At 42.2% G+C, this 72,089-nt stretch overlaps 4 protein-coding genes and 1 pseudogene across 5 annotated transcripts; 4 read left to right on the top strand and 1 right to left on the bottom strand.

Annotated features, from left to right (window-relative positions):
- Positions 1 to 1,215: 1,215 nt before the first annotated feature.
- LOC125581847 lies at positions 1,216 to 1,888 on the bottom strand (annotated as a pseudogene).
- Positions 1,889 to 35,165: 33,277 nt separating this feature from the next.
- Positions 35,166 to 35,801, top strand: LOC111203126. Its single transcript, XM_022696585.1, has one exon. The coding sequence runs from the start codon at positions 35,166 to 35,168 to the stop codon at positions 35,799 to 35,801; it is 636 nt and encodes a 211-aa protein (XP_022552306.1).
- A 15,526-nt stretch (positions 35,802 to 51,327) lies between these two features.
- On the top strand, positions 51,328 to 56,589 carry LOC125581846. Of its 2 annotated transcripts, none has more exons than XM_048747940.1 (5): positions 51,328 to 54,114; positions 54,194 to 55,081; positions 55,150 to 55,482; positions 55,570 to 55,923; positions 56,028 to 56,589. In XM_048747940.1, exons 2-5 carry the CDS (start codon positions 54,872 to 54,874, stop codon positions 56,307 to 56,309), a joined length of 1,179 nt encoding a protein of 392 aa, XP_048603897.1. In that variant the 5' UTR covers positions 51,328 to 54,114; positions 54,194 to 54,871; the 3' UTR covers positions 56,310 to 56,589. The 2 variants fall into 2 exon arrangements, with proteins under 2 accessions (XP_048603897.1, XP_048603896.1); XM_048747939.1 differs by having other exon boundaries at positions 51,328 to 54,400; positions 54,482 to 55,081.
- Positions 56,590 to 57,335: 746 nt separating this feature from the next.
- LOC111203127 lies at positions 57,336 to 58,934 on the top strand. Its single transcript, XM_022696586.2, has 2 exons — positions 57,336 to 57,364; positions 57,443 to 58,934. Exons 1-2 carry the CDS (start codon positions 57,336 to 57,338, stop codon positions 58,932 to 58,934), a joined length of 1,521 nt encoding a protein of 506 aa, XP_022552307.2.
- A 945-nt stretch (positions 58,935 to 59,879) lies between these two features.
- On the top strand, positions 59,880 to 61,294 carry LOC125581845. The gene is made up of 2 exons (XM_048747938.1): positions 59,880 to 60,308; positions 60,626 to 61,294. Exons 1-2 carry the CDS (start codon positions 60,204 to 60,206, stop codon positions 61,238 to 61,240), a joined length of 720 nt encoding a protein of 239 aa, XP_048603895.1. The 5' UTR covers positions 59,880 to 60,203; the 3' UTR covers positions 61,241 to 61,294.
- Positions 61,295 to 72,089: the final 10,795 nt, after the last annotated feature.

Raw genomic sequence — 72,089 nt, 5'->3', positions numbered from 1 at the left:
AGGTGGTCTGGGTACCCAGACCGGAATAGAACAACTAATGAAACATAGAGATCTATGAAAACACCAAGCATTCCTATCTAGAGAATCTGCAATTCCATTTTGCGTTCTTGGCACATAGCTAATCTTGAAATCCGAATAGCACATCAGGATAATTTGAATGACCTCCAGCTCCATTGAAAAGTTTGGTCATGCTTGGGGATCCTTTATCATCGCAATCAGGTCCTTGCAATCTGTTCCAAATATTTGACATGTTGAATGTTGAAGTTGGCTGTAATTTTACAAAGTTTTTAGGTTAGTTTCATTTAATTTAAGTTTGGATATAATTTTGTATTTAAAATAAAGTTTTAAGTCATATTTGACAAACCTTGTTTAAATCATTCAAATTTTTAGATATTAGTCAACATATACGTCAGTAACCTTAGAATGACACCAAACGCTTGGTCATATAAACAAAACAAAATTTTCTTGGTTTTCTTATTCTCAAGAATCCCTTTTTCTTTTAAGTCATGTCCTCCTTATACAACAAACTTAAATTTACATTCTAAATTCTTCCGAGACGAATTTCTTTTTTTCCTTAAGCATATTTAAGTGCTTCAACAATAAAAGCCTTTGACTTGTTTTTTTCTCATAGTCAACGTTGAATTCTCCTCAACCTTGAGCCAATTTTCTTACAATATTGCATCGTTCTTAGCAAGATCTAATATCATCCATACTCCCGTCATCATCATCACCATCATTTACATATGCATGATGCAAACTCAAACTTGATAAATACTTTTCAATATTGTTTTTAAATGATAAACCATTTTCATAAATACTCTAAATTTGTGATGAAAATACATTAAACTAATTCTCTCTTAAATCATCTATACATGTTTAATAACCATTTACAAACCTAACTCTATCCCTTAAAATCTTACATTTTAAACAATAAGCAATAATCCCTAAATCCAAATGTTAGGATATTTTTGAGTAAATATATTTTTGAAAAATGGTAGAAAATGTATGATATTTCAAACAATTTTTCTTATTTTTGGCCAAGAGTACTTGTTTCCGTAAGAATTTATATTTTATTGATTTTTTTATTATTTTCTATTTATTCAAATTACTTCATATTTGAGTAATGAAATATATTTTTTGTATCAACATTTTTTTAACTCCACCCTTATAACTAGTATAAATTATTGTATATATATTGATAGGTAAGTAGCGCAATGACAAAACAGGAAATTTTGTAATTGACTCTATTACAATTTACTGTACAAACCATATACACCTACTACGGCAAAAGATGAAAAAACTAAAATGTTAACAGAGAGAAAACAAGACAAGTAGAAGAAAATGAATAAAGAAGAAGAGTATTTGGGATCATGTTTTCAACATGGACTATGATTGTTTCTAAGTTGAGGAACCTTCGGAGCAAGATCGCCACGACAAACAGGACACACCGCGTGGTTAGATAACCACGTGTCAGCACATAATTGGTGAAACCCATGGTTGCAACCGGGAACCAGACGGGCCGATTGGCAACTCTCGATATTTTCAAGGCAAACGGGGCACTCTGTCGACCTCACCGCTAAGGCAAGCTCTTTTCCGGTGAGTTTTGGGAGTTTCTCGAGCTCCGAGACAGAGAGACCATTACTGGTGACCAGCTTAACCGGTTCAGCAAATCTTAGACGCTCAATACGGCGTCGTGTGGAGCACCACAAGAAGAAGAGATATATGAGGAAGACAATGCACATGCCAACGCAAGGGAGAAGGAGGGCCATGAATAGGGTGGCTAACATGGTTCCTCTACCACTGGATTCAGCGGTGGCGGTGATGGTGGGTGGTGGAGAAGCAATATAATTGGTGAGATGCGCGTGTAGTGCATGCTACACCGTCTCTCGCTCTCTCAGGCTCAAATTTCTTATAAGATTGTGTAAAAGCAAAAAGGAAAAGAGAAAAAAAGTTATATTCCTGCTTTAGACCAGAAAATTGTGAGAAATGTTTAGAGGTGTGGTTGTGAATGAAAACTTTGTGAAAATAGAGTAACGGCTATATTATTAAAGTGAGACCGGACCCTACCCACTTGAGATTTCAGGTTATTTTAATAAAAATACATAACATCAGGTTATTTTAATAAAAATACATAACAATTGAGATCCGCAAACCGCACAACACTTTGAACATGTGTTTTTTTTTTCACTTTCGTCATGAATCAAAAAAACTCTCTACGTTCATTAGAGTGTGTGATTTCTAATCAAGGCATCATCCAATATGGCTTAAGATATTAAATGATTATTTTAGTGTTGAGGCTAAAAGTATATAGGTGTTGTTTTATAATTTTAGTGAAAAATTTATTAAGTTTATATAATATTTTATTTTTTTATTGGTTGAAACATGTTTAGCTATATAGATAATGGTGTTTTTATTTAGAAAATATACAACAATAAATATTTTTAATTTTTGTACACAAATCTAAAACGACAATTAAAATGAAACAAAAAAATAAGAGTTATCAAAATCTGAAGGAGGCTTCAGATATTACTAGATTTTGATTCGCATGTCTGTGCATATATTTTTAATTTATAAATGTATTTGATATTATTACAAATGTTTTAAATACATAATTTCCATTTTAGTGTTATATAATGAGGAGACGACGGAGGCGGCGAAGTCATCAGAACCAGCCATGACTGCTTACCTCGAACGAGTATTCGCCAAGAAATTCGATGCCATTCAATCGATGGTCGAAAAAATCTCAGGTGTAGCTCCTCCCATCCGAAGAAGCGATCCCGACTCATATGCTGATACTCCCTTCACGGACGAGATGGCATTGATTGAGATGCCATGGAAGTTCACCTTCCCCAACATGAGGATGTACGACGGCACCGACGACCCAGATGACCACGTCGCTCAGTATAAGCAGCGGATGCTCACTGTGGCAATCCCGAAAGAGGCGAAAGAAGCAACCATGTGCAAAGGCTTCGGTTCGACCTTGATTGGCCCAGATCTACAATGGTACATCAACTTACCTAACGGGTCTATACGGTCCTTTGCGGTCCTCACCGACAAGTTCGTAGAGCAGTTCGCAAGCAGTAGAAGCCTGGAGAAAACCTCTAATGATCTTTACGAGATCCTCCAGCATCGATCTGAACCACTGCGCGCTTACATAGCTCGCTTCAATCACGAGAAGGTATCCATCCCTGAATGCAATACCTCTACAGCAATCTCAGCCTTCAAAAGAGGCCTACTTCCCGACGGGGACTTGTATAAGAAACTCATGAAGTATCAATGCAAGACTATGGAGGATGTACTCTCCCAAGCCTGGGCCCATGTCAAATGGGAGGAAGACGTTGCAATTCGAGCCAGGCTCAACTAAAGCAAGATCTAAAGGTCTCCAAGCAGGCGGAGATCGACCGAGACGAAGGGTCTTACAAAAGAAAAGAAGATGGGAGCAGGAACAAGGGCAGGTTTCCGAACCGACCCTTGGAGAGAGCCGAAGGGATGAATGTATCCACATGGCCCGACATCTCTAACTTGACTATATCAAAACCATAGCTAATACATGTTCTGAGGCAGATGGGCCCACATGTCAAGTGGCCTCAGAAGATGCGAGCACCCGATTCTTTCGGGAATCCAAACCCATGGTGCGACTTCCACCATGACCACCGTCACAAAACGGAGGACTGCATCGCACTAGGGATCCAGGTTTACTCGCAAAACTGCGGCCGAAGTGAAAGCAGTAAAATGCAAATTCACCATGCGACGAGCGTCGCTCATGAGATCGACAGGTTTCTCGATGAAGCGCGCTGAACACCGTTCACCGCCCGCATCACGGATACTAGCGACCCAGACCCTGGAAAAGTCAAAATCCCTGTGTACGACGGCACCACCAATCCTAAGACGCACCTGCAATCTTTCGAAATCGCAATGGGAAGATGCAAACTGAAAGAGCGCGAAAGAGACGCTTGCTATTGCCTCCTCTTCATCGAAAATTTGCGAGGGGCTGCGCCCGAATGGTTTTCTCCCCTGAAAAGAAACTCTATCGGAAGCTTTCGACAGTTAGCATCCGAATTCCTCAAGCGATACTCCATGTTTATGGATAGAGAGATCTCCGACGTAGATCTCTGGAGCCTGTCACAATGAGAAGACGAGCCATTGCGAGAGTTTATAGCCAGATTCAAGTTGGTGATGGCAAGAGTCTCCGGAATTAGTGACAAAGTAGCAGTCGATGCGCTCAGAAAAACCCTCTGGTAAATGTCAAAGTTCCGACAATGGATTTCTTTGGAAAAACCGCGTACGATCCAAGTAGCCCTCCACAAAGCAACGGATTTCATCATAATGGAAGAAGAGATGAAAGTCATCTCGCAAAAGCACAATCCACAAAAGTCATCCTCGAAGAAGAAGCCCGCTCGTAACGACAAGTATGTCCATCACGAAGGGGAAGACGTCCAAGGCGAGCACAATTACGTGATCAATTCAGAACAGGGAAAGACATCCGGAAATACCTGGACCAGGAACCAGTATAAGGACAATACCTTCTGAGAATTCCATCAGACAAAGGGGCACTCGACCGCGAACTGCAAAGTTCTCGGCGCTAGACTAGACGCAAAACTACACGCGGGCGAACTATCCAAGGTGACCGGCATAAAGGACCTCCTTCTGGATTCTGACCGGGCGCCAAGGGCGGACATGGATAAAAATCCCGCAACAGAAAATGAGTCGCGAGAAAACCAGTCGGGAGAAAAGCGCGTAAGAAGGTAGGACGACAAAGGTAACGACCCTAACCGTCGAAAGTTGAACATGATCATTGGAGAATCACAGTTCTATCGCGACTCGGTCTCGTCCGTCAAGGCTTATCAGCGGAAGGCCGAGACAAGTGCCAACTATTCAGTCCGGTCACCTCGCGATGCCCCGAACAGCGCAATTACCTTCGAAGACGCAGAGGCAGGTGGAATAGACCAACCACACTTAGATCCGCTCGTCATCGACCTTGTCATCCGAGATATCAAAGTCGCAAGAATCCTCGTTGACACAGGGAGTACGGTTAACGTCATCTTCCGTGATACTCTCAAAAGGATGAATATAGAGCTGGGAGAAGTCGTACCAATCCCAACGCCGCTGACCGGTTTCTCAGGTGTAACGTCCATGACCCTTGGATCAATAAAACTCCCAGTCATGGCAAAAGAGGTTACTAAAATCGTTGAATTCGCGGTAGTCGACCACCCAGCCATCTACAACATGATAATGGGAACGCCTTGGATCAATGCCATGAAAGCAGTCCCATCGACTTATCATCTGGGCATAAAATTTCTGACTCCCAGCAGAATCGCCGCAATTTCGGGATGTCAGAAGCAGTCGAGACTCTGCTTCTTGGCAGAACATAAATTGCGACAGATCACGACGACCTCTATGGTCAAACCAAAACGCGCAAAGATAGCTTAAGCCAAGCTTGAAAACTCTTATGTCAAGGACAATTCGAAACCATCCGCCGAAGCAATGACTGCGGACGACAAACACGTCTCCAAGTCCAACGCTCCCTCTCCCACGGAGGAAACAACTCCAGAAACGGCCGCCGATCCAGAGATAGTCGCTACGGCTAAGACGGACGACGCAGCCTCACTCAGTGAGTAAAACACTCGCGGAAAAATCCTGAACTACGAGATGGCTTGATCCTCGAAAGAGGTACGTAGGCAGCTCGTCGAAAGACGAGTTCAGCTATCTCCCTCTCCAAAAGGGGGGGGGGAGTGGGTACGTATACTCATATACTCCCACAAATTCGAAAGACCAGTAGTTGTATTCAAATTTTTTTTGAAACTTTTGGGATAAATTATTTAATAAGAAAATCTCCGATTATCTCACGTTTGTTGGCTGAAAATTAATTTCCTAACAAGCATCTGCGTCTAAAAACATCGTACTGACACGCCCAAGTCACGGCCAAAACGTAATCTGCCTTTTCGCAAGAAAAAAGTCATGAGTTTTCGGAGAAAGCGAGACGTCGTGATACTCCGAAACATAATATATTATCAAACAGTCCATCTGCGACTATAAACTAACAACATCACCTCTAAGTCTGTCGATTGGCCCCGACCGACTAATCAGAACGTTCTGCAGTAAAATCTATAATCATTCTCCTTTGAAAATAAGGTCTTTCCGCATCCATCAAGGATAAACAATAAGCGCACTATACAAAAATCCAAAATTTTGGTTAGCACCTCAGACAGTCTCTGAGAGTAGCTCGATTCGTATAAAGCAAAGCCATATAAGCCGATATGAACTCGCAGACTTTTAAATCAATACGAATCAGGTTGAAATCGCGAACAGGTAAAATGAAAGACGACCAGTCATCGCAAAGCCTTAGCCCAAAAGTAAACCTAGGTCATGCCCTAAACCCAGTCAAGTCGGTCTGAAGTATCTTCATACATGATAAGTCAGGACTTAAATGCTCAAGAAACTTCGAAACATAAAATCCATCTCAAAAGAACAACAGAAAAAGGACAACGCTAAAGAGTCGGATAGGAAGTAATTACTCTTAAAAGGGTCATAAAACGATAAAAATATGTTATAGATAAAAGCCGCGTAGCGGCAGGGATTCAAAGCCACCAACGGCCAGTTCCGAAAAAGTTCAAACGGCCACACTCGACCAAACAACACGAAAACATAAAATGGCCACATCCGGCCCAAATAGATATAACCATAAAATAAGGGAACACATGCATCGTTCCCTAAGGATCAACCATGAAATTTCCCGACATGGACGCTCGAAAGGTGCTCTCAGCCTGATCCACTTCCCTGCCTTCGCCCGCAAAGTCCGTCTCGGCTTTCTCCGTGTCAGGCGAGACCGGCAGGCAAGACCGGCAGGCGAGACCGGGATAGGATCCCAAAGCTCATGAATCCTCCCTTCGATCGGAGGGACCAACAAATCAGCATGTGCGCAATCTCCCATGAAAGCCATCATACTCTTCAGCTCGCTATCAAAGGTGTAGTCGCTCTCTCGGGTCCGCCATTAAGTACCAACCGAACCACGGCACTCGCGGAAATCGCTAACTAACTCCTAAGCTTCCTTAAGCTGCTGGTATTCGGCCTTGAACTGAGAAGCACGGGCCTCAACCATCGCAGCATAGTTACTCATTCCCTTACGCTCTGCATGGCGGAGGGCTTTGGCGTGATCCCCGGCCAACCGCTCATTCCTCGCAGAAGCCTTGCTACGCAAAAGAGCAAGCTGTCTCTCCGCTTCCTCGGCTTTGAAACGGAAGACTCGTGCTTCTTGATAGCTAGCCTCAAGAGCCGAGTTAAGCACGTTGACGCCCTGCGATAAATCCCACAAAGTTAGGAAAAAGGGATATTTTTTCAAAAAAAAAACATATATAAAAGTAGCCAAAGGAGCAGACCTCATTGATCAATCGAGAACTCTTCGCAGCAACTTCCTATCTCGCCGGCTCATCCACGGACGGATACGAGTCAAAACCCGGAGGGAGGTTGGAAAATAAGTTTTCAAAGTCGCAATCGGGAAGCGGCATCTCGCTGGTGATGCTCCCATCGCCGGGAACAAAGCCTGGGTCCCATCCGGGCAACGGAAAGCCGTCCGCGGAAAATTCGATGTCATCAAGATCAATCCCTTTGCCTTTCCTCTTCCCATCTCCAATCGGAACGTCTTGAGGAACAGCATCACCCATGTCCGAATCAGTCTCCTCTTCCACAACCTCAACAGGATCGGCTCGAGACCGGAAGAGCGCCAGTGCCCTTCGAACCCGCTCAGGAGTGAAGGAAGTCCAGAAAAATGGACCGCTCCTAAGGAGGTTCCTCGTCGCGATCATATCTTCGGGAAACAGGGGGAGGATATTGCCAACTGCATGGAAAACCAAAAGATTAGTTATATTTAAAAAAAACAATTGGATTTCCAACTAGAATACCGGTTTCAAAGTTCTACTCGCTACGGAATATCGGAATGCCGCTCTCCTCAACTGACGCGCTGTTTATGCGAACAAAGAACCCGCGCTCTCTCCAGGAATGACTATTCGAGGTGTGCCCCCTGATGATCGACATGAATGGCTGAGGGACCAAGCTATACGAGAAAGGTTCGGATGACTGCAGTGTCTTCAAAAGAGCCTCGAAATGTTCATGGACACGAGTCAATCCGTACTTGTAACTTAGAACCAAGATGCCAATGAGATGCTGCATGCCGGTGGGGTTGAGCTGACTGATTGATATTTCGAGGTGGTTCATCACTCTAACTATGATCTCCGGGATCGGAAACCATAGACGGCAACGCAAAAACACCTCATAACACGTGAATAAGCCTTCCGGGGGATCTTCTGCGCGCTCTCCGGGGACCGGGATGCGGAATTCGACCTCGTCTGGAACATGGCAGAATTCGCGAATGGTGTCAATGTATCAGGCACAATCCTGCTCGGAGAGTTAGGGTTCACTGGGAAACGGAGCCTACGAGGGAAGGGCGTCTCCAACGGCAGAGTTATCTTGTTGCATACAACAACCCAATACCTTTCAGCTTCTTCAGGGTCAACAGAATGAGGGATAAATTCCTCCTTGGGAGTGATAAGCACCTCGTCATCCTCACCAACGTTTTTGGACTTGGAGGGACGAGGCGCAACCCTCTTGGAATTTTTCTTTCCGGAAGACATGTCTCTTTAAAAAAAAAAAAACTTAAAGAAGAAATGAGAGGGAAGGGAGAGAGATTTCTACCTTAGAAAACTTTTATGGTGGAAAAGTGAGGAATATGAGAAACTTACTCCACCTTCTTATAGGCAAAGAAAGTTACTATTCACCTTCAGACTTTTGGATGTCAATCCTGCCAAACTGATCCCACTTGCCTAACCACTCATTAGAACCAAACAATAAAGGATTCACGATTCTAACGAGCTGGGGGGCTAACTGTTGGGGTCAAAAACGGTCACGACATGACTAACATTCAAAAACCTTCAGAAAAATAAAACAGCCTTCGAAAATCTGCATGGAGCGTTCCTGCTGATGAGCAGAAGAACATGGCCTGAACCAGTAGATAGAGTTGTAGACGTGCTGCAGTGAGCATATAACTTCATAGGCGTGTCGGCGAATATGGTCTTCTAGGTATGAGTTCTTGCATTGGCGGCTGTGGAATCGGTGAGCTCTGGTGATGGACGTCTTGGACCTCTTCTTTAGGTTTAAGAAACCAATATTTATAGTAAAGGTCGTGCCTCTCTCTTAGAATTTGGAAATATTCATTATATCATTAGATAATAGAATATTTCCATTTTTCATAAGGATGGCCATATATATTGGAATACTTCCTCTTTCTCTTGGATTTAGGAAGATTCCTTCTTGTATAAGTTGGTTACATTATATTAAGGGAGATTTCCATTTAATTCTAAGGCAGGAGAAATCGCTCGGCCTGGAAGCCTGAAGCTGGAGGCAAGACCCTGACCCTGAGGTAGGACCCCAGAAGTCGGAGGCATGAACCTGGAAGCTGGGGTAGTCCTTTCATGGATTATTTTTCCCCAACAATTTATCCCTTATTTTCTGGTTTCATGTTTGAAGGTAGGAAATAACATGATCTTCTTCATAGGACCTCATGAGTTGCACTGTTGTATCAAGTTCCTTGTTGAGTTTGGAGTAGGACATCGGCTCGTCTACTAGAGAAGATGTTAAAGCCTGAGCCATCAATCTGCCTTGTTGGTAGCACTTCAATATACATGCATATAGTTTACAAGGATTCACAGCACTATTGGAGATGTATTGATACGCCCTAAATTAGGGAAGGATCACTCAACCGGACTTAAGGATATGAACTCGCCAAAAACGGATAACTGATGGATTGAATGGTGTCACAAGAGGGGCGGAAAGTCTCTTGATACTACCAGACTTTAATTGTTGCTTGATATGATGCACAAGTCCAACAAAAGAAGGGTTTCTATCCGTTGCTTGATATGACGCACACCAAGAAACAAGAAGTGTTCTACAAAGAAGAAATGAGATAGACTCAATAAAAGGGAAATATCATTGTCTTATTTCGTGGCTCTTAGGCCTTATTTGTAGGATTACAAGTTGTAGAGATCCAAAGAAGAATCTGATAAAAACAAGACATTGAAAATAGAAACAAAGACTTGACAAAATAAAGTCTTTGACTTAAACATGGACTGCCTCTTGATATAGCCACGACCAGGACTTTGAAAAGTGAAGAATATGCTCCTGATATGGGCCAAGACATGTCCCTTTGAGGCCTGGTCGAAATCCATCTTTTCCCTTAGCCAATATTTTATCAGTTTCTCCATTTGGCCCAAACAAGTGTGTGTTTGAATCTTTTTGAAAACCATCAAGCCTAAGACTTTATTGGACATTTAGAACATGAATTATCACCTTTGGCATGATTGAATTGGTCGTGGTTCATCAGAAAGAAGGTTAGTCATTTCCAGCTTCTCAGGTGGTCTGAATTCGAGAGAACTAAAGATCACCTGATTTGTAAATGGCATAACTGTCACATATGAACTCCGTTTGATCTGATTCTTCTTCTAGGAGCTCCATAATTGAGTTTAGAACATTCTCCAAAGTGATTTCATGTGTAGAAGCCTCGTTGTTTGGAAGATATGAGTCAAACAATGAACATTTATCTTTACTGCTTCCCATGATCAAGTCACGCATGTCTGTTTTGCCCGGTGCACTACCCAAGGGCGCATCATTCCCTCCCTCTTGAAAATTAATTGACCTCAAATCCATTTTACTTGTTTCAAAAGGAAATGAATCAGACAAAAAGAATTTAAAAATCATGTAAAATTTAGTGAAGGAAAATTTTGGAAAGAAACTTCTTTGGAGTTTTGAAGTTGTTTTCCTCAAGTACTTCCAGTTCCATGTTCCAGGAACACAAGTGTTGTGCCGACCTCCTCTGCTTGCTCTCCTTAGGATTTGATCATGATTAACCTGTTCTTTCAAAACAACTAGAGAAACCACATCAAATATACGAATGAAATAATTAAAGGGTTTCTCTATCCTTAAGACATCAAAAACATGATCCAAGCTCTTAGGATAATCATCAAGCACATGTGTAAACATCAAGCAAGTAAACTGAGTGCCAAAATTTGGTTTACTTGTTTCAAAATCATGCAAAGCTGTGAAACTGTTAGGAGAAGAAAGAGAAGGTACCAATTTCGAAAACTTCTCAACATGAACAAAAAATCAAATTGATTCTCTGGCCTAATCAATTTTGGTTCATGCTCTTTCCCACTCCAAATTTCTTTCAATGCACAGCTCAATGAAAACAACTCATGAAAAGACATAAGCAAAACGTTTTTCAACCAAGTAAAGATCTGTTTTTGCTTAGAAATTCTCGGGTTCAAAAAGTTTTCATGATGAGCAGAGACAATCAACCCATGATCCTTACAGTGCTTTTGGCTTTGACAGAGGGTTGGCTGAGGAATCACCTTTGGTTCATTGCTGGACGATTGCTCCAACAATTTCTCTGGTGGTGAACTTTTTTTATCATCACGCCTACGACCATGATCATCTCCATCCCTTGCGTACATGCATCTCCAAATCTCAGGCTGATGAGCACAGTCAATTCTTTCACTTTTCAGAGGCTGAACCTATTCATCCTGGGCACTCAAAACAAACATTAAAATACCAGGATAATATGTGCAAGACATGTGCTTTTTCAAATCAGAAATCAAAGTCTCTTTCCGAAGAACATGTAGCACTTGTTTCAGCTTTTCAAAACGCACATCAAAGTAAGAATTAATGACCAGAAGGGTTTCAAGGCACGTGATTGCATAGTTTCTAATGAAAAAAAATCAAAACATGCACAAATTTCTCAGATTTAGAGCACACAAGATCAAGTTCAAACTGAGAATTACTTATCCAAGGCTCATCATGTTTGGCAAAGAAGGTGTTGTAAATCAGAATGTTTCCAAGACATGAAATATCATAGAACATTTCCAAAACGTGCCTATCTTGATCAAATTCTGAACGCAAAAGTTTTAGATCAAGATCAGATTCAGAATAAGAATGGGCAGATTTCAAAACAGAATCACAACAAAAATCGGTTTCAGTTCTAAGTGATTTTGTTTTCTGAAAATTCCTAACCATAAGCTCTTTCCAGGCACGTGTGTGAGAAAATAAATCATCAGTGATCAATTCGTGTTTATAAAAACTCAGATTAAAGCCATTATCCTTAAAACAAACAAAAGAATCACAAGGTTTTCGGAAACAGAAATCTGGTTGTTGCAAAACAAACTCAAACGACTTTTTAGGATGATCAAAACCTTTGTTATGTTTCAAAAACTGATCAAAACTCAAAACAAGGCCAGAATGGATTGCATTTCCATATGGAAAACGTTCTTGATCAGAGAGTTCATCAAGTTCAAACAATTTAAAAGAGTTTATCATGCAAAAACTTTTACTTTTTCAAGACCAAAACGTTTTATGTCACTAGGACTGACTTTAACAAACAAATCAGACACATAACAGATGATACTAAGTCCTTTACGGTGCTCTTGTGGGTTAGGAGACAAAGGGACATGAGTAGTTCCCGGATCAAAGCAAAGTCGACTCTCCATGATGATGGACGTGATGCTTGGTGCTGTCTCATCAAAGATTGGACCAGGTTCGTTTTCCTCATCAAAGATAGGACCTAGATCAATGGGTCTCCTGGTGCCAAGAAGCGGTCCTTGATGTTGGTAGTCGAATGGCTCTTCCACAAAATCCTGTGAAAATAGACTAAGACTACTCGGATGCTCCGGTTGCAAAAAGGTTAGTTCTGCATTAATCTTTTCATTATTAAACATAACTTCAGATTCTGGAGAAGAGAGATCACACTTCGCCTCACAAATCATTAAACTTTCAATCAGCTCTTCATCATACTCATAAAAAATTGGTAAATAATCTGAAAAATCTTTTAGATCTTCAAGGTTGTTTTCGGATTTACCTTTGGATTTTTCACTGATGAATAATGATGGTTCAGCTACAGGTGCACATGTGGTTGTGCTCTTTTTGCTGACGTCCTTGAGTGCTTTCATTACTCCCTCCACAAGGTTGTCACAAAACTCTCGGACTTCAAACTGACTGAAAAGCCTCCTTTGTTCAGCTTCAGTTCTAGATGGTTTAAATTTCTTTCTGCACCTTCGGTTAGGGTTGGCCTGTCCTGCACAGTAAGTTATGAGATGAATATTGAAAGATAGCTTGCTGTTGGGATTTTTCTTTGCTACTTCTCTTGTGAAGACCAAACATCTTAACCTGAAAGGCTACTCAACACAAAAGGGTTAACATATAAAAATAATTCTCACACTCTCAAGTGTTTATCTTCCCCCACACACGTGTTTCTCTCGGAAGTTTTAGTGGTCACACAAGAGTCTCCTCTCAAAGTTCTAAGAGAACAAATCAAGTAACCCAATGGCTTATTCAAGCAAACAAGAGATGAACACAAGATAGGAAGATAAGATAATTGGTTTTGAAATCCGTATTAACCACTCCAAGGATGAATTTCTCCTAAGCCACCAGGATTTCCCTTCCACCACCTGGCTAAAATCAAACATTGTTTCTTTTTCTTTTTTTCTTTTTATAGAAGAATGACATTAGGTAAGGTAGTTATCCGGATTGAAGATAGAAAGAAGAAGATGAAGTGTTTAGAAAATGAAAGATAAGAAGATGGATAGATAATACCGGTTGAGTGGCTCTGATACCACTTGATACACCCTAAATTAAGGAAGGATCACTCAGCCGGACTTAAGGATATGATCCGAGAAGGCAAATGACACTTCTGGAACTTAAATGGATTGAAAGGATCGTCAAGAGCTGCGGAATGGCTCTTGATATACCCACAATCTAAGGATAACCACCTAAGAAAGAATGTATTGCGTTGGCTAACCACCAAACAACACACAAAGATGAATTGGTTGACCACCAAATCAACAAGCCGGTTCACACCAATGAACTAGCTAAATAACTCTCTCTCTTACTCGGAGAAAAGAAGAAAACGAAAATAAACTCAAACTTTGACTTCCTTTATTCATAGATGAGACTACATATATATAGTGTTTGTAGTCAAAGATAAATAAATAAGAACACGGAAAATAATACATAGGAAATAGAAATATTGACTAGAAATAATAAATGAGTCAAAGACTTAGTCTTTCGTGCAGATTGGTCAAGGATGACCCTTCGCCTAATGTCCAGGTTCATCCGAACCAGATGGGTGCACGTCGGTAAGGAGAAGGACGCACGCGAGACAGTCTGGATGGTCCGCTGGGTGAGAATGCATGTCCGTCTTTGGATTCTTCACGATCCAAGCTATGCATGGCTCGACTATTGTCCTTAGAATGTCGAGATGGTCGGGAAAGACGAGCTCTGGTACGGTCAGTTCGATCGTCTGGTTGTGGTTCAAACCAAAAATCCATTCCGGATGTACGCGGGTCGATCCGGTACACAGCTTGGTTAGTCTGATTGGTACGGTCGGATGGGCGAACCTCGGTTGAATTGTTCAGAAGCCCTGATCTCCATGCTGAGCTGGTTCCATGTACTGATCCATGGACTAGGGTACATCATGTATGTCCTGGAGAATAAACAATAATCCTCGGTGCAGTGTAGACACATGGTCTGGATGAAGGAGTATATTCATCGGTACAACCCGCGGGCGTGATGTCGTGGCCTGGAAAAATGTAGATAAACATAGAGACATGCTTCAATGGGCATGTGTTTGATCTGAGTGATGATGATCACACGGATCTGGTTGTACTCTCGATTCCGATTGTTGGGTAAAAATATTCAGGTATTGAATTCCTCCAGACCCCAGGCAGGACACCGGCCTCCGGTTCCCCGCTGGGAGATTCTCCAGGTCCTCGCCAGGAGACGCTTCGGTTCCGACCCTCGCGACCATTCCTTCCTCTGAGAGAAATGGAAATCTTCTGATAGGGGGATCCTACCATATTTACGAATATGGAAGATTTTAACCCAATTGGCCGACTAAGACCAACCTAAAGACGGCTATTTAAGGGGAAACCAAACCCTAGAAAAGAGATCATCACATTGAGACTAAGAGACTAGAGCTAGGCGGCTAGAACTAGGGTTCATACACCAATCTATTGTAGTTCCTGCTCTTTGATCTAATAAAACATCTCTTTTAGTCTCTTTACTCATAAATCCTTACCAAATACAAAGCTTGTCCATCGTTTCGTGGTACTCACAAAGATCATACACAAAAATCCCCTAATAGTTTGGCGCTAGAAGGAGGGGAGTAATCTAAACTACGTGACGATGGCGGTGGATGAGCAAAACGAGCTACCCGAAGCTACCCAAAGAGAAGCCGAACTCCAAAGGCAACTAGCCGGTCTACGAACTAAAGTAACCGAGCTGCACAAGGCTCGAGAAGAGATTATGCAGAATCCCGAGCTCTCCTCACAAGTCCAAAGCTTGAAAGAGAAGCTAGACAAACATTCCAAGCAGCTGGAGCAGAGCCCCGAGAAGCTCAACCAGCTCAAATCGGAGAACCTTGTCCTCCGAGACGAAAATCAAGCCCTCAATACGGCAAGTAACAAGAAGCGTCGATTTCAGACTCAGATCCGATCCATGCCAACTCTGGAGACGCCTAACTCCGGAGTAGACACGTCTCGTCCCCCTACGACGTTGAACGGAGACGAAGCAGCGCACGAGAAGGCTAAAGGTACTCAGACCTACGACGTAGAAGACAGCGAGTCCGAGCCGGAACCAAATAAGGAAGTACCCGAGGGAGGAACGGCGACGAGATCTCCTATGACCGCCTACCTGGAGAAGATGTTCTCCAAGAGGTTTGACGCCATGCAACCATGGTGGAAAGGCTCCCAGGGGTAGCTCCCCCAATCCGTAAAAGCAATCCCGACTCCTAAGACGATACTCCTTTCACGGACGAGATCATCCTGATCAAGATGCCGAGGAAATTCTCCTTTCCCAGCATAAAGATGTTTGACGGTACCGGCGATCCAGATGACCATATCGCCCAGTACAGAGATGTCGTTGTAATTCCTTCTCCTGCTTTGATTGTTGATAAACCAAGAGATCCTGCTTCTAGGATACTGCCATATGGGTATGGGCTAGTATATGTCGTGGATATTCTGGTAGCAGCAGGGTGATAGACCATGGATTTGACCCACTTTTACCCATGATTTATAAGTGTTTTAATAATTATTTATTATATTCTAGAGTCTATTTAGTATATTTATAGGATCATGAGTGAGGAAAGTGTTGATTTTGGAGTATTTTGGAAATATTTGTAGTACGCACCCGAGATGACCATCGAGCTCGACCATCGGTCGACATTGAAGAGAAATAATCGATCGATGTTCACATCTTGACATCGATCGACAGCGAAGCGCGCAGAAAGCCCGTTTGGTCTCAGCCGATTTAGAGCCCAAGTTTTCACCAATTTACAAGATTACCCCTGACGAGTTTTAACCTAATTATATAAGCTTTGCCAACATGTTAGAGGCAAAGTGTGCTTTCTTGTTTTACTGATTTTACAGCAAAGGTTTCCTAGGATTTTTAGTAGATTGGAGAGAAGATCCAAAGAGATTTGTGATTGAAACTCCATTGATATCTATCTATTTATCTATGCAATTTTCATACCTTATTGCTGTTATGAATTGCTTGGCCATGTCTGAGTAGTTCTGTTGTTAGATTATAGGGTTTAAATAGGTTATGAGGGATTAGCCCCGACTATAGATTGCTAAGTTGTGATATTCATCATTAGGATTGTTATTAATGCATGTTTCTAGATTAACTACCTTGAACTTGCCTAGGAGTTATAGACATAAGCGATAGTTTGCATCTCACCCTGAATCCATCCTAACTGAGCTAAGATTGCTAGAATAGGCGAGAGCTGAACTAGGAAGCTGAGTGAGCATATTCAATCCACACATTAACGCTTGACTAAGAGCGTCGATCGATATTCCTATAGAATAATCGATCGACGCTGGTCAATAGACAAACCTAGAAAGCGAAAGCCTAAGGGTTTGTTATTAAGTGTTGAGCTCTATAATATCATGCATACAACTTATTAGGCATTTGTACGATTATAATCCTGAATTTCTGAATAAGAACCCTAAGTCTAACTATTTCCATTTAAGTACAAAAACCCCAATAAATCAATCGAGCAATTACTTGCTCACAAACCTGCAACTTTACATTTAAAAACATTAAACAACCTAGCTTAACAAATCTGATTAGATTTATTAGGTTCCCTAGCTTTCTGTGGATTTGATCCCCAAGTACTACGACTGAACCTCTTATTTGAGAGAGTAATTCACTCCTTAGGATAATTTGAGTGATATCAAATTTGGCGCCGTTGCCGGGGATCGAACCCGGGTCATCCGCGTGACAGGCGGGAATACTTACCACTATACTAAGTTGTGATATTTATCATTAGGATTGTCATTAATGCATGTTTCTAGATTAGCTAACTAGAACTTTCCCTAGGAGTTGTAGACATAAGCGATAGCTTGCATCTCACCCTGAATCCATCCTAACAGAGTTAAGATTGCTAGAATAGGCGTGAGCTGATCTAGGAAGTTTAGTGAGCATATTCAATCCGCGCATTAACGCTTGACCAAGAGTGTCGATCGATATTCCTATCGAATAATCGGTCGATGTTTCAACAAGTGTATCAATCGATATTCCTATAGAATAATCGATCGACACTGGTCAATAGACAAACCTAGAAAGGCAAAGCCTAAGGGTTTGTTATTAAGTGTTGAGCTCTATAATATCATGCATACAACTTATTAGGCATCTGTAGGATTATAATCCTGAATTCCTGAATAAAAACCCTAAGTCTAACTATTTCCATTTAAGTACCAAAACCCCAATCAATCAATCAAGCAATTACTTCCCGGGGAGCTTTGATCGCCTTATAGATCTAGTCTTTTTTAGTCTAAGTTTCTTCTTAAAACCACTTTCTAACACAAATATTTTTTTTGGGCTTTTCAGGTACATGCTCAGCAGTACCAGAAGCAACAAGAAAACTCAACTGCTAATCTCATTAGATCCTGCAAGCTTGGAACGCTCAATCCGCAAAGGAATACGCTTCTCATCGATCGACATCAACACTTGTTCGTCGCTCGATTTTTGTCAGCCACCGTCGACCCAGACACCAGTTCATCGACCGATACTCTCTCACCACCATCGACCGACATCTTCCATCCGACGTCGATCGATACTTCAGTCCAAATATCGATCAATATTGAACCGCGAGACATGGTTGCTACCTTGATACTTGTACGTGATGAGAGGGGAGACCTGCATGACCAGGAAGGTCATCTGCATAATGCAGCAGGTCAGAGGATAGATGCTCAGGGGGCTGCAATCCCTGAGCCTGATACTGATACTACATGCACTACTCTACCTGTAGATGAGGCTGCTCGACCCAGAACGTTGGCTGATTACAACCGTCCAGATCAGTTATACACCAACATATCAGCCATTCGTCTTCCAACTATTGAGAGGGGGAATTTCGAGTTGAAGCCGCAGTACTACACACTCGTGAGACAGACACCCTACTACGGGTTATCTCACGAGCATCCTATGGACCATCTGGAGAGGTTCGAGGATCTTATATCTGCTATTAAAGTCAAGGGAGTCTCTGACGACTACCTCTTATGCAAGCTCTTCAAGTACTCACTTGCTGGAGATGCTTCGCACTGGCTTAAGCAGTTAGCACCAGGACCTCTCACATCCTGGATCGAAATCAAAAATGCATTCCTATGCAACTTCTTTGATGAGGCGCGTGCTGAAGACTTGAGGAGCAAGATCACTACATTCACTCAGGAGCCTGCAGAATCATTCAGAAGCTCCTGGATCAGATTCAAGTCTTATCAGAGAGACTATCCACACCATGGATTCAACAAAGTACAACTGCTCAGTACTTTCTACAGAGGCATCCCGGTGCAGTATCAGATAGCTCTTGATGCTTCCAGCAATGGGAACTTCAACACCAGGAATCCAGAGGAGGCTGTGAAAGTTATTGAGAACTTAGCATCCAACAGCAGCACCAAGAACACTGATTTTGAGAGGAAGAGATCTGCAGCCATTCTTGGGAATGACCAAATGGATGAAGTGAAGGCAAAACTGGACAGTGTTCACAAGCTTCTCAGGAAGCAGGTCTGCTTGGTTGAGGATGCATAGGCTGTAGACACATAGAGTAGAGCAGAGGTAGAAGAAGATGTGAATTTCATTGGTGAAGCTGGATTCCAAGGTTCTGGAAACCAGAGTGAAACATAAATTCCTATGGAAATAGGGGTAATTTCAACCAGAGTTCGCAGCAGCAGAAATCCTACGGAAACGACTACAGCAACAACAAGGGTTATGGGAACTCTTACTACCAGAAGCCACCACCACCTACTCAAGAGAGCAAGATTGAAGAGATGCTTGACAGAGTTCTTGAGGGACAGCAGCGCATGACGCTGGACTTCAATGGGAAGATTGATTCTGTCTACACCAACCTGAATACAAAGTTTGAGACGTTTAGCACTCATGTGAAGAAGCTGGAGATGCAGGTTGTTCAGACAAGAGAAGCGGTTAAGATGCAAGAAGCCTTAACAAGAGGGGTAGGGGATGATGTGACGAATCACCACGTGAATGCCATCATAGATGATGATTTATAGCAAGTGGTGAAGCAGGAGAAACTGCAAGAAGGAGATTTCAAAGTAGAAAGCTTGATGAGTTTCGGCGGATCGCATTGGTGTCGATCGACGCCGGATTCGAACATCGATCGACGGACTTCAACCAAAATCGATCGACAGGCTCTCTAGAGCATCGATCGATGACACCTACGGAGTCAACCGCATCCTGCAATGTCGTGAGGATCCTGACTCACGAGGAGTTCGCAGCAAGACACCCACATCCGCCCAGCCCTGTCTATGTAATAATCGATCGACATTCTGATACTCCCGTCGATCGACAAAAAGAGACCACCATCGATAGACAAACTCCAGCACACATCGATTGACGCACCCCTCATACATACCGAGTGCATATGCGAAAGATAGACATTGCACGTCTCAATGCACTCAGGCCACAACCCAAAGCTTCAAATAACCAACCAGAAGCCATCATGACACCTTCAGATGATGCAGCAGATCCTATGGAAATTGATAGGGTTCCTATGGGAAGAACCCTAAGGAAAAGAAAGGAAAGACTGGCGAAACATCTGAAGAGGGGAGCTAATGAAAAGGAAAGGGAAAGTTTCCAAAAGAGAGTCTTCAGGATTCCTCTAGAAAACCATTCGAGGAGGCTTATTTTACCCACAGATTGTGGATGTTCTTCAGAGAAACCAGAGAGATCGAAGAGGACATTAGGAGAATGTTCTGTGAAGCTAGAGAAAAGATGAAGAAGATGATTACACTGAAGAAGAAGAGTGATCCTGGGCAATTTGCAATACCATGCACGGTGAAGGGTATTGAGTTCCCACATGCCAAGTACTACACAGGAGCATCAGTAATCCTACCTAGTGTTATGGCAGACCATCCGGGTCTGCAGTTGGAGCCTTCCAAGGAATCATTCACTTTTGTGGATTGTTCTCAGAGGAGCTCAGGAGGAATTGTGAGAGACCTAGAGGTGCAGATTGGTAATGCCCTAGTTCCAGTTGATTTCCATGTCTTCGATATCAAGCTAAACTAGAACTCTTCTCTATTACTTGGGAGAACTTTCTTGTCAACAGGAGGAGCAGTGTGCAACTTGCAAACCAACCATTGTGCCTGACACTCATAGATCCTCATATCCACTATAATCCTATTCTAGTCAAGAAGCCACAAATGTCCTCCAGAAGAATTAATGATCCATGACTCATCGCAGCATGCCACTGTGGAGCTGAGTATGAGACAGAATACTCGTCGTCGATCGAAATTCACACAGCCACATCGATCGATAGTGCCCACTAAAAATCGACCGACACGCCCAAAGAAGAATCGATCGACAGTAGTCCAAACGATTGGGAGAACGACTACTACAATCCCACCATGGCAGCACACACCAAAGACACGATGCATGCAACGGAGGATGATGAAGATTATGAGGAGGAACGAGCTACAGAGTACAGAGCCATTCTTGATGAGGAAGACAAACTTCTACATTATTCCTCTTGGAAAAGGAATGCACCGTCAATCGACAGAACAGTCCCAACATCGATCGACACTCATCCTCATCAGACAAGCCGAAAACGAGCATCGACCGACATGGCCTCCTACCCATCGATCGACACTGGAGTCGACCATGTACGAGAAGGTGGCTACTCGATTAGCAGTTGGGCAGATGATCATCATCACGAAAGCTACGCAGTAGAAACATCAATTCATGAGCCAGGAGCAGATAAAATCCATGAGGGTTTCACATATGAGGAACTTATCAACATGCAAAGACGTGATGAAGAAGAACAACACCGAGCAGAAGCTTCTGGAACACGTTTCAGCCATCCTATCGACAGAGCCAATTGTGGGAACCAAAATTCGCACTGTCGATTTTCCGTAAAATTAGGAAAGATAGAAACCCTAAATTTTAAAAAGGTCCCGGATTTTCTGCGTAAACACACGAAATATGAAAGAGGCAAAGCTAACTGAATATTGAAAGTGAATTGGACAGAGGCACATTATTGATAGATAAAAGAACGAGGTTACATGATTCGCAAGAGATAAGACATGCAGAGTTTCGCTAGCCAGGTTAGTCTTAGAACAAGAATGAAAAGAGTCTAAGTAAAATCGAGCCGCCTAAATTCTAAGTTTTCCTAAGCTAGCAGAGTTCTTCTAGGTCTCCCCCAATCTCTCCCCTCTCCCCCGGCTTTGGCTCGTCTTATATATCCTCATAGGTCGGTTTCCCTTTCCTTTGTCGTCTTTGGTTGAGTTTATCACTTCGCAGAAACTTTCCATTTTTCTTTGATTTTGGCTTACGTAAAAGATGGGCTTTTGCTCGCTACGTTCTTCTCGGATGAGGACGCCACTTCACATCCGTGACTGATACTGCGATGTACATGAATAGCGGTTCTCCTTCTACAGGTTTTGCGAGCACCGGGGGAGTCGCCAATTAGTGTTTCAGCTGTTGGAAAGCTTTTTCGCACTCTTCGGTCCACTCGAATTTCTTATTTCCCTTCAAGGTGTCGTAGAAAGGCAAACACTTGTCCGTTGATTGCGAGATAAAGCGGTAGAGCGCAGCGACTCTCCTGGTTAATCTCTGTACCTCTCGCTTCGTTCTTGGGTAGCCATTTCGATTAGCGCAGTGATCTGTTTAGGGTTGGCCTCGATTCCACGGAAGGTGACGAGGTACCCCAGGAATTCTCCCGATGCTACTGCGAACCGACACTTAGCGGGGTTAAGCTTCATATTGTGCAGGTTTAGCCTTTCGATGAGCATGTCATCAATGTACACCTCCATTGCCTTTCTGAGTTGTTCGGTGAACATACGGTTGACGAGTCGTTGATAAGTTGCGCCAGCATTCTTAAGACCAAACGGCATCACCCTATAGCAGTAGGTTCCGCGGTCGGTTATGAATGCGATTTTTTCCTGGTCGTCAGGGTTCATCATGATCTGATTGTACCGGGAGAACGCGTCTATGAAGGATAAGAGTTTGTTCCCTACCGTTGCTTCGACCAAGCGATCGATGTGTGGCAGTGGGAAGCTATCCTTTGGACATGCCTTATTGAGTTCTGTGAAATCGGCGCATACTCGCCACTTTCCGTTTTTCTTTTTCACAACGACCGGGTTAGCGAGCCAGTCAAGATACCTAACTTCCGTTATGGATCCGACTTTGAGAAGTTTTTTGACTTCGTTGTTGACTGCGCCAGCGCGCTCGGGCCCCAGCTTTTGTGTCTCTTGCTTGACAGGTTTAAAGGTCGGGTCGAGGTTGAGCTCGTGACATGTGATGTTGATATCGATCCCTGGCTTGTCCTCTGCGGCCCATGCGAACGTGTTCAAGTTCTTTTTCAGACAGGCTATAAGCTCGGTTTTCAGAGACTCGCTTAGATTCGCGCCGATTTCCACACAGCGATCTTGGAATGCTTCGTCTAAGCACTCCGAGACAACGGGCTCGCAGGTTGGTTCGCGTTTTACCTCCAAAGCTTCGGCTACTCGTAACTGCCAAAAGACTTCAGTTTTGTCCTGTTCTAGGGCGTGGAATTCGGCGAATGATTTCTTTTTCTTCTTAGGTGCTACGTCCGCTAAAGAGTTTTTTCTCTTTAATTCCGCGGCGAAGCATACTCGCGAGATTCTTCGAACTCCCCATATGGTCTCGATTCTGCGAGGGGTTGGGAATTTGAGACACATGTGGTACGTTGACGGGACTGCTTGTATTGAATTCAGCAATAGAGTTCCTATGATCGCGTTATACGACGCAGGTCGATCAATGACCAAGAACTCCATGATTTTTGTCATGCTGACGGCTTTAACCGAGAGGATGATTGTGCCGAGAGTCATGGTCGCTTCCCCCGAAAGTCCTACTACTGGATTCGGATCTTCCGCGATTTTGGATGGGCAAATGTCCATTCTCTCGAGGGTGCTTTTGAAGATGATATCGGCCGAGCTCTCGGTGTCGACCAATATCCTTGCGATATCGATTTCTGGATTGTTAGCTCAACGACAAGGAGATCATTGAGAGGTTTGACCGGATCGGTCGTTGCTCTCTCCTTGAAGGAGATAACATCGCTGCCTGTTTGATCATACATAGAGTGCCTCTGACGTTTGGTGGTTTTTGCGTTAGAGAATCCACCTCCCCTCCTTCTAGTGCCAAACTGTGGGAACCAAAAATCGCACTGTTGATTTTCCGTAAAATAAGGATAGATAGAAACCCTAAATTTCCCATAGGTTACGGATTATCTGCGTAAACACACGAAAAATGAAAGAGGCAAACCTAACAGAATATTGAAAGAGATAAGACATGCAGAGTTTCGCTAGCCAGGTTAGTGTTAGAACAAGAACGAAAAGAGTCTAAGTAAAATCGAGCTGCCTAAATTCTAAGTTTTCCTAAGCTAGCAGAGTTCTTCTAGGTCTCCCCCAATCTCTCCTCTCGCCCCCGGCTTTGGCTCCTATTATACATCCTCCTAGGTCGGTTCCCCTTTCCTTTCTTGTCTTTGGTTGAGTTTATCACTTCGCGGAAAGTTTCCATTTTTCTTTGATCTTTGTGTTTATCTTCTGAAATTTTGCATTTATCCTCGGAACTTGACATTTATCTTCTTCTAGTAATAAATGATAAACCGTCGTAACGACTGGGCTTGATTATGCATAAAATCGAAAGTGGGCTCTTTGCGGCGTCTTGGGCTCTTTCGGGCCGTGTTCCGACTTAAGCATTTTTACGATTTTATAAAAAAAATGCTTTCGAAACGACGTCGATTCCGAAGAACATCCAAACTCCTCGTACATGCAATTCTAGGCATTTAGCTAACCGTTATTGCTTTATATGATCAATCCGAACGTTATTCGAGAAACTAGTTCTTGCGGGTTCTAAATCGTAGAGTTCCAACGGTACTTCCGATCAAGACAAAACAAGAGCGAGTTCGATACAATCTTAGGAAAGGAGCATTGCAGACATGACAAGAACAACACGATCGTTCCAGCTCGGCGGATAGCCGAGCTGGTCATGCGTTCGATCAAGCTAGGCCATCCGCCGAACTGGACTGGTCCAGCTCGGTGGGTGGCCGAGCTTGTCATGCATTCGATCCAGCTCGACCATCCACCGAGTTGGACTGGCCCAGCTCAGCGGATGGCCGAGCCGGTCGCACGTTCGATCCAGCTCGGCCATCCGCCGATCTGGACTGGTCCAGCTCGGCGGATGGCCGAGATGGTCGCGCGTTCGGTCCAGCTTGGCCATCCGTCGAGCTGGGCTGTTTGTTTTTTAGTTCCGGGGTTCGTCTCTCTTTGAAACTTACGCTCGGGAACTTTTACCGAGAGTGTGTCGAGAAGGTCTCCGCGAGGAAATGTGATTTTAGACGTTGATTTCGAGATAACCGTTTTTGATCCCAACACCAACCACCCGTCGATCGACGACAACCCTCCATCATCGATCGACATCCGTCCGAAACTATCATCCACTGTAAGCAAAAACCCTAATTATGATAACCAGTATCTAACACAAGATAAATTTGGTATTTTCAGGGACCCAGATGGCTACGGAAGAGCAATAGATGGACATGGACTGCAAGTATCCAGAGAGGACATTGCAGACATTCTTCAGATGGTTTATGGAGCAGATAATCTCTTCACGCAACAACGCACCGTCCCAACACATCAGCAGAGGGTTACAAAAGAGTTCTATGACACAGCTGGTGGCGTAGACAATCACTTCAAGCAGAAGTATAGACATCCTACTCGCCCGTCGATCGACGTTGACGTCCCTCCATCGATCGACAGACGTCCATAATTTGGCAGAAAAGCCTTTGACTTGGAACTAGGAAATTCTACTGTGAAGAGAAGGATGAGTATGAAGTCTACAGAGACATTCAGGGATGTGCAAGAGATGTGGATGGAGAAATCATCAATGTGTCCAAGGATGATATCAGAAAGCTAATGGAAAGAGCTTCGAGAGATGAGCACTGCTACATATGTCTTCCAGAACACGCTAGCTCATTCACACAGACCAAGATGGTACCAGAGATCTACAGAAGGACGAGATCAATGAGATGTTCTATGGAGTCTATGGAGCCTAAGAAAAGAATGAAGGTGATTTCCAGATGAAGCTTGATGGTGTCTACTTTCCACTGAATAATAGCATCAGTTGGTTGACTACATGCATGGAGGATATGAGGCAAGACATAGCTAAAATTCAGCATGCAGCCGACAAACATAGACCAGCATCGATCGACAGATACCACTCCACATCGATCGACGACGACCCAAAGAACTCACATTCGATGAAGTCTCAACCAGATTTTCACACCAGAGCAAAGATTGATCAGTTGGTAGAAGAGATCTACAGAACTCTAGAAACTACAGAAGAGACGCTTGATAGGAGATGTGATGACATCTATTTCCCAATGGACCCTACAATGAATGCTTTGACTTCCAAGATAGAAGCAATACAAAGGGAATTACTGGAGATTTAGAGTTACATCGCCCGTCGACCAGAAGCATCTGCATCGATCGACAGACGCAACAACAAATCAACCGACTTTCATAGACAGACATCGGTCAACGAAGATACACACCGAGGCAGGCTAGTAGTACCAAAGGTGACATCAGACATGTCTGATACACACAACCATGAAGAGGAGATCTCAGCTGATACTTACGCCACACTTATTAGACATCAGTTCAACCTTGAGAGTCTTGAAGATAGATTGCAGAAGATAGAAAACACAACTGCAACAATGAAGAAAAAATGGCGCAGAGGAGATGAAGCAATGCGAGACTTCACTGGTGCATGGTTCAATAAGCGCAAAGAGGAGATGGACACTTGTTTTCCAGCAAGTTCCAGCGTTCAGCACTACTAGCCAAATCACCTCCAAAGTCAAGCTAAATGACTATAACAAAGCGCTGAGTAGGAGGCAACCCACTATTAGGTAATATTTAATTGGTTTTTATTAATCTAGTATTTATGTTGGTTTTTATTTTATTGTAGGTCATATAAAAAAAAGAGATCCGAGTAGACGATTGCCGTGAGAATCGACCGACGAAACACTGCCAACATCGATCGACAGAGCATCACCTGCCGCGACCGATATTAACACCTTTACATCGATCGACATCCATCCTGGTCTGGTATATCGTTCAAACTTGTTAAATTGAGTCCTTATGATTTAGTTCTCACCATAACTCCGACTGAATTTACACTGGGGACAGTGTAGTTTAAGTTTGGGGGGAGGTTTACTGATAGTCGTTTTATTTATGAGTCTTATTAAAATGTTTTCAAAAGTTTTCATTGAGTCAAGAAGGGGATGATGAAGTTATTGATTTTACATGTTATCTAACCACACCATCCTAGACTTACTAGTTGCAGATAGTACTAAAGATACCAAAGTGGATCAATCTGTCAACTATGTTACACTTGCTAAGAGTGTTTGAAGGAACCTAAGCTGACCTCCAACCTAATTGAGCTCAACTCTGCTTGTCTTGGGGCTTGGTATACATGAGATCGGATTCTTCAAACAAGTGTGGAAGGTAAAGCCTTGTGTAGATTTATCATCCTCTCTCTCTATTTTCGAAATTATAGATAAAATTATAGATATAGTTTAAAAAATATATATATATATATATATATATTATTATAGATTTATTAGGAATGAATTTGAACATGATTTGGTGGCTACAACTATTAAGGCTTGCTTCATAAGAATTCTATAGGTAAAGGATTAGAACATGACTTGGTGGGTACAACCATTAAGGTTTGCTTCACAAATAATCCTAGGATATAGGTCAAAAACAAGTGAACAGGATTTGGTGGCTAAAACCATTAAAACTTGATTCATGGAAGCCTGTCCAATATTGGGTAATGATCTTGCAAATATAAGCAGATTTTGACTGAGAGAAAGAATTAGTAGAGAGAGAGGATAAGAACTATGTTTATCTGCAGGTCCAGATACTTGTTTGAGCATCCTTGCATCCTGTGATCGATACCCCCAAGGTAAAGACTACACTTTATTTATGTAAGAATTGAGGTTGGTAGAGGGGATTGTCAGACATGATTTGCTAAGTTGTTGACTAGATGAACTTGGTTGCTAGACTAGGATATTGTATAGTGTGCTTCTGAGACTAGAACTGTCTAAGGTGTTGATTCTAAGTTTAAAATTATGTGAGGCCCTGCTATTTTCAAACCTCTTTCAGAGGGACTGCCTATGTGTTTTGCATGAAGACAAGCAAAATGGGAAGTCTGGGGGAGTTGATAGACCATGGATTTTACCGACTTTTACCCATTGTTTATAAGTGTTTTAATAATTATTTGTTATATTCTAGAGTCTATTTAGTATATTTATAAGATCAGGAGTGATTTAGAGGAAAGTGGTGATTTTGGAGCATTTTGGAGATATTTTGAGTAAGCACCCGAGATGACCATCGGTCGACATTGAAGAGAAATAATCGATCAATGTTCACATCTTGAAATCGATCGACAGCGAACCGTGTAGAAAGCCCGTTTGGTCTCAGCCGACTTAGAGCCCAAGTTTTCACCAATTTACAAGATTACCCCTGACGAGTTTCAACCTACTTATATAAGCTTTGCCAACATGTTAGAGGCAAAATGTGCTTTCTTGTTTTACTGATTTTACAGGAAAGGTTTTCTAGGATCTTTAATAGATTGGAGAGAAGATCCAAAGAGATTTGTGATTGGAACTCCATTGATATCTATCTATTTATCTATGCAATTTTCATACCTTATTGCTGTTATGAATTGATTGACCATGTCTGAGTAGTTTTCTTGTTAGATTTTAGCGTTTAAATAGGTTATGAAGGATTAGGCCCAACTATAGATTGGTAAGTTGTGATATTCATCATTTGGATTGTCATTAATGCATGTTTCTAGATTAGGTACCTGGAACTTGCCCTAGGAGTTGTAGACATAAGCGATAGCTTGCATCTCACCCTGAATCCATCCTAACTGAGCTAAGATTGCTACAATAGGCGATAGCTGATCTAGGAAGCTTAGTGAGCATATTCAATCCGCGCATTAACGCTTGACCAAGAGCGTCGATCGATATTCCTATCGAATAATCGGTCGACGTTTCAACAAGTGTATTGATCGATATTCCTATAGAAGAATCGATCGACACTGGTCAATAGACAAACCTAGAAAGCGAAAGCCTAAGGGTCTGTTATTAAGTGTTGAGCTCTATAATATCATGCATACAACTTATTAAGCATTTGTAGGATTATAATCCTGAATTCCTGAATAAAAACCCTAAGTCTAACTATTTTCATTTAAGTACCAAAACCCCAATCAATCAATCGAGCAATTACTTGCTCACAAACCTGCAACTTTACAAATCTGATTAGATTTATTAAGTTTCCTATCTCTCTATGGATTCGATCCCTAAGTACTACAACTGAACCTCTTATTTGAGAGAGTAATTCACTCCTTAGGGTAATTTGAGTGATATCACAGGAGAGATGGATCGTTAGGCAGGAGCTGCCTGTCTATGGCGAAGGACGCAAGGTCTCCCTGCTGTATAGTTGATGGTTCCCGTTTCTAAAGGTATCTTCCTGGTTCTATGTCCTGTAACGATGGAAGGGGTTGGGATTTATAGCTGCATCCTTCAGTGGGGATTGCCTACGTACCCTTCAGTGAGGGATAAAGTTGTTTGTAGTTCATGTATAGGAGGCGTGTAGCGTAGATGGCACGTAGCCTGTGGGCACGTGGCCTAGTGAGCATGTGACTCTGTAGTTGATAGGGGTCATCTGTTCTAGAGGGCACATTGCTGGAACAGATGGTAAACTTGTCGATATACTACAGTGAGCTTCATGCGTCGATGTGCTTCAGTGTGTATGGAGCATTCCTGCTGATGAGCAGAAGATCGTGGCCTGAACCAGTAGATATAGTTGTAGACGTGCTGCAGTGAGCATAGAACTTCATCTTCTTGATAGCAATCGCAGGGATTTGCGTGTCATAGGCGTGTCTGCAAAGATGGTCTTCTAGGTATGAGTTATTGCTTTGGCGGCTGTGGAATTGGTGAGCTCTGGTGATGCACGTTTTGGACCTCTTTTTTAGGTTTAAGAAACCTATATTTATAGTAGAGGTCATGCCTCTCTCTTAGAATTTGGAAATATTCATTAAATCCTTAGATAATAGAATATTTCCATTTTTCTTAAGGATGACCATATATATTGGAATACTCTTCTTTCTCTTGAATTTAGGAAGTTTCTTTCTTGTCTAAGCTGGTTACATTATATTAAGGGACATTTCCATTTAATTCTAAGGCAGGAGAAATCGCTAGGCCTGGAAGCCGGAAGCAAGACCCTGACCCGGGGGTAGGACCCCTGAAGTCGGAGGCATGAACCTGGAAGCTGGAGTAATCTCTTCATGGATTATTTTTCCCCAACAATTTGCCCCTTATTTTCAGGTTTCATGTTTGAAGGTAGGAAATAACATGATCTTCTTCATAGGACCTCATGATTTGCACTGTAGTATCAAGTTCTTTGTTGAGTTTGGAGTAGGACGTCAGTTCGTCTACTAGAGAAGATATTAAAGCCTGAGCCATCAAACTGCCTTGTTGGTAGCGCTTCAATATACATACATATAGTTTTGAAGGATTCACAGCCTGATTGGATATGTATGTCCGGAGAATGAACAATAATCATCGGTGCAGTATAGATACATGGTCTGGATGAAGTAGTATATTTTTCGGCAAACCCCGCGGGCGTGATGTCATGGCCTGGACCAATGTAGATAGACATACAGAAATGCTTCAATGGGCATGTGTTTGATCTGAGTCATGATGATCACACGGATCTGGTTGTACTCTCGAGTCCGATTATTGGGAAAAAATATTCAGGTATTGAATTCCTCCAGACCCCAGGAAAGACACCGGCCTCCGGGTCCTCGCTGGGAGACGCTCCAGGTCCTCGCCAGGAGACGCTCCAGGTCCTCGCCAGGAGACGCTCCGGGTCCGACCCTCGCGACCATTCCTTCCTCCGGGAGAAATGGAAATCTTTCGATACGGGGATCCTTCCATATTTCTGAATATGGAAGAGTTTAACCCTATTGGCTGACTAAGACCAACCTAAAGACGTCTATATAAGGGGAACCCAAACCCTAGAACAAGGGATCGTCACTTTGAGACAAGGAGACTAGATCTAGGCGGCTAGAACTAGGGTTCATACACCAATATATTGTAGTTCCTGCTCTTTGATCTAATAAAACATCTCTTTTAGTCTCTTTACTCGTAAATCCTTACCAAATACAAAGCTTGTCCATCGTTCCGTGATACTCACAAAGATCCTACACAAAAATCCCTAAACAGTTTGGCGCTAAAAGGAGGGGAGTAATGTAAACTATGTGACGATGGCGGTGGATGAGCAAAACGAGCTACCCGAAGCTACCCAAAGAGAAGCCGAACTCCGAAGGCAGATCAACGGTCTACATAGTCAAGTAACCAAGCTGCATAAGGCTCGAGAAGAGATTATGGAGAATCCCTAACTCTCCTCAGAAGTCCAAAGCTTGTAAGAGAAGCTAGACGAACATTCCAAGCAGCTGGAGCAGAGCCCCAAGAAGCTCAACCAGCTCAAATCGGAGAACCTTGTCCTCCGAGACGAAAATCAAGCCCTCAATACGGCAAGCAACAAGAACCATTGCTTTCAGACTTAGATCCGATCCATGCCAACTCTGGAGACCCTAACTCCGGAGGAGACACGATTAGCCCGAGACAGCAGCGCACGAAAAGGCTAAAGGTACTCAGACCTACGACGTAGAAGACAGCGAGTCCGAGCCAGAACCCGATAAGGAAGTACCCGAGGGAGGAACGGCGACGAGATCTCCTATGACCGCCTACCTGGAGAAGATGTTCTCCAAGAGGTTCGACGCCATGCAATCCATGGTGGAAAGGCTCCCAGGGGTAGCTCCCCAATCCGGAAAAGCAATCCCGACTCCTACGCTGATACTCCTTTCACAGACGAGATCACCCTAATCGAGATGCCGAGGAAATTCTTCTTTCCCAGCATAAAGATGTATGATGGTACCAGCGATCCAGATGACCATATCGCCCAGTACAGATAGAGGATGCTCGATGTAGCACTCCCAAAAGAGTCGCGCGAAGCTACTATGTACAAGGGATTCGGTTTAACCCTGATTGGACCTGCCCTGCAGTGGTAAATCAACCTACCTTCGAGGTCCATATTATCTTTTGCGATTCTTAGCGACAAGTTCGTGGAGCAGTTCGCTAGCATTAGAAACCTGGAGAAAACTTTGGATGGCCTGTACGAGATCCTCCACCATCGGGCTGAACACTTGCGAGACTGTATAGCCCGCTTCAATCAAGAGAAGGTGGCGATTCCCAAATGTAATGTCCCTACTGCAATCTCTGTGATATCACTCAAATTACCCTAAGGAGTGAATTACTCTCTCAAATAAGAGGTTCAGATGTAGTACTTAGGGATCAAATCCACAGAGAATTCTAGGATTACACAGTAGATTTATAGTCTTCGAAATAAAGCTAGATTAATAGGTTTTAAGCAGTAAATGAAGTGGTGAACAAGATAATTGTTCGATTGGTTTGATTTGAGGTTGTTAACAGTTGGGAAAATAGCAAGATTCAAGTATTATCTCATGTATGATAAGTAGGCAACTTATTTGGGTTATTAGGGGTTTATAGATATTAATTGTTCTCGAACTCAAACTTAGGTAAAATCAATTGGACTATCTATATCTAGATCTCGGATTTCAACTTTTGTGTATCAATCACGAGAAAGTGTCGATCGATGATTCTTAAAGAATATCGATCAATACACCTTTTAAAATATTGATCGACACAACGATTGTCGCGTCGATCGATGCTTCTTCTAGCAATATTTACGAGCGGAGTTGATCAGTGTTCTATAACTTACTAGACCAACTTTCGTGTGTATCTATTCAGTTAAATCATACTAGCTTAGTTTCAGGTATTGGGTCAAGCTATTACTTGTCTCAATTAATCCTAAGATCTAAGTTAAAGGGTGATCAATCATAAACTTAGCATTAAGAGCAACTAGATGAAGAACTATATTTTAAACACCCTAGAAACAGTTCATGTTAGAAATACATAAATCAACCTTATGAGAAACCTAAATCTAACAGTAAGACTACTCAGACATATTCATAAGAGACATGGTTATGATGGTCTGAATAATACTGCACTTGATAAATAAAAACGAAATAGAGTAAAGAAACAAAGGGAGTTCAAGATCTTCCCTTTCTCAAGGTGTACAGATCTCTATCTCCAATCCTAAGCTCTCTCTCTGGAATAGTATGAAGCATAGCCGTCAACAATTGTTTAAAAACAGTAAAATAAGGTTTTTAGTCGTGTAGGGGTATTCTGGTAATTTGTGGTAACTTCTTAGCCTAAATTAGTCATAAAGTATACTCAGACCGCGTTCTGGAAACACCGTCAATCGATGCCAGGGGTTCACCATCGATTGACTTTCCTTTATCTCGTCAACAGCTTCCTCTCGCATGGCAGCCTGACCACTCTTCAGTAAAACATGCATAACTTCTGCTAAATGATGCTGATTGACCTCCGACCGGTGGCATTGGAAAGATAACTCAAAGCTCTATATGGGCTCAATCTAACAGCCGAAAAATCTCCATCCATACATTAACATCTGACGCGCCTGTGCAGCTCTGCACTAAAAAGGCTCCAAAAGACACCAAAATCACCACTTTCCTCAAAATCGTCCTTGAATCTGTAAACACTTTAAATAGACTCTATATCATAGTAATTATTTATTAAAAAACTTATAAACCATGGCTAAAAGAGGGTAAAATCCATGGCCTATCAACTAGCTCCCCAGACTTACCCTTTTGTTTGTCCTCAAGCAAAACATACAGGAAGTCTCTCTGAAAGAGGTTTGAAAATAGCAGGGACTCACAAATTTAAAACTCAGAATCATCACCTTAGGAAATCCTAATCTCAGAAGCACATTATACCATATCCTAGTCTAGCAACCAAATTCACCTATTCAACAACTTAGCAAATCATATCTGACAATCCCCTTTACCAACCTCATTTATTGAATAAATAAAAGTGTAGGTGTGGGAACCAAAATTCGCACTGTCGATTTTCTGTAAAATATGGAAAGGTAGAAACCCTAAATTTCCCAGAGGTCCTGGATTATCTGCGTAAACACACGAAAAAAGAAAGAGACAGAGATAACAAAATATCGAAAGTAAATTGCACAGTGGCGTATTATTGATTGATAAAAGAACAAGGTTACAAGATTTGCGAGAGATAAGACGGACAGAGTTTCGCTAGCCAAGTTAATCTTAGAACAAGAACCAAAAGATTCTAAGTAAAATTGAGCCGCGTAAACACACGAAAAACGAAAGAGACAGAGATAACCGAATATCGAGAGTAAATTGCACAGTGGCGTATTATTGATTGATAAAAGAACAAGGTTACAGGATTTGCGAGAGATAAGATGGACAGAGTTTCGCTAGCCAAGTTAATCTTAGAACAAGAACCAAAAGAGTCAAAGTAAAATTGAGCCGCCTAAATTCTAAGTTTTCCTAAGCTAGCCGAGTTCTTCAAGGTCTAAAAATCTCTCTCTCTTGCCCCTGGCTTTGGCTCCTCTTATATATCCTCCTTGGTCGGTTCCCCCTTCCTTTTCGTCTTTGGTTGAGTTTATCACTTCGCGGGAACTTTCCATTTTTCTTCGATCTTTGTGTTTATCTTCTGAAAATTCACACTTATCCTCCGAACTTGACATTTATCTTCTTCTAGGTAACAAATGATAAACCGTCGTTACAACTGGGCTTGATTCCGCATAAAATCGTAAGTGGGCTCTTTGCCGCGTTCTGGGCCCTTTTAGGTCGTTTTCCGACTTAGGCGTTTTTACGATTTTATAAAAAGATCGCTTTCGAAACGATGTCGATTCCAAAGAAAATTCAAATTCCTCATATAACATTGGCAATTCTAGGTGTTCAGCTAACTGTTGCCATTTTATACGATCAATCCGAATGTTATACGAGAAATAGAGTTCTTGCGGTTTTTTAAATCATAAAGTCCCAACGGTACCTCTGATTGAGACGAAACAAGAGCGAGTTTGATACAATCTTGGGAGAGGAGCTTTGCGGACAGGACAAGAATAGCACGATCGTTCCAGCTCGGCGGATGGCCAAGCTGGTCGTGCGTTCGATCCAGCTCGGCGGATGGCCAACCTGGTCACATGTTTGATCTAGCTCGGCCATCTACCGAGCCGGATTGGATCAGTTCGTCCAACGGATGAGCTGGACTGTTTGTTATTAGTTCCAGGGTTCGTCTCTCTTTGAAACTTACGCTCGGGAACTTTTGTCGAGCGTGTGTCGAGAAAGTCTCTGTGAGGAAAGGTGATTTTAGACGCTGATTTCGAGATAACCATTTTTGAGTACGAATCTTGCGGGCGAGTGATGGTTTTAATTGGAATCAGCAGTTAAAATCGCTTTTTCTCGAAAAATTTCTTCCGATTATTTTAATGTGGAAAAAAATCTCTTCAACTCTTGATTTCTCTATAAGTAGCGACCTCCCTTCTTCATTCTCTCCATATTCTCTCAATTCCTCAAGTTCCCTTTGCATTTTCTCTCAAAAACTTCTCTCCACCAAGATGTCTTCTTCCAGCAATGTCCAGAAGGATGGTGATGTTGAGATGAGCGACGCCGCCGGTGCAAGTCCGTCGGTTCTTCCTGCCGCTGACGAGAATTCCTCTGCTCGCGCTGCCGCTAGGGCTGTTCCATCTCACATTGCGGAGTTTTTCTCCTTCCAAAGTGAGATGGCCCGTTGCGAGGTTGAGGATATGGCGAACCCCACATGTGGCGTATCTCCAAGACCTGAGGTTCCAGTCGAGGCCCTAACTCCCGAGGTTCTCCCTGTGTGTGACACCATCCCTGCTGGTGGGGTGGTTACCATGGACGTGTCGGTGCCTGAGGTCGAAATTCAGCCATCCGGTTCCTCTACGACTCCGGCTTGTGTTGTTGATACCGAACCGGTTAACGAGTCGATGCCTCCTCCCCCAGCCAAGAGAGTGATCGTCTTAGGGCTGCCTGCTCCGAGCGCGACTCCGGCTGCTGCGCCGAAGAGTCGCAAGAGGTCGAGTACTAACCCGGATGCAGCCAAGAGGAAGAGATGCACCGAAGCTGGCGCTTTGCCTATCAAGGTGTCTGGTTCGGGTTTGTCGTCGCGACATCGCACCAAGGTTTGTTTCGAGCAAAAACCTTCTCTCTTTCTTAGTGCGCTCGTGTGATAGACCATGGATTTGACCCACTTATACCCATGCTTTATAAGTGTTTTAACTATTAATTATTATATTATAAAGTCTATTTACTATATTTATTGGATCAGGAGTGATTTGGAGATAAGTGATGATTTTGGAGCATTTTAGAGATATTTGGAGTAAGCACATCGAACTCTACCATCGGTCGATAATTAAATAGGAATACTCGAGCGATGTTTACATCTTGACATCGATCGACAGCGAAGCGCGCAGAAAGCCCGTTTTGTCACAGCCGACTTGAAGCCCAAGTGTTCACCAATTTACAAGATTTCCCCTGACGAGTTTTAGCCTAATTATATAAGCTTTGCCAACATGTTAGAGGCAAAGTGTGCTTTCTTGTTTTACTATTTTCACAGCAAAGGTTTTCTAGGATTTTGATAGATGGGAGAGAAGATCTAAAGTTATATTTATGATTGGAACTCCATTGATATCTATTTACTATTCTAATGCAATTTTCATACCTATTTGCTGTTATGAATTACTTGGCCATGTATGAGTAGTTCCCCTGTTAGATTTTAGGGTTTAAATAGGTTATAAGGGATTAGCCCCAGCTATAGTTTGTTAAGTTGTGATATTAATCATTAAGATTGTCATTAATGCCTGATTCTAGATTAGCTACCTAGAACTTGCACTAGGATTGTTAGATATAAGCGATAGCTTTAATCTCATTCTGAAACCATTCTAATTGAGCTAATATTCTTACTAGAGTAAGGCGAGAACTGATCTAGTGAGCTTAGTGAGCACATTTAACCCGCACATTAACGCTTGACCAATAGCATCGATCGATATTCAAATAGAATAATCGGTCGACGTTTCGAATAGTGCATCGATCGATATTCATATAGAATCATCGATCGACACTGGTCAATAGACGAACCTAGAAACTGTTTGGCCAATTTATTAAACCAAATGGCTAAAACAATAAAAGGCAAGAGATGAATTGAAATGGGCCTACAGGCTGAAGAGAAAAGCCTTGTTGGCTTTAATGAATGTTAAAGAAAACATCCCACATCGGTTGGGAGAGACAAAATGGAGGAGTATATATGAGATCATGTGTTATCATGGTTCAAACAGCTCAGTGGGAGAAAGGACTCTCCAAGCGCGCGCCGCCACCGCCGTCCGGTCGGCTCGGTTCGGCGTGGGCGTGGGCTTGGGCTTGGGCTTGGGTCTTGGGTCTTGGGTCTTGGTGGAGGGCCTCCGGCCCAATAAGAATATTTTTTGGACCAAGTTAAGCTCTACATTTTTGCCATTTCATTTCTAAAAAACAGCATGACGTTCGTGAATAAACGACACGTAGTTTGTTTAAAAACGACACGAAGTTTGTCTGTTCGAAATGGATCAGAACGAGTCAACAGAAGAGAGATCTTGCAGAGAAAGTTTCTCAACTCTCCACTCCCGAGATTTCAGAGATAGTTTTGCTAAACGTGTGCAACAGTTTCGAAAATCAAATCCGGTTGTCTTCTTTAAATACTCGCCTCTTCTTCATTCATTTCTCAACTTTTTCCATATCAAAAACCAACAGAAAAATCCCTTAGCGTAAGTCTATGGTTCGAGAGTGTTTGGTATATTTATAGTTCGATAGGGCGATTAAGCGTGATCGTCTGCCATAGTTGTATCCAGGGACTCCATATTCGTACAGTACCGTCTCACTAACGGAGCGAATATTTAGAGTTAAGGAAAGAGATTATATCTCGACTCCATGTTTATTTGCGAATACGATTTTTTATCGTTCTTGTATTCGCTTTACAAATCATCTATTTCCTTAACATGTTATTTTGTTATATCGTTTATCTCAGTCTGGTTATCCGACTTCTACAATCTTAACTCTAAATACACTTTCTATTTAAAGCGTTTAATCGGATTGAAAAACGGTTCAACAAAGATTTGTTAACAGTTTTTAGAACGCTGCTTGCGATTTGCTCTATAGCATTTCCGCGAAACGTTTCTTATTTATCTCATAAACGGTTTGCGTTTTACTCTGCAGCACTACCGAAAAACGTTTATTCATATACGATTCATACAAACCTGTTATGGTTTCATTCAAACGATGTTTGCGATTTGCTATATGCTTATCCGCGAAACGTTTCTATGGTCTTTTGAAAACGAGTTTGCGATTTGCTTTATAGCCCTTCCGCCAAACGTTTCTTATTTGTTTCATAACGCTTTGCGGATTGCTTTCTAGCATTATCGCGAAACGTTTTTGATACATTATCAAAATGTTATTTACATGAATCATTTCAATAACAGCTTTCTTAAGTGAGTTTATGAAACATTCTAAGTCTATACAAAACGATTTATGCGAACGCTTTTAAGCGAGTTTGCAAAACGTTTTTCTCGACACTTATATCAATATGATTTGGTTCAAACACCAAAAATGAAAATCGATTTTAGACTATTATTTTTTGCTAAAAATAATATGTTATTTGTTGATTGGAGTACTAATCCGTCTTCATGTTTTCTCTACAGAAAAATGACGAACGATAACAACACCCCCATTGATGTCACAACAACTCCACTCAACATTGCAGCCACTGATGCAACTGTGAAAACCATTGGAAACATCACAGCGTCAACCGCTGCAGCAACAACAAGCACTATCCTCCCTGCGGGAAATGCTGATGATGAAACCACTCGCCGGAGTCTATTCGATGCTGGTCTTTATCAGACGGGTTCAGTTTCAGCAACTGCAAGTGGTCCGGTGGCAGTTCAAACTCCTCCGGCTGTCCCTAGTGTGTTCACTCAAGGACTGATGCCAGACAAGTTTGATGGCAAAGGCTTCAAAACGTGGCAGAAGAAGATGATGTTCTTCCTGACAACGATGAAGCTGGACAAGTTCATACAGGAGGACAAGCCCCTTATTCCTTACGGGATTGATGATGTTCACAGTCTCTCAACTGTTGACATATGGGTGCATTCCGACTTCATCTGCAAAGGTTACATATTGGGTCGTCTCATTGACCTATTGTACCGTGTCTACTGTGAGATCCCCACGGCGAAAGAACTATGGAGATCACTGGACAAGAATTACAGAGGTGAGGACGCTGGCTGCCAGAAGTATGTGGTCTCAAAATTCCACGACTTCAAAATGGTGGATTCAAAACCCATCATGGATCAGGTGGAAGCGCTTCAGCTCATTTGCCATGAAATTGCTGCTGAAGGAATGTCCATCTGCGAGACATTCACAACTCTCAGCTTCATTTAAAATCTTCCTCCAAGCTATGCAGATTTCAAGAACTACTTGAAGCACAAGAAGAAGAAGATGGGGCTCGAGGAGCTCATCATGAGGCTTCAGATGGAATCCAGAGACCGAACTGCTGAAAAGGTCACTGCTAAGGAGCACAATGTCAACATGGCTGAGCACAAAGGCAAAGGAAAGGCACACGCTAATTCTCCTGCCAAGCCTTCCAAAACTGTTGCAGCCTTGAAGGCTTCTGGAAAAAACTTCAAGAACAAAGGTATTGAGATCAATGCGAATGTGGAGAAGTTCAAAGGGAAATGTCACCACTGCCACAAAGTGGAGCACAAGACTGTTGAGTGTCGCAAAAAGATCAAGGATGAGAAGGCTCATGCAAATCTCCCTGAGGAGGATCTCGATGCTGTGGTGACTGAAGCCAACATGGTTGAAAGCAACAACCCCAAGGAATGGTGGTATGACACGGGTGCAACCACCCACATTTGCACCGATAGGGCGATGTTTAACACCTATCAGAAAAGCGAGACTCAGGAGAAGCTCAGGATGTGGAACACTGTAGTCTCCAAGATCGAAGGACGCGGCAATGTGATTTTGAAGATGACATCTGGACGTGAGGTCACTCTGACGAATGTGAAGCATGTGCCTGACATGAGGAAGAACCTGGTCTCGGGAACCTTGCTCAGCAAGAATGGATTCGCTACAAGTTTTGAGGCGGACAAGCTCGTGATTAGGAAAAATGGGATGTATTTGGGAAAGGGGTATGTTAAGGGTGGACTTGTCAAGTTGAATGTAATGACAGTCCCTCTGAAAGTTGTCGCTCCAAAAGTTTCGATGAATAAGAAAGAGCCAGTTGCTTATTTGGTTGAGTCTTTTAATATATGGCATGAAAGATTAGGCCATGTAAACTACAAATCCATACAAAGATTAATGAATTTAAATATAATTCCTAAATGCAAAACAATAAGCAAAAATGTGAAGTAAACGTACAGGCTAAGCTCACAAAAACGCCATCACCTCGTGTTGAAAGAACTAACAAACCTCTAGATTTAATTCACACCGACTTATGTGATTTAAAATACATACAAACTAGAGGTGGGAAAAAGAACTTTGTGACCTTCATAGATGACTGCACAAAATATTGTTATGTATACTTGTTACGTAGCAAAGATGAAACCTTAGAAAAATTCAAAGAATTTCAACTCGAGGTCGAAAATCAGCTTAAAACAACTATTAAAATAGTTAGAAGCGACAGAGGAGGCGAGTATGATGGTCTATTCAATGCATTCTGTAAAGAACATGGAATAATCCATCAAACTACAGCTCCTTATTGACCAGAATCCAATGGAGTTGCTGAACGCAAAAATCGAACTCTAAAAGAGATGATGAATGCAATGTTGCAGGAATCTGGGTTACCCCAGAACATGTGGGGGGAAGCGTTGCTTACCACTAATTATATCCTCAACAAAATTCCACACAAAGTAACTGGCAAAACTCCATATGAATTATGGAAAGGTAATTTACCTTCGTATAAATACCTCAAAGTGTGGGGGTGCTTGGCAAAAATTGCGGTACCGCCACCAAAGAAGGTCACTATTAGACCTAAAACAGTGGATTTCATCTTCATCGGATATGCACATAACAGTAATGCTTATCGATTTCTGGTATATAAATCTGAAATATCAGACATTCATGAAAAAACAGTCATGGAATCAAGAAATTCATCTTTTTCGAAAATATTTTTCCATATAAGGAAAAACAAGGTTCAAAACGAACTCGAGAAGAAAGAGACAATGACAAGAACTCAGAAACTAAGACAAACGTCGAGATTTCTATAAATGATATTTCAGAAAATGAAGAAAAAGATGAACCTCGAAGGAGCAAAAGAGCTCGTAAGGAAAAGTCTTTTGGTGAAGATTTTCTAATGGCATTTTTAGTAGAAAATATTCCAAAAACTTTGGCAGAAGTCATGGCTTCACCAGAAGCTCCATTTTGGAACGAAGTTGTTAGGAGTGAATTTGATTCTATCATGCAAAATTATACATGGTACATAACAGATTTACCACCTGGCTGCAAAGCATTAGGAAATAAATGGATAATGACACGAAAACCTGGTGGAAAATACAAATCTAGGCTTGTAGTTCAAGGATTCCGACAAAAGGAAGGTTATGATTATTTTGATACATATTCTCCAGTAACGAGAATAACATCAATAAGACTGATGATAGCAATCGCTGCCTTAAGAGACCTAGAAATCCATCAAATGGATGTAAAAACTGCTTTTCTAAATAGTGATTTAGAAGAGGAAATTTACATGAAACAACCTGAAGCTTTTGTCATTCCCGGACAGGAAGACAAAGTATGCCTACTTGTATAGTCACTTTATGGGCTTAAGCAAGCTCCTAAACAATGACACGAAAAATTTGACAATACAATGATGTCAAATGGTTTCAAAATAAATGAATGTGACAAATGCATATACTACAAAACAACCAAAAATGCGAATGTTTTGCTATGTCTATATGTAGATGATATGCTCATTATTGGAAGCACTAAAGACATTATCAATCAAACAAAGAATATGCTCAAAGGGACATTTGAGATGAAAGACTTGGGATCGGTAGATGTAATTCTCGGGGTTAAAATTATAAGAAACTCAAACGGAATTACCGTAACCCAATCTCATTATGCTCAAACAATATTAGAGAGATTTAAAAATTACTCTAATAGTACGACAAATACTCCGTTAGATCCCCAAATGCACTTGACAAAGAATTCAGGTGAAGCGCTTTCACAAAACGAGTATGCACGTGTGATCGGAAGTCTCATGTACTTGACCAACTGTACAAGACCAGATCTAGCGCATGCAGTAAACATACTTAGTTGATATACAAGTAATCCAGGTCATACACACTGGAAAGCTATAACGAGGGTACTCAATTACTTGCGCTACACTAAAGATTTTGGGCTTCACTATGGTAAAAAACCAGCAGCTTTAGAAGGATACAGTGATGCTAACTAGATATCAGATTCTAAAAACTCAAAATCCACGAGTGGATATGTCTTTACACTAGGAGGAGCAGCAATATCATGGAAATCCACCAAACAAACAGTGTTAGCCAGATTATCCATGGAATCTGAGTTCATGGCCTTAGACAAAGCAGCAGAAGAAGCTGAATGGCTTAGAAATTTTTTGGAAGATATTCCTATGAGGGAGAAACCTGTGCCAGCTATACACATACATTGTGATAGTCAATCAGCTATAGCTCGGGCTCAGAGTAATCTCTACAATGGTAAATCTCGTCACATCAGAAGACGACATAAAACCATTAGACAACTTATCTCAACTAGTGTAATCACAATAGATTACATCAAATCGGCTGAAAACCTAGCGGATCCATTTACAAAAGGTTTGCCACGAGATGTAGTTGCTAAATCATCAAAAGGAATGGGTCTAAAGAGTATAACGAATGATGATGCTTGATTGCAACCCTACCTATCATGACTGGAGATCCCAAGACGTAGGTTCAAAGGGAAAACAAAATCAAACAGAATCTAACCAAAGCACTTGAGACAAAGTAGTCTCTTCACAGCTCCTAAGATGATAAAGTGCTAAAGAATGTGATAAGGATAAGCATAAGCTTTTAATAATTCCATAGCTTCTAAAGCGGAGTATTACTCAATACTTTTCATGGTCAATCACCTAATGAGTGTGAAATGGGGCCGTTTCTAGGAGAATCAATGCAAGGCTATATTCTCTAAGTTCACTCATGAAAACCATGAATAGTTCAGGGCCACAATGAACACAATAGAAAACTAAGTTCTACGAGGAAATGAAGCTACGTTATGCATGTTGTCTCGGTCTGCATAAAACACCGGTTGGTTCAAGATATCATGTTCACCTTCTGGTAAAGTAAACCCGACAGATATTAACTATGAGTGGTTCAAGGCTTAAAAATGCCACCAACTCAAACACAGTGAAGTTTTCGAAAATACTCTCGATAAGTCTATCTAGTGTAGTCATGATTAGAATAAATACATTTTTTTAGAGTCTATCGAGTCTACATTTAGTCTGCATATGTTTAGAAGAGTCATTTCTATTCATTTGGGGGATTATTGGGCCAATTTATTAAGCCAAATGGCTAAAACAATAAAAGGCAAGAGATGAATTGAAATGGGCCTACGGGCTGAAGAGAAAAGCCTTGTTGGCTTTAATGAATAATAAAGAAAACATCCCACATCGGTTGGGAGAGACAAAATGGAGGAGTATATATGAGATCATGTGTTATCATGGTTCAAACAGCTCAGTGGGAGAAAGGACTCTCCAAGCGCGCGCCGCCGCCGCCGTCCGGTCGGCTCGGCTCGGCGTGGGCGTGGCCTTGGGCTTGGGCTTGGGTCTTGGGTCTTGGGTCTTGGTGGAGGGCCTCCGGCCCAATAAGAATATTTTTTGGACCAAGTTAAGCTCTACATTTTTGCCATTTCATTTCTAAAACACAGCATGACGTTCGTGAATAAACGACACGTAGTTTGTTTAAAAACGACACGAAGTTTGTCTGTTCGAAATGGATCAGAACGAGTCAACAGAAGAGAGATCTTGCGGAGAAAGTTTCTCAACTCTCCACTCCCGAGATTTCAGATAGGGCGATTCACGAGTGAAGCGTGATCGTCTGCCATGGTTGTATCCAGGGACTCGATATTCGTACAGTACCGTCTCACTAACGGAGCGAATAATTAGAGTTAAGGAAAGATGTTATATCTCGACTCCATGTTTATTTACGAATATGATTTCTTATCGTTCTTATATTCGCTTTACAAATCGTCAATTTCCTTAACATGTTATTTTGTTATATTGTTTATCTCAGTCTGGTTATCCGACTTCTACAGAAACACTAGTAAAAAACAGGGCCACAGCCACGTTAATTTTCGTGGGTACGACGAAATTTTCGTGGCTATACAGAGCAGAAACCACGAAATGCTACGAAACGCAAAACATACGTATACGAGCATAGCAAAAAAAGCGCGTTTCAAAAATCGTAGCAAAGTGCTACGTGTTTCTACGAAACTTTTCGTAGCAAACTTTGCTACAATTTGAGACGAAACCTGCGTGGCAATTTGCTACGGTTTGATACGAAAGGTAATGTAGCAATAAGCTACGGTTTGCTACGATTTCTTTCGTGGCTAGTTTTAATAATTATAAAAAAATAGAAACTATTATAAAATACAAATTTCAAATTTCTATTAAATGCAAAATGCTAATTAAAAGCTAAAATATCATAAAAACCGAAGTATATTACATAAAAGTTGCAGTTTTAAACATTCAAAAGATAATACAACTGGAAACAAAGTACACAAAAGATTGTAGCTTAATACATGAACTGACCAAACCTCACATACCAAGTTCTTGGCACCACCTATCTAACTCAGATGGGTTATTGATCGTGAGATGTTGTGGTGGAGCTGTTGACTGAGCCTGAGCTTGTGGCTGATGTTGAGATTGAATTGGAGCTTGGGGCTGACCTTGAGGTTGTGACTGAGCTTGAGGCTGAAATGGTTGTGCAGTTGAGGCAGGAGTGGAAGCTTGAGATTGGAGAGTTTGCAGAATAATGTTGAGAGTTGCTTGGCTAGCTGACATCCCCCCGTTACTTCAGTCTTGAAAGCATTGATTTCTGCCTTCAAAGCACTGAAATCTTCCTTGACTCCAGCAATGTCTTCCTTGACTTCAGGAATGGTGGTCTCGAAGCCAGACATGCGCATATCCACGTCTAGGTTGCACTGCAGTGAGACAGGAATTGGCACAGAAGGACTGCTGTTCTTGTACTGAACACTGCCAAGTCCGTAGATTGTACCCTTCTTTGTCTTTCCTCTCTGCAAAAAGCAAGGAAAATAATCATAAGCAAGCATTCCAATCACAAGCACCATAACTAATATAGTATCAATTCCAATAATTAATTTAGACAATCACAAGCATTTCCAATCACAAGCACCTTAACTAACTAAGACAGTCTCCGTTCCAATAATTAACTTAGACAATCACAAGCACCATAACTAACATAGACAGTCTCAATTCCAATAATTAACTAAGACAGTCTCAATTCCAATAATTAACTAAGACAACCAGTAAGCTGAAATAAATAAAATGAGGATGAGAGAAAAAATGACCTTGATGTATTCTTGGTTGAGAAGATAGCACTTTGCATTTGAAGCAGCAGTGGAGTAAGTTTGACTGTCGTCAAGTGGAGATCCATCTTGTAACATCTCTTCAACGGCTTCCTCAACCTCCAGCACCAGTTCCTCTGTACGTTCGTCTAGGAAGGAACCATCTTTACCCATGTGATTCTTCCTCGCAAGGACTGTGTATGAAGGTGGTTCATCCAAACCTTCATCAACCATCTACAAGACAGGAAACATATGGAAGTTAGACAACACTTAAGGCAAAAAAAATTATGAAAAAAACTTAAGGCAAAACTGACCATTTATACGCAATGTTCAGGCAACAGCGTGGGCCTGCACCGTGCTTGTGCATCTTTTTCCCATCTGGAGCAGACTTACGAGATCTTGCAGCATTTGCACTCTTCCTTTTTGCGTGCTCAGTGCTGTACTTCTCAACCATTGTTGCTCAGTGAGTGTCTGACATGTAAGAAGGTCGCCTGTTATCTCTCATGTTCTTGCTGATGCGGCCACAGACGGTAACCTGAGTTTGTTTCTTCAATTTCAAGTAGATTTCATCATGGAATTGGTCATCCTAGTAGTAGTGTTGCTACAAAAGAACATAAAGACATTAGAGTTAAACATTATGGCTTACTAATAGTTGAGAAAGGGAAAAGGAGAGGGAAACAAGCACTTACAATGAACGCATGCCACCACTGATCCTTCTTCTCAGGTGGAACGAAGTTCCAGCTTGTCCACGACCCCCAGTAGTTTCCCTACCATGTTGCTCGGATAAAAGCATGGACTTCAGGATCAATACCAAACCTAAGACAATGGCAAACATCAAACAAAAATCAAATATTAAACTCTACACTTAATCTACTAATACACGGTTCAACTAATTCCACAACACAATATTTTGTATTTTGTATTTTAACAGAACAACTTTAAACTTACTTTAACAGAACATAACTACTTAACAGAACTAGTATTAAACTTACCACAATGCTCCATTGATCTTGTCAGGGTGGAGGTGTTGCTGGCTACGTCTGGATGGCGCACGTAGCAGAGCATCTTCTCTTCTCCTCCTGCATAAGTGGCAGGAGCCACAGGCACTGCACTTGAAGACCCGACAGATTCGTGAGCTACAGCTCCAGGAGGTACAAATCCAGGAGGAGAAAAAGATGGGGCCATGGCAGAAGGCTCCGATAAGGTCATTTGTGGTCTCCCTTGCCGCATATCTGTAGACAGACAGAGAGTATTAAGAGGAATCAATACTTGAAATGGAGACAAAACCGAAAAACAAAAACCGAAACTTGAAATCAAAACCCACACTATTATATGTAAACCCTAACTAAACATGCAAATCGAAACTCGAAAAAAAACCTAGATTGAAACCCTAAGAAGTCTAAATCGAAACCCAATGAACCCTAGATGGAAGAGGAATCGAGACAGAGACGAGGGGCTCACTAACCTGGGAGCTGTAATTCGGTTGGGCGAGGGCGAGGGCGACGATGGGATTCATTGGGGATTCCGGTCGAAGGAGCCATCGTTGTGAGAGAGAGAGAGGAGTCTATGAGAGAGTGCGAGAAAGAATGAGAGAGGTGGTGAAGGTTTGAGAGAGAGAGGAGTCTGTGAGAGTGTCGTGAGAGAATGGGAGAAGCGGCGAAGGTTTGAGAAAGAGAGAGACACGACAAACTCTTAGGTTTAGAGGGGAAAATTTGGCTAAGTATAGAAATTGGGCTTTAGTTAAGAGGGAAAATTTTGGGTTTAGAGGGAAATGGGTTTTGGGTTTAGGAGGGAAAAGTTTTGGGTTAATTATGTGGTGGGAATGGGTTTAGGGTTTAGATAGGGTTTAGGGTTTAGTTAGGTTTTAAAAGTGTAATTTTTTTAAAAAAATCTTAAAACTATTAATTAGAATTTAAGAATATAAGAAACTAAAAAACTTAAATATATTAACATTTTAAAACTAAGAAATCTAGTTATTTTATATTTCTAAATTTTAAACTTCATAAATTATATATATTTATTGAGATCTTCGCTTATTATATATTACAAATTTAAAAATTTCATAATTTACAAGTTACTAATTGTTTAACTTATTTATATTACAAATTTTTTAAACTTCATAAACTACACATTACTAAGTGATTACTTATTTATATTACAATTTTAAAAAAACTTCATAAACGACAAACTTACTAAGAACTTGAATCAGATACCGAATCCCGATCAGTACAAGCCTCGTCTAATTCATCTTCTGAAACGTATTTGTGATTAGGAGGAACAACTGGCGTGGATTCATAATCTGAATCATCTTCGACAACATACGTCTCAATGCGCAACATCATGCTCTGTGCAACAACTTGGTAGTCTGTATCATCTTGTAACGCAACAAGAGCATCCTCGGAGGTTTCTCGAACCCCTCTAGGCATAAATTTTGTACATGCCCACCAATCGTTGGCTGATGTATGTCGTACCCACGGATAAGGAATAAAACAAACTTGATCACAATTACCAGATAAGATAAATGGATCAAATTTCTCATACTGCCAACGCGGAGACACATCAATGATTCCTGATTTATGTTTTCGAATTCCCCGCCCTTCAGTTGTATCAAACCACTTACATTTAAAAACCATGGCCTTCAGTCCAACATAACCAAAATACTCAATCATTATTATCTCCTCGCTCAAACCGTAATAGTCAGTATCTGTGGTTCCACGAACTTGGACGCCGTAATGTTGGGTTTTCTTATCTTGGCCATGGCTATGTGTGTGGAAGAAGTATCCACATGAATGGTAAATCGGCCAAGATTTATACTTACATTGCGGACCTTGTACAAAATCTAACATCCCCATCAGAAAGTCATATGTGTTACTCGCTTGCACAACCTGCCAATTAAATTTATATTTATAATTGATAAGTTCCTAATTCAAATTATAAATCAAATAATATCATAAACTCACATAGTTTTTCACCCATTCGGCAAAATGTTTGTCTTTCAGTATTTGTAGGTCATTACTAGACATATATGGGTTTCTCTCCATCATAAAATCCTCGAACATCCTGTTATTTTTTAAAAGAGATTATGATTTCAGGTATCCTGAAAAATAACAAAAAAAATAATTGAAGTACCTTTCGTAGGGTTCGAATCTATCACAATTGAGCATCAGAAAAGTCTGGAGGACGGTGTAGTCTTCATCGGTTAGCCATTTCTCGTCAGATTTTCCACTAACCCGACCTTCGTGATAAAACAAATTAGGCACATCTGGATATTGATATGTAAACCGAACTTCTCCGGGAAGTGGAACCTCAGGTACCACATGTGGATTACCAAAGAAGTTTGCAGAAGCAGTAGATATTTCTTCATTCACATATTGTGCAACGATGGAACCTCCAATGTGTGCCTTATTTTTAATTTTCTTTTTCAGATGGTATATGTATCGCTCGAAAGGATACATCCATATATATTGCACTGGACCACCTAAAGCAGCTTCGTCTGCTAAATGTACGGCCAAATGTTCCATAATATCAAAGAACGACGGTGGAAAAATCTTCTCCAAATTGCAAAGCTTCACCGCAATGTTTTCTTTCAAAATAGCAACATCTTCGTGCTTAAGTATCTTCGCAGAGATATCACGAAAGAAAAGTGCTATCTCTACAAAAACAATTATAAGGAGTTAGTCAATTATAACATATATCAAACCAATTATTATGATTATGAACCTGAAATGGCAATGTGAACACTTTTGGGAAGTAATTCCTTAAACGCAAATGGAGAAGTCGCTGCATAATGACGTGACAATCATGACCTTTCAGACCTGAAATCTTGCTATTCATCTCGTCTATACACCTACTAAACTTTGAAGCGTACCCATCTGGAAATTTTATATCATTTTTCAACCATCGCAGAAATTCTTTTTTTCTTCCTTCGACAACCAGAAAATCGGGACAGGCAGCGTTCCATCAGCCTTCATATGTAACTCAGACCTTCTGCACAAATCAGGTAGATCCATCCTCGACTTTGCATTTTCTTTTGTCTTCCCGGGAACATTAAGCACCGTGTTGCTAAGATTATCAAAGAAATTTTTCTCAACGTGCATGAAGTCCAGGTTGTGGCGAAGAAGAAGGTTTTCCCAATATGGCAAATCCCAAAAGATACTTTTCTTCACCCAATTGTGGTCTTTTCCGTAGCCGTTTATGGTTCTCGCAGGTTTCTCATGTCCATTACCTCCACAATCTACTGTTTTTTTCACTCCTTTGATGTTGTTGATTCTTTCGCGGAGAAATTTTTCTCCCGTTAACCATGGTGGAGGATCATCAGTTATTGTCTGCCCCTTTCGAAAAGCTTGGACATTTCTTCTGTAAGGATGCTCCCTAGGCAGGAACACTTTATGGCAGTCAAACCAGCTATGCTTCCTTCAATGTTGCAACCAAAAAGACTTTGTATCATCAAGACAATATGGACAAGCTAACCGGGCATGAGTCATCCATCCGGACATCATGCCGTAAGCGGGAAAGTCATTTATTGTCCACAATAGTGCGGCTCGCATCGTAAAATTTTGCTTCTTCGAGACATCATATGCTTCAACTCCATCGCTCCACAAACTTTCTAGTTCTTCAATTAACGGCGGCAGATAAATATCAATGCTCTTCTTTGGATGCCTTGGCCCAGGAACTAGTACTGATAAAAAGAAATATTTTCTTTTCATAAACATACCAGGAGGTAGGTTATACGGAGTTACGATGACGGGCCAGACCGAGTGGGCTTCTCCGCTCATACCCACTGGATTAAATCCATCTGTTGCTAATCCTAGATAAACATTTCGACTTTCCTTCGCAAAATCAGGATATACCTTGTTAAAATGCTTCCATGCTGCAGCATCAGAAGGGTGGTGCATTTCTCCTTCTGGCGACTAATGTTCTGCGTGCCATCGCATTTGTGATGCAGTAGACTCTTGTTGGTACAGACGCTTCAACCTCTCTGTAATAGGCAAATAGAACATTCTCTGTTTTGGACGCCTCTTCCCCTTTCCATGGTTCTTGTGATATCTATCTTTCCCACAAAACCGACACGCCAACAGCCCGTGATCTTCTTTCCAAAATAACATGCAATTATCCTCACAAATATCGATCTTGACAGCAGAGAGACCAAGCGACTTCGTCAGCTTCTTCATCTCATAATATGACCCAGGAGCTATATTTGGTTGTGACAAAACATCTTTAAAAGTTTGTGATATCTCATCCATACATGACTTCGCCAAATTATGATCAGGTTTTACTTTCATTAAACGAGATGCCAAGTATAGTTGAGAAATATCTTCAACACATCCATCATATAGTGGTTGATTGGCGGCTTCAAAATCTTCGAACACTTTTTCTTCATATTGCTCTTCATTGGGTTCTTCCATCAAATTCTCCTATATTTCAGTTGACCCAAAGCTCCTCCAAGAATGTTCTCTTCATATGGGCCGCCTTCTCCATAACTTGCTTCATTTCCCAAACCCATAAATTGACCTCCTTTCGATGATTCTCCAACGTCATAGTAGCTTTCTCCATGGCTTGACCATACATAATAATTACTTTTGAAGCCAACTCGGTAAAGTTGACGAGATACGGTTTTTACATCACGTTGCTTTCTGTTTCCACATGTTACACAAGGACATAACATGGTTTTTCGTTCCAAAAAAGAATTTTGACTTGAGGAAAAGGCGATAAAAAACGTCAACACCTTCGCTAAACTCTCTTGAAACATTATTAGTACTTGGATCAATGTGTCGATCCATCCACTCTCGATTTTGAAAATAATAAGACATTGAAAACTCTGTTTTTTTTTCTTTTTTTTTCTCTTTTTTGAGACAAATCGTCTGATCTCACGTTTGAATTGTGAATTTTTATGGTAGTTGGTTGCAATGTGAATGAACTCTCATGCGTTTGCTTACATAGGAAAAAAATTGCCACGTTTCTGCCACAAAAATGTCACGAAAATTGCTACGCTTTTTGCTACGAAATGCCACAAAAATTGCTACGATTTTGCTACGTTTCTTTTCATGGAAACCGATAAGAATCTTTCCTGCACCCAACCAGACGGATGTGATTACACTGAGAAAACATGCCACAAAATTTCCCACGAAACATTTTCGTGCCTTCAGTTTTTTGTATTTATCCCTGTCATATGTGCAGGATTTGATTGGTGTAATATTTTTTTCGGTGGGCTTGCCACGGTTTGCTACGATCAGATTCGTGGCAATCACTTTTTTTATTTTTTTTCTGTCCGACTAATATATATTAATATTAATTCTCGATAGCCACGATTAAAACGTAGCAAAACGTAGGAGTGTTTGCTACGAATTGCCGCGCTAAAGATACCCACGATTATTTAGTAGCAATTTCGTGGCTAGCCCTTGCCACGAATATATCTGTAACAATTTCGTAGCAAGGTTTGCTACGTATATATACGATTTGCCACGTTTTTATTTTTCGTAGCATTTTGTAGGTGGATCGTAGCTTTTATGTTTTTGCCACGAAATTCGCGTGGCATTTTCGTGGCTATGACCCTGTTTTTTACCAGTGAAAGCGAGAGCCTAGTGGTTCGTTTATAAGTGTTTAGCTCTACAATATCATGCATGCAACATGTTAGGCATCTATAGGATTATGTTCCTAATTTCCTGAATAAAAACCTTAAGTCTAGCTATTTCCTTTTAAGCACCAAAACCTCAACCAATCAATCGAGCAATTACTTGTTCAAACAACTGCAACTTTACATTTAAATCACTAAACCACCTTACTTAACAAATCCAATTAGATTTATTTGGTTCCCTAGCTCCTTGTAGATTCGATCCCTAAGTACTACAATTGAACCTCTTATTTGAGAGAGTAAAATCACTCCTTAGGATAATGTGAGTGATAGCAGTGTGTTGATCGCTTCTTGGTGGCCCCCGTTTTGTCTTTCAGTTTGTTTCGCTGATTGACGGGATGATCAGCGAATGCGGATCGGAGGTCAAGCATCTCGCTAAGGAGTTAGAGGAGTCGAGAGAAAAGTTTTCCAGCTTGAAGGGAAGTTGAAGGTCATCGAGGATACTCATTCTCTCGAAGAGGCTCGGTTTGAGTCTAGGATCAGCGAGCTTGAGTGGGATCTTGGGAAGACTGCAAGCTCTTTGCTTAAGGCGAAAGAGGCAAAGGCATCCAAGTCTTCGGAGTTGCGTCGGCTGAAGCGCAAGGTCAAGAGTGGAGAGGGATCATCGGATTGCACGATCGGAGAGGCCAAGGAAGTCATGCGCGCTGAGTTTCTGACCCGTCTGGCGAGGATCGCTGATTCCCTTGACTCCCTAGCGGCCATCCACGTCCGAGATTTGGCCTTGGCCGGGGTCGAGGGAGGGACGAACGAGGTCGGTGAGGCACCTCTGTCTCTGCGAGCCGAAGGGGCCATGCACTACAGGAAATGTGGGTATTAATAGCGTCGTAGCATAGCGTTTTTTGCTTCTCTGCTATTGCATATAAACACGGGCCTTTATAATAGCGTTTTTGAAATGTATAAGCTATCTTTGTAGTCGCGGGAAAATAAAATAATTCAGCCGCGTTAATTTGGTAAGTGGAGGCGCCTTACCATTGCAAATCAAAAACTAAATGCTATCGTATATGAAAAAATATATTAAAAATAACTTAAGTATTAATCGAAACCGAGACTTCATTCTCTTCACTTCACTCTCTTCACATTCCTCAAAATCAAAACCGACTCATCGAAGTTCTTCAGAGTTCTCTCTAGTCGAAGCTTCAATTGGTATGAGTTTCGGTTTGATTCTGAGTTTAGAATAGAGACTGGTTCTCTCGAGTCGAATCTCTTTGATTTTGGGTTTCTCTTTGATTCAAATCTCTTTTCACATGCATGTCCGCGTTAACACATGATTCGATTTTGATTGTGGGTTTCGATTAGGTTTTGAATATGATTGTGGGTTTCGATTAGGTTTTGAATATGATTGTGGGTTTCAGTTTGATTTTGAATATGATTGAAGGTTTCGATTTGATTTTGGGTTTAGATTTTTTGATCGAATGGCTTGATTTGATTTTGGAATTGTTTATCAGTTTCAGAAATGGCAAAGACAAGAGGACAAGTTGGTTCTCGTCGGAGTAGACGTAATCAAGGCTTGGAGGTAGTAGATCAAGAGGACAAGGAACCGCAACTAAAAGTGAAGAAAAGAACAGCAAAGAAAACAGCTTCCCCTAAAAGAATTTAGTTTTAACGCCAACGAGAAGAAGTAGTAGAATCAAGAAAGTGGCTTCTGAAGATGATTACATAGAAGATGTAACACCATCTGACGATGATGAGGTAGAAGATGTTACACCTCCTAAGGATGATGAAGTACAAGATGTAACACCTACTCAGGATGATGAAGTAGAAGATGTAACACCCGAAGATAAGGATGATCAGGCTGAGAAGTCAATGTCTGAAGAAGATAAAGACGATGAAGAGGATGTCAATGGGAAAGAGGATGAAGAAGATGGCGATGTCAATGGGAAAGAGAATGAAGAAGATGGAGATCTCAATGGGAAAGAGAATGAAGAAGAACCGGCCAATATGGAAGATGATGGAGTTCTTAATGAGAAAGGGAACGAAGAGGAAGCTTGCGAAGAAGAAGCTCGCGATATGGAAGAAGATGGCACTGCGCAAGATGATGAGATTCCTAGTACTGAAGGAGTTGAGCTAGCAGGGGAGGAAGTTCAAAAAAAAATAAAAGAGGACCTACAAAGTTGCGTAGAGTGGCTGAAAATCCCAATGATAAGATTATGGTCACATTCAATGACATTGGTGAGCATGTTGGACCTGGTTCAGTAACCCTATCGTCGTTTCTTGGTCCTCTTGTGAGGGAACATGTTCCGGTTACACTTGCCGATTGGAGAAAACTTGATGCAGCGACTAAAGCAACAATGTGGGAAGAAATTCAGGTTTGTATATATATTAGTATGTTTTGTTTAACCGCAAGATGAAATTATAAACATGTTTAACTTGATTATTGTGATGCAGGGGAGGTTTAACTTGCAAGAAGAGTGGCAGAAAGCTGTTATTTTCAAGCAGCTGGGAAATGTGTGGAGGGCTGGGAAGTCGAGGCTGGTGTCACAAGTACGTGTGGCGAAGACTGCAGCTGAGAGAATAGCTTTAAAACCGAGCAACATCCCATCCCTTCAACTGTGGAACACTTGGGTTAAGAGTAAGACTACCAAATCTTTCACAGTGAGTTATCTACAACTAAGTAAGTTTCATCCTTAAAGGTCATGTCTGATGGATATAATCAATGTCATATTTATATTGTAGGAAACGAGTAACAAGTACAGAGCGATGAGAAGAAATCAGATTCCTCACACCACCAGCCGCAAAGGAATGCTTCGTTTAGCTGATGATATGGTAAAAGAGTAGTCAAACATCTACATATTGTACATCAGCTTGTTAGATTAAAATGGTAGTGAGATATGTTTGTTTTCATATAGAAAAAAAAGAGTAAAGACCCAAGTAAGGTGAGTAGATCCAAGGTTTGGATTGCGGGACACACTCATGCTGATGGCAGACCTGTGAAGCCCCAGTTTGCTGAGACTATTGTAAGCATTATGGAAGTTGTATATTGTGTATAGTTAATAGACTATGGCAATGAATGATTTTGTGTTTAAATGATTGTATCAGGAACAAATACAGTCACTTGACAGTCGGATGGACTCCACATCAGCTGCTGATAACATAAGGGAAGATGCTGTGAGCAAGGTTTTGGGAAAAGACAAACCTGGACGAGTAAGGGGCTTTGGTAGAGGGATTACAGCTAATAAGCTAGCATATCTGCAATTTAGAGACGCTAAGATTGCAGAAATGAAAAGTGAGATTGAAGAGTTAAAGGGGATGGTGCGAGAATTAGCTGAGAAGAAGGTAATCCTTTTCATTACCTTTGGTCAATTAGTTTTAAGACATTTACGATTTCCGTTGCCTTTTCTCAGAAAAGTAATGTTGATGCTGAAACATCTGAGAGTAGTGGTGGATTCAAAGAAGGAGTCAGAGTACAAATACTGGATTGGATTGAATCAGAGGATGTTGTTGTTGGTGAAGGAGAATTCTGCTCTGCTGAACCGAAGTACAAAATTGGTCGTATACCAATTGGTCCTAATGCAGTGGCTATCGTAGTTAAGTATGCACTAAGCGCATCAGCTTCACTCTGGAGGCCTACTACGGATGTGTTAACTCTTGATGAAGCTGTGGGATACAAGATATCTTGGCCAATGGATAAAGTGATTTTGGATAAGGATCCAAACTGTTCTGAAGATTTATCTATGGTAAATTTTCAAATCTTGTTTTCTTCTTACAACAATTGAGTCATCTCTAATCATTACTAAAATTTCTAATTTCAAATCTTGTTTTAGCAAAGCAAGGAAGGTGAATATCGAAGATGCAAGATATATGATTGGACCAATGATGAGGACGAGGTCATTGCTGAAGGTCTCGTGTGCTCTTCAAAATCCAAAGACATGGTTAACAACATACCTCTGGGTCCCAATGCTGTTAGTGTCGAAGTAGTGAAGGTGTTCAATGATCAAGCATATTTGTGGAGGCCAACCGCTGATATGTTCTTGATTGGTGATGCACTTAGCGAGAAAATAGCATGGCCAGTCCTAAAGGTTGAAGTCATGCCTACACCCGCTACAGAAGTAACACCAACTAAATGTGCAGGGAAGAAAATAGCATCACCTTCGAAGCCAGCCAAGAAAAAAGCAGTGGTATGTAATTGACATGAAGTTAAATTTTTTTATTTGCCTGATGATTGATGTTGCGTCCTTGATTGATGTTGGAACTTGCTTCTGTCATCTTGTTTGAGTTGTAGAGTCCAGGCAGCACTAGTTCGACCAGAAGTCCGAAGCAGAAGTGCACTCTCTTGGATTGCAACAACTCTGGACGTAAGGTAGCTGAAGGAAGGGTAGCTTCAACGGATCCGAATGAGTTGTGCCACTTTGTACCCCTAGGTCCAAATGCAAGCAAGGTGTGGATTGATGTGGCTAAGATCGGTGATGCAAAAGTCTGGAGGCCAAATTCAGAGATTGAATACATATCTGATGCAATGGGTTCGGTTGTGGCATGGCCAAATGACAAAATCAAGTTTGTCTAAAATTGTCGTCTGAAACATTTTTCAAGTTGGTTCTCATCGGCTATGTATTTCTAGTGTGTGATCGAATGTTTAGGTACTTTTTTACTCGGTTGAAATCATGTACGATATTATGTAACAGTTAGCAGAGAAAAAAACAAAAATTATGTGTTATATTATGATATAAGGTTATGTGTGAAAATGTTTAGCTTGTTAACCCCTATACCCTTAAGTGCATAATTTTACATTAAACCATAAGCTTTAAAAATTAAATCCACAGACGGGAAGACCAAAAATTAAAATCCTATACCCTAAAGTGAAATCCCTAAACCCTAAAGTACCAACCTATACCCTATACCCTAATTGTACTTGATTTCACAATTTTGTTCATTCTTGTAATCTTAATTTCACAAAACTGATTAGTTATAAATTTTATAAACACTCATTTGTTCAAACCCCATACCCTAAAGCCTTTGTACAAACAAATAAGTAGTAGCGTTTATGAACATATGAGCTAGATTGATCAATCTTATAAAAGCTCACATAAAAAATTTATATTCATACAAATTTTTTTTTTGTAAAATTGGAAAACTGAATATTTGATTTTTAAGATTTAATTTAATTTTTTTTTGCTTCAAAATCATATTTATATATTAATTTCCAGATTTCAAACGAAATTAATACCTTTAGCCAATAAGGAGTAACCTCCAAGATTGCAGACGTGGCAAACCATATGCCGATGGATGTGTCTTCCCAACTTCAATCTTAGCCATTCTTTTTATTTTTTGAGCCAATGAGGAGCAACTACTAAGATTGCACTCGGATTAATCATAGACCGTCCGATTTCTCTCCAAATCTTTGATCACAACCGTTCATTTTTTTCTGTCTCTGTTTGCACTCGGAAAATTTCAGAACACAACATCTCTCTTTCTGTCGAAACTCCTTTCTGTCTCGCGATCTAAAATCGAAAAAACCCTAAAGAAAGCACATGTATCTCTCGAGCTAAAATCAAACCAGCTGTTCCTGTATTCGCCGATTGAAAGTAAGCAAATGGATAAGTCGTGGATTTGGCTTCCAAGGTATAACCTAAAATCCCTCGATCTCATTTCTACTCGCCGATTGAAATAAAGCTAACTTCTTTTGTCTGATTCTTGTAGGAATAGCCACGAGTATTCAGAAGGAGCAACTAATTTTGTGAATTCGTCCGCAAAAAGATTGGGAAGTCTGTCTGAAATGCTATGCCCTTGTAGAGACTGCCGCAATCTGAGCCATCAGTCACTGGATAAAATTGTGGAGCATTTGGTGATTAGGGGTATGGATAAGAAGTATAAGAGTTCTCGTTGGAGTATTCATGGAGAAAAAAGAGATTCTGCAGAAGACAGTGTTCTTCAATATGAAACAGAGGCGTTTGATTTGTTTAAGACAATATTCTCCATGGACGAAGGTGGTCCAAACCCGACAACTGACAACGAAGACGATGAAGCACCAGAGGAAATTGAGTTTAAGAAAAAGCTCAGAGACGCTCAAACGCCATTATACTCGGATTGTCTCAAGCACACAAAGGTTTCAGCTATCATGGGACTTTACAGATTCAAGGTTAAAAGTGGTGTGTCGGAGAACTACTTTGATCAGCTGTTGGTTTTACTTGAGGATTTGCTACCTGAAGACAATGTTCTTCCCAAGAGTTTAGCTGCAATCAAGAAATTTCTGAAGATCTTTGGGTTCGGCTACGACAGTATTCATGCTTGCAAGAATGATTGCATATTGTATAGGAAGGAGTATGAGAACCTAGAAAGCTGTCCAAGATGCAAAGTTTCAAGATGGGAAATGGATAAGCACAGTAATGAGTTAAAGGTGGGGATTCCGGCAAAGGTCCTTAGATATTTTCCAATCAAGGACAGGTTTAGGAGGATGTTTAGATCACAAAGGATGGCTGAAGATCTGCGTTGGCACTATACCAATGCCACTGAAGATGGTACAATGCGGCACCCTGTTGATTCTATCTCTTGGGCACAAGTGAATGCTAAATGGCCAGACTTTGCTGCTGATCCACGGAATCTTCGACTTGGGATTTCTACAGATGGGATGAACCCTTTCTCCATGCAAAGCACCAATCACAGCACATGGCCAGTGTTGTTAGTGAACTATAACACGCCTCCAACCATGTGTATGAAGGCTGAGAATATAATGCTGACTTTGTTGATCCCTGGTCCTACTGCTCCTGGTAACAACATTGATGTTTACCTAGCACCACTGATAGACGATCTAAAGGATTTGTGGGCTGAGGGTATTGAAGTGTATGACTCATTTGCGAAGGAGAACTTTAATCTCAGAGCCTTGCTGCTTTGGAGTATCAGTGACTATCCAGCCTTAGGAACACTGTCTGGATGTAAAGTAAAGGGGAAACAAGCCTGCAATGTATGTGGAAAGGATACACCTGCAAGGTGGCTTAAGTTTTGCCGCAAGTTTGTCTACATGAGTAACAGAAGAAGACTACCGCCTGGCCATCGTTACAGATATAAAAAAGCTTGGTTTGACAACACTGTGGAGGAAGGGAATGCTAATAGGATACAAACAGGCGCTGAGATATATGAGATACTACAAGCTTTTACGAATGATTTTGGTAGACCTCTAGAGAAGGAAAAATAAATGAAAAGACTAGAGTTGGAAAATGATGAGAGGTTACAAGAAGAAGAGTGTAATCAAATGAACTATGGCGGTGGAAGAAGAGATCAATATTCTTTGATCTACCTTCCTGGAAGGTAAATTATAGTAACTGACCTATATGATCTGATTACTGGAAGAAGAGATCAATATGTCTAACAGTTTCTTGTTTAATGTGTTAGGAGTTGCCTGTTCGTCACAATATTGATGTTATGCACGTAGAAAAGAATGTGTCCGATGCTATATTGTCTCTGTTGATGCAAAGTGCGAAGTCAAAAGATGGGTTGAAAGCAAGAAAAGACTTAGAAGATATTGGAATCCGAAAGCACTTGCACACAGAGGTGAGGGGAAAGAAAACATACTTACCTCCTGCTGCCTACTGGTTATCGAAGAGAGAGAAGACCATTTTCTGCCAAAGGTTAGCTAAGTTTAGAGGCCCTGATGGTTATTGTGGTAATATTGCGAATAGTGTTTCAGTTAACCCTCCAAATATTGGTAGTTTAAAGTCGCATGATCATCATGTCTTAGTACAGAACTTGTTACCAGCTGCATTAAGAGGGTTGTTACATAGGGGTCCTAGGATAGCCATAAATAGATTATGCAGTTACTTCAACAGGTTGTGTCAGCGCATCATTGACCCAGAGAAACTTATATCCATGGAGACAGAGTTTGTGGAGACAATGTGTCAGCTGGAGCGCTTCTTCCCTCCAGCCCTTTTTGATATCATGTTTCACCTTCCACTACATTTATCAAGAGAGGCACGGTTGGGAGGACCAGTTCACTTCCGATGGATGTATCCCTTCGAAAGGTTTGATCAACATCTCTCTTCAATATATCCACTTCCCACAATGATGTTTGACTAATATTCATATTTCCTGAGTTATAGGTACATGAAAACACTAAAGGCTTTTGTTAAGAATTATGCAAGGCCAGAAGCATGTATGGCTGAGGCGTATTTAGCTGGAGAATGTGTTGCATTTTGTTTAGAGTTCCTTAAAGAATCAGTACCAGTTCAAGAAGCAGTTAATCGTAATGAAGATGTTGAGGCTGATAGAATGGTGGTTGAAGGCCGACCTCTGCAGAAGGGTATAGAGGTTACCCTGTCAGATAAAGATAGAGACATTGCACATCGATATGTGCTAATGAACATGGCATCTTTGGATCCCTTTCTTGAGTAAGTAATTCTCTATGTTTCTTCTACTTGTTTTACTCATAATTTCATTTTCATATACTGTTGTTTAATTTAAAATCAGGATGCATTTGGAAGAGTTGCAAGCTAAGGATGCTCGATTGGCTAAAAATGAAACTTTGTTATGGAAAAACCATACTGAACACTTTACAGAATGGCTTAAAAATAAGGTTACAAACTCCAAATTCTTTTCTTGATTATTATTGTAAATACTGGTTAGCTTGTTTGGTGATGACTGGTTAGCTTGTTTGGTGATGACTAGTTAGCTTGTATCATGATGCCTGGTTTGTATCTTGAAGAACATGTCCATATTTTAGCGAATTGATGTCTGAGTAGCTTATAGCTTGATGAAACTGTCTGGATTTTTAGTATTTTGATGACTGGTTAGCTTGTAGATTGATGATTGGTTTCGTGGTACATATTATCATGTTTTGATTATAATTTAAGTACCTCGGCTTGATGATAATCCTCTGATTTCCTGCGGCAGATTCATTTAGACTCAAAAGATAGTCATTCTAAGGAGATAAGGTGGTTGGCATTTGGACCAAGAAATGTTGCTTTAGCACATAAAGGATTCATCATCAATGGCCAACGGTTTCATACTGATGCGGTCAAGCTGAAGACACAAAACAGTGGAGTAACTTATGAAGCCTTTAGCATGTGTAGATCAAGTGCAAGAGATATGAGACAGGTCGCGGATATGATTACATACTATGGAGTGATAAAGGAGATTTTGGTCATCGACTATCACATGTTCAAAGTGCCACTCTTTAGATGCAACTGGGCAAACACAGCGAATGGTGTGAAGGAAGAAGATGGCTTCACTCTTGTTAACCTTCATATGAACCAAGCAGCCTATTTGAAAGATCCATTCATTCTACCTTCTCAAGCGAAACAGGTTTTCTACTCTAGGGAGGATGATGCTTCAAATTGGTATGTTGTTATGAGAGCACCACCTAGAGGTTATCATGAGTTGGAAACAGAAGAGGATTTAGGTGGTGCTCCTTTACCTGTCCAAGAAGTTGATGATATGGGTGATGATATGGATGATGATAGTGTATATGTTAGGGATGATTGTGAAGGTTTATTAGTGGTAGATTGATGATATGTTGTATGCTTGTGTGATGGTTTGTATGAATGTGATAATGTTGTGTTATGTGATTTGAATAATTATATTGATTTTTGGAATTTTAATAATTTATATTGTTTTTATTTCATATTTTCGAATTAATTATTTAAAAATCAATTCAATAATTATTATTAATTAATTTTGTGATAATTATAAAACTAATTAATAACACGAAACATTTGCTATCTTTGCTACTAGGAAAAATCAAATTATTTGGTTCTAATAACATTTATTACACGTTATTATAAATACTAACAATTGCGAACACAAAAGCGCTATTGTTATACACTTAGTAATAGCACAGAGGAAAATCGCTATTAAAAGGGTTGGACTTTTTATAACGGGTGATGTCAGAGCGTCCAAGGAAACGCTATTAAACCAAAATGATAGCGCTTTTCGTCCGCTATTATTAACCACATTTCCTGTAGTGATGCTTCCCATCCGTAGGGCAGAATTGGTGGATGCGGAAGGAGACTTTGATCAGATTCTAGCGGGCCTAAAGTCTGAGTGCATCCTTCTGTTGGGGAAAAATACTCAGGTATAGAATTCCTCTAGACCCCACGCAGGACACCGACCTCTGGGTCCCCGCTAAGAGGAACCCCGGTTCCCCGCTATAGAGTTCTCCGGGTCCGGTCCCTGGGACTTCCCCTTCCGCCTGGAAAAGGAAAACTTCCGATAAGGAGAACTTTCCATATTTCCGAATATGGAAGAGTTTAACCTACACCAACCGACTAAGTTCCGCCTTAGGTAGACTATATAAAGGGAACCTAAACCCTAAAGCAAGGGATCGACACTTCAAGACTTAGATAATATAGCTAGACGGCTAGAACTAGGGTTTATACACCAATCATTGTAGTTCCTGTTAGGGGATTTTGTGTAGGATCTTTGTGGGTACCATGGAACGATGGACAAGGCTAGTCTTTGTATTGATATCGTTTATAGGTTGAGAGAAATAGACTTGAAGAGATGTTTTATTGAGTAAAGAAGCCGGAACTACAATGATTGGTGTATAAACCCTAGTTCTATCCGTCTAACTCTAATCTCTAAGTCTTGAAGTGTTGATCCCTTGCTTTAGGGTTTGGATTCCCTTTATATAGTCTTCCTAAGGCGGGCCCTAGTCGGTTGGAGTAGGTTAAACTCTTCCATATTCGGAAATGGAAGGTTCTCCTCATCGAAAGTTTTCCATTTCCCGGAGGAAGGGGGGCGATCCTGGGACCGGACCCGGAAAACTCCACAGCGGGGAACCGGGGTTTCTTCTAGCAGGGAACCTGGGAACTGGGGTTCCTTCCAGCGGGGATCCAAAGGCTGGTGTCGTGCCTGGGGTCTGAAGGAATTCAATACCTGAGTATTTTTCCCCAACAGTTTGCCCCTTATTGCTCGATTTCGTCATCGAACTCGGGGAATAACGTGTGCACTGAAGTCAACCGGAGTTGCTCATTCTCAGCAGGCTTCCCTTAGGCCGGACATCGCTCCAATAATCCCGCTATCCCGGGTTCCACTCAGGCCAGAACCGTATTCTTAACCCGGGGAATGATCAGTTTCCCATACGTCAGACCGGGGTCTGGTGCTGGTTGGACCGCTGATTTTTCGTCGAGGACGGGGAGCACTGGGCTTCTGATGATGTCTTGGAGACGGTGGAGCCTAGAGCTCTGATGTGCAGAGGATAGACCGGGGGCTAGGTTCCGTACGATTTGATGATACTGGATGTTCTTTTGATTCCTCGAAAAGGCGAGCGCTTTCCTTTTTTGCAGGAATCATTTTCCCTTTTTCTGCAGAGATCGGGTTTACTTTTCATCGTCCACTCTATAAATCAAGGATTCTTTGGGATATTTGGAAACATCCCTATTTCCTTTTCTGATCCCGCGGAAAAGGGAATGACCCGGATATAAATAGAGATTCACGATAGTTCCTAGCTGGCCTCAACCCATCCCTAGCGCTGATTCTTAGCTGAGGAAGATGAATCCCGAGCCGCTTTCGTTTATGTCCTCGCTCGTGGGTGGTGGTGCAAGGCCGCGTCGTCCTTTCACCGATCCTTTCTCATCCCCCGTTTCATCTTGGGGGAATGTTCCGGAGGCTGATAGTGAAGCGGTTCCGATGGCGCCCCTGAGAAGGCTTCGTTCCTGTTTCTTTGATGACGGTCCCCGTTCTGAGATTCGAGAGGGGGATCTGGCTAACATAAGGAGGAAGTACTTGATTCATCCTTCAGTGGGGATGTGGAGTCCAGCCGAGTTCGAACGCGCTCCGGATGGCGGAGCGGGTGAGGTGACTGTCAATGAAGCGTACCTGAAAGCAGGCTTCCGGGGTGCTATTCCTTCTCTTATAGGCGAAGTGTCATCCTTCTTCGGTTTCAGTCCTTCTCAACTTACTCCCCTAACCTGGAGGACTTTAATGGCTGTCGGAACCGAAATTTGCACTGTCGATTTCCGTTTAAATAAGGAAACTAGGAAAACCCTAATTTCCCAGAGGTCCCGGATATCTGCTAATACCACACGCCAAGAAATCAGAACACAAGAATAACAACGATAAAGTATACGAAATCGAAAAGAGAGCAAAGTAGATCTTATTCCGAATTCACGTTTGAGCGTTACAACAAGGTAAGAGCTTAGGCTACGAGAGATGTCGGTGAGATTCCTAGTTCAAAAACCCTAAGACGGCAATAACCTAGTTGAGTCGCAGCTCGAATAAAAAAAACGGAATATGCCTAATTGCTCTAAGTGCTAAGTTTGCTCTCAGAAAAGTCCTCTCCATTCCTCTCGCCTAGGACTCTTTATATACTGGCTCCTTGGTCGGTTTACGCTTTTCCTCTTCTGCCCTTAAGCCGCCATAGCATAAAAATGAAGATATCCCATTTTTTCCGATCTTCGTAATTATCTTCAAAATTGCGTATTTATCCGCGGAAACTTGACATTTATCTTTCCTTGCGAACCAAGCGTAAACCGTCATGCGGCTTACGGGCTGTTGGTTAAGAAATCGTAAGTTAGACCTCGAGTCATGTCTTAGGTCCCTTTAGGCCGTCTTCTGACTTGAAGCGTTTATTACGGCTTCTTTCGATAAAGAACAACATTTCCGCGGTTTTTACCGTAAAGTTTTATCGATGACTTAGAATGGCGGGAAACATGAAATGGGTTCGCTACGGACTTCGGGAGATACCATCGATGGGTAGACGAGAATGCATGGACTAATGTCGTATCGACGTTTCGGAAGAGCTCGGTCCCTACGTAGCGGTCGAGCGGAGCGGACGTTCGGTCGCTACGTAGCGACCGAGCTTCGGCTCGAGCTCGGTCGCTACGTAGCGACCAAGTGGAACAAATGCTCGGTCGCTACGTAGCGACCGATCTTCGGCTCGAGCTCGTTCGCTACATAGCGACCGAGCGGAACGGACGCTCGGCCGCTACGTAGCGACCAGACAGCGTGCATTTGTGGTAGTAGCGTAATGACCGAGCTTGGTTCGTCCCTGTTCTGATCGTCATACTCGGACCGATCCGTAACCGGTCTGGGCATGTTGCCGATGGCTTATGTTTGATCTAAATAGAATTCGAACGAAGCTTTATCTCGAGAACATACGTTGTGACGTTCTCTTGACCGAGCATGATTTGTTGCGAAAAGACATACTTTTATTTTGCGGGGATTTGGACGTTAACTTCGTCGCAACCGTTTTCGACCCCAACAGTTAGCCCCCCAGCTCGTTAGGATCGTGGATTTCTAGTGAGATCCCAACGTGCGGTATGGCGAGTTCGGATGAGATTGGTGTATTTGGGCAAAGTTCGTGTCCGAAAATCCGCAAGTAAATAGTAATTTTCTTATGCCTATAAGAAGGGAGGTAATTTCTTCACAATCTTTACACTTACTCATTCTCATAGAGAGGTTTCTTGAAAAATTATTTCTTCTTTCTCTTTCTCTCTATCATTTCCTTCTTGATAAAAATAGAAAAACACGAGATGTCGAGTAAGAAGAGGAGTTCGAAGAAAGGGTCCTTGCCTGCGAAAGTTTCTGAAGAGCTCCGTGTGCCAAAGATGGAATTCGTTCCTCATTCGGTGGACCCGGCCGAGAACGAGGCATGGTGGGTGGCATGTTATGGTTCGATCACGCCTCCTAAAGAGAAATTGTTCCCGGTCATGAAGCGTCGCCCGGTCGAGGAAGGTGCACCAAGTAGGAGTACTAGTGAATTCCTCGAGGTCATGCGGTCGTTCTACCATATTTTGGATGCGGTGGAGTTCAGGTTTCCTCATTCAGGAGAGCGCGCTAGTAGTCCCCTGGAGGGTTACTTTACTTGTTACGAAGCATTCGTAGTGCGCTGTCGTTTGTGGTTCCCGATTCCCAAAATTATCGTCCGTGTGTTGGATCATTTCGGGGTGGCGATCAGCCAACTGAATCCCCTTGGCATCCAGCACCTCATTGGAGTCCTGATCCTGAGCTATGAGCATGGTCTCTCTCTTACCGTCGATCATTTCGAAGCGCTTCTCCGGTTGCAGATCATCAAGGATACGGACAAGTACAGGCTGGTCCCTCGGAACTTCATGTCAGTGGTTAAGGGGTTTACCTCTAACTTCAACTCGTTGAAGAAATTTTTCTTCTTCGTTCGTGTGGACGCTGCGTCTGTCGAGAAGAGTTGTATCCCATTGTTCCGGAGGTTGCCGAACGATCGTCCCTTCATCAATCCCCTTGCTCTGTTTCCTAAGGACATTATCGCAGTGAGGGATCTGCTCAGGAACGGTCCTTTCTTCTGGACTTCCTTTACGCCGAAGAGAGTTCGAAAGGCGTTGAGGTTTGTGCATCCTAGTCATGCTTGGGGCGGGGAAAGAGGGAGTGATTCCGAGCCTGATGACTAAGGTCCCGACGCTGCTCCCACGGTTGCGACGGGGCTGAATTCTTCGAAGGGGAAAGATATTGACCTCGGAGACCTGGAGTTTTCGGTGGACGTTGCATGCTTCCAGGATGGGATCCAGACCTTGCTTTTGGCGATGGAAGCGATACGACCGAGGTCCCTATTCTGGACTTTGATGATTTCTTCGCTGGTCTTCCCTCGGGCTTCGATGCTCCTCCGTCCACGAATGAGTCGGGGAGGCCAAAAGTCATCGCGGAAGGATCTCGTATCATCAACGGGGTATAGGCTTTAAGAATTTTGACGATCGTTTCAAGTGTATATATATATATATATATATTTTTTTTTTTTTGCTTATAACGTGTCAATCAGTTTTACAGGGCTTGAACTTGCTTGGATTGGCCATTGAGGCGAGCCATAGAGAAGCAATGTTCTATCGCTTTAAAGCGGAGAAGGCGGAGAAGGATCTTGCTCGCATGCGAGACGAGATGTTGGTGCGAGATGTTCAACTCGCTCGTGATCATGCCAGGGCTGTTCGTAGGGCGGAACGGAAGGGCAAGAGGGAGATTGTCGAGGTGATGAAGACTCGCGCCTCTCAATTCTAGGTTGAGTACGGGAACCTCAAGGATGCTTTCAACTCGCTGGGCGACTTCCGTGAGTGTCGCGGTTCAGTCGGGAGCCTTTAGAAGACGCGGGCGGATGACTACGTTTTCGAGAGGGGGATGGAGTTAATGAAGGGCGGTATGAAGGATCATGCTCACGCTGAGACACTCATTTCTCCGATCGACGGGAGGATTCAGGGATTCTGGGATCCCATCCCAGTTTCTCCTGATACCATAAAGACCACGACTGAGTTTGCCGGTGGCGATGAGGAAGTGAACTATCCTACGGATACATTCGGAGCTTCCTTGTCCGGGAATTTTAACTTTGATCTGTGAGAGGTGAGTGTTTGACGGGAAGAAGTTTTTCCCTTACCTAGTATTCTGCAGCCAAGTGTGGCCTTCGTTTATATATGTCTGGCCGAGTGTGGCCTTCGAACTTTGTATGGGCCTGTTTTGGCTGTTTTTATTTTTATCGGGACTGGCCGTTGGTGAGTTTTTCGATTGGCCCCGACGAACTTCTCATATTTAACTTCGAAGATCAAAAGAGTGATCAAGTTGCGTTTGTTTAAGACGGCTGATGTGTTCGTCGGGGCCAATCGACGAACGGAGTGTAAGTTTTTTGTGGTCGCGTTCGGACAATTTGTTCGTATCGTCTCGACTTTTAACTTTGCGACGTCTCGCAGTTATTTCAAAGACTATATGTATATTTTCAGTGCTGAAGAGAGATTGTTTTGCGATTTTGGGCCGTACGAGGCTGCTGACAAGAGTATTAACGTTTGTATATTTTCTAAGCGTGTTCTGAGACTTTTGCGTTAATTGTAGCGCAAGTGTCTTCAAAAGGAGCGACGCATATTGTAGTAAAAATTTTCGAAATCTCTAAAAAAACCCGATTACAATAACGCATCTTTTCCTATGTGGGAGTATACGAATATACGCACCCACTCCTCCCCCTTTTTAGAGAGGGGGATAGTTGAACTCGTCTTTCGACGAGCTGCCTACGTACCTCTTTCGAGGATCAAGCCATCTTGTAGTTCTATTTTATGTTGCTAGTGTTTTTTACTCGGGAATTGTCGCCGTGCTGACCGCCTTGATCGTGATGACCGTGGCCGGGTCAGCGTTCTCTTCTGGATGTTCCGGTTGAGTCGTAGTGTCGGCTTCGGATCGTGTTGAGTTTCGACACCCGAATTGTTTGCGTCAGCAGACGATGTTAATCGTATTTTCTTGAAACGTTTTCGACCGAAGATTTATCTATCTTCGTGCGCTTGCGATTTGCCGTTGCAGAGGTCGTCATCTGCCTTAACTTGTGCTCCGCGAGGAAGCATAGTCGTGACTGTTTCTGACATCCCCAGATAGCTGCGACTCCGTTTGGGGTCGAGAATTTGACACCTAGGTGGTACGTTGATGGAACGGCTTGCATGGCGTTGAGCCATGGGGTTCCCATGATCACGTTGTAGATGGCAGGATGATCGACCACCGCAAATTCAACGATTTTCGTGATCTCCTTGGCCATGACTGGCAGCTGGATTGACCCAAGGGTCATCGATACTTCGCCTGAAAAACCCGTGAGCGGTTTCGGCGTTGGAGTTACTTCTCCCAGTTCGATGCTCATCCTATTGAGAGTGTCGCGGAAGATTACATTGACCGTGCTTCCCGTGTCAATGAGTACTCTTCCGACTTGTAGATCTCATATGACGAGATCTATCACGAGCGGATCGCAGTGAGGTTGATCGATCCCACCGGCTTCCTCCTTCGTGAAGGTGATTGAGCAATTCTGATCATCTCGGGTAGGAGACCATGTAGATCAGTTTGCGCTTGTCTCCGCCTTCTGCTGGTAAGCCTTGATTGCCGAAACCGTATCGTTGCAGAATTGCAATCCTCCAATGATCATGTTGACTATGCGACGATTGTTATCGTTTACCTTGTCATCCGGCCTTCTGCCGCGTTTATCCCCAGATTGGTTTCTTTGAGGAGATCTCTCCGCGGGAGGATTTCTGTCCGGCTTCGGCGGGCGATCGTTCTCGAGGATGAGATCTTTCACGCTGGTCACTTCCGAGAGCTCTCCAGCTAGTAGCTTCGCGGCCAGCCTTGCTCCCAAGACTTTGCAATTAGTCGTGGAGTGTCCTCGTGACTGGTGGAACTCGCAGAACGTGTTTTCATCATATCTTTGATTGCGAGTCCACGTATTTCCCGTGGTTCGGCGTTGGTCCGAGCTGATCGCGTAATTGTGCGCTCCTTGGAGATCTTCCCCCTCGTGATGGACATACTTGTCGTTACGAGGGTTCTTCTTCTTCGTTTTTGGATCTACATCTTTCGAGGATGGTCTCGCCGACTTATGTTTTTGTGATAATACTTTTGTTTCTTCCTCGATCATGATGTAGTCCGTTGCCTTGTGGAGGGCGTCCTGGATCATCCGCGGTTTGTCGAGGGCTATCCATTTTGTGAATTTCGACTTGTACCAGAGCGCCTTTCTGAGCGCATCAATGGCCACCTTGTCGCTTATCCCGCTGACCCTGGACATTACCAACTTGAATTGGCTGATGAACTCGCAGAGTGGTTCGTCTTCCCTCTGGGACCGACTCCAGAGATCGACATCGGAAGTTTCTCTATCTATGAACATAGAGTACTGCTTGAGAAATTCCGATGCGAGCTGTCGGAAAGTTCCGATAGAGTTTCGCTTAAGGCGTGCGAACCATTCAAGGGCTGTCCCTTCCTGATTCTCGACGAACAGGCGGCAGTAGCCGGCTGTCTTTTTCGTCGTCCTTCAGCCTCGCTCTTCCCATAGTGATGTGGAAAGCCTAAAGGTGCGTCTTCGGATCGGTCGTATCATCATACCTCGGTACTTTGAGTTTTCCCGGATCGGATACCCTCATATCTGAGATGCGAATGGTGAAGGGGGTCTTCCGAGCCCCTTCCAGCAGCCTGTCGATCTCGGGTGTAGCGCTGGTAGCGTGATGGATTTAGGATTTCACGGATCTTACTTCTGCCGCAGTCTTGGTGATATAGTCGCGAAGATCGCGGATATCCGACGTCTCGCCAGCAGATTTCTGAGCCTGTCGGCGTTTGCTGCGAGTGAGCTCGGTTTACTTTTCAGCCAGCTCTTCTTGTTCTTTCCAATAGCTAAGTCCGGGTCTCCTACTACCGCACATGCACGCTGTCTGGTCGCTACGTAGCGACCGAACGTCCGTCCCTCTCGGCGATTCCGCTGGGTGACCTTCCTCGTAAGCAGGGAGGCCCTGCGTCATAGCCGTGTTTGGGGTAGGCCTTTCTTCTCCATCTGATACGACTCTGTCTTATTTTGTTTCTCATGTATGTATACACTTTTTGCTATAGGGAACGCGGTGAGGTCTCCGGTATCGGTTATTTATGACGAGTATCTGAAGGTTAAAACGCGGAAGCGGCGTCTTTCTTATACTCCTCCACCAAGACTAGCGAAGGCCTCTTTATCGGCTGGGGGTCTGTCTTCTATCTCGTCAACAAACGCTGAGATTATGCCTAACAGGGACCTTCTGGTAGATGCCCAACAGAGATTGACTAGCGAGGCCCTCCTTCTCCATGGCCAGGTGCAAGATATGATGGCTTGTCGTGACCTTCTCATTCAGCAAGTGAGAGCTGATGAGGGAGTGGCTGGAGAAGCGCGTAGATCATTGGAATCCAGAAGAAGAGTATCGCCGTCACCTGTTCTTATCTGGAGGGTTTGGCCGCCAATCGGAGAATCTTTCCCAGGCTGCAACCCAGAGATCTGTTATAGTGTCGCGATTCTCGGAGGGACCCTCTTTTTGATTTATCTTTTGAGACTTTGGTTTTTGTCGCTTTCTTTTAAATAAAGACTCTTTGTAGCCCACTCCTTGACTTTATGAATGATGCTTTGTTTTTTACCCTTTTACTCCTTGTTGTTACTTCGCTCCTGTATGCTTTTTCGGAAAATATTATTTTTCGCCTGTATTTCGATCGAAGTGGGACTTTGGAGTCTACGATCCCTCTTTTCATAAATTTGAATGATAGTGTCATGTCCCCGATCCTGGATAGGATCGTCCGGACGGACTGCGGTACGAGGAAACGCACCAGTCAGGTCATATGACCTAAAGACAAGTATATCATGGCCTGAAGGTAAGGTTAAGGGCATCAGGAAGCTAAGGCATAGCTAATCCAAGAAGGAGAGAAGCTCAAAGGAGCTGGACAAACGAGCTGGTAGCTGGACAAGATCCAGGTGAAGCTCGATGAAGTGAGTGATTTGAATGGATCATGCGAAAACTAAGTCTAGGTCTAGAAATTGACCAAGGGACTTAGAAGGATTGAAGAAGATAAAGGACGCAAGCTGGACACAGTGTATAACAGCTGGGCGATGCAGTAAGCAAGCTCGACCAGCTAGGTGAAGTGTAGCGCAGCTCGGTGTAGCTCACTGAAGTATAGGTCAGCTCCCTGAGCTGGATGGTCTAGCTCACTCAGCTGGATCAGCTGGGGATCAGCTCAACTAAGCTGGATTGAGTGTTCAGGTTTTGGGCAGTTGGGCCGGGTCTGGACAGTGGCCGGGCCATGTGGGTGACCCGTGTGTGCCGATGGGCTAGTGGGCTCTTGGGATTTAGCCAGGGGCATGGGGAGCCCGTGTGGGATAGTTTTGGACATGTCCAGGAGTGGTTTGGCAGTTCCAGGGCGTGTGGTAACTGCCTTAGGCGAAAGGGTGCAATCTGTACCATTGATTAAATCAATGGCCAGAAATGATACCGAAGGGATGCAATGGTTAAGAAGTAACCACCTCTTCTCCTATATAAGGAAGGCAACTCCGGTTCAGAAGAACCCTCCATGGCCTTGGTTTGGAAGCAAAGTCCGGGTCTCCTACTTCCTGATGGATTTATGGCGATCTGACTTTGGAATCCTCTTAGTGGTGAATTATCATGAATTATCATGGTATTTGGAGATTTTTATCTGATTGATTTCGAGATGGTCAAGGTGGCTGGTGGGGCTGTTCTAGGTCGAGATCCATAGGATCGAGATCGGTTCTTGGAATTCTGACTTGACCATTCTCTTAGTTAAGATTTATCATGAATTATCATGAATCCTATGAGTTTTTAGGGATTGATTTAGAGATGGTCCCTTGGGCCGGTTTGGCTGATCTTGGCCAAGATCTATGGACTGGAGGCCGCTTCTGGGAAATCCGATTGGACCATTCTCTTAGTTATGATTTATCATGAATTTTCATGAATTTTAATTGATTTTTGGAGCAGGTTTGCTTGGGGTCGAAATTGCACCTGAGGGCATATTGGGGTCAGATCCTTGTGTTAGGATATCTGATCATATGTTTGTGTGCTGGAACATATTGTCACTTATGATATTGATCATAAGGAATTGCTGGTTATCAACCTTGGTGTTGGTAAGGTATTGGCAATGCATTGGCTGAGAG

This window comes from Brassica napus, chromosome C2 (genome assembly GCF_020379485.1).
Source record: "Brassica napus cultivar Da-Ae chromosome C2, Da-Ae, whole genome shotgun sequence".
In the NCBI taxonomy this organism is placed as follows: Eukaryota; Viridiplantae; Streptophyta; class Magnoliopsida; order Brassicales; family Brassicaceae; genus Brassica; species Brassica napus.
Note: the sequence above shows the minus strand (reverse complement) of the source record. Positions and strands in the feature narration are given on the sequence as shown.

What these genes read in the sequence shown, in the direction of transcription:
- LOC111203126 (XM_022696585.1), top strand. Translation starts at nt 35,166, where the DNA reads ATGTCTTCTTCCAGCAATGTCCAGAAGGATGGTGATGTTGAGATGAGC.
- LOC125581846 (XM_048747940.1), top strand. Translation starts at nt 54,872, where the DNA reads ATGGACTCCACATCAGCTGCTGATAACATAAGGGAAGATGCTGTGAGC. An exon ending in GTTCTGAAGATTTATCTATG is followed by an intron (nt 55,483 to 55,569) that starts GTAAATTTTCAA and finishes ATCTTGTTTTAG; the next exon opens with CAAAGCAAGGAAGGTGAATA. An exon ending in CAGCCAAGAAAAAAGCAGTG is followed by an intron (nt 55,924 to 56,027) that starts GTATGTAATTGA and finishes TTTGAGTTGTAG; the next exon opens with AGTCCAGGCAGCACTAGTTC.
- LOC111203127 (XM_022696586.2), top strand. Translation starts at nt 57,336, where the DNA reads ATGGATAAGTCGTGGATTTGGCTTCCAAG. An exon ending in TCGTGGATTTGGCTTCCAAG is followed by an intron (nt 57,365 to 57,442) that starts GTATAACCTAAA and finishes TGATTCTTGTAG; the next exon opens with GAATAGCCACGAGTATTCAG.
- LOC125581845 (XM_048747938.1), top strand. Translation starts at nt 60,204, where the DNA reads ATGCATTTGGAAGAGTTGCAAGCTAAGGATGCTCGATTGGCTAAAAAT. An exon ending in CAGAATGGCTTAAAAATAAG is followed by an intron (nt 60,309 to 60,625) that starts GTTACAAACTCC and finishes TTCCTGCGGCAG; the next exon opens with ATTCATTTAGACTCAAAAGA.